Genomic DNA, 65,945 nt, shown 5'->3' with positions numbered 1-65,945 from the left:
TATTACCAACTATTTAACATTACAAAACACATAAAAAGAACAATCAAAAGGACACACACACATGAATGAGAGATTTCAGTAAAAGAGAGATATAAATTAGATATTCTTTGATTCCACAGAAGATGCTGTACTAGGTTTTGACCTCTGTTAAGAGAAAGGGCAGTGGACAGATAAACTGAGAGTAGATCTTGCACAAGGCTGCATCAGGCTAAGCTAGTAAACCCATTTCATTGGAGCATCTTTCCTTTGAAAGTGTGATATATCCCAGAAGCTTGTCCCAGTTTGAGAAATTCTTTGTCTCCCAAACACTTTTTTCTGTGCTTATCTGCACTTTGAGTGAAACCCGTCTCCATGCACTGTTGGAGCCATTTATAGTGAGATCATGCATTTCTAACAAAAGTTTACTGGCAGCCTCTCTTCTCCACCAGACATCTTAATGTGCTGCACGGCATGCTGACTAAGATATTAATCACTGTTCTAAAGACTTTAGACATTGTTGGGGATATCTTCCCCAGTTGTTAGACTTCTCCCCCCTTGTTAAAAAGGTACATTTCTTTGCAGTTAGCAACCTTTCTTCTTGTAACACAGAAGATAGCATCAGCTATAAACTAGACTTTGGACTTCATCTCAGTTTAAGAAGATCAGCACCAACAGATACAGATGCCCACCCAAAATATGTTGCATCCCTAAGGGTTTCTCTCTGTCCTATATTTGTGTGTACATGTGTGTGTATCTATTAGTGCTGTGCAAGGTGAGATATAAATTTTTTAAATAAATAATTGTTTATTGGTATGATTATATATAAAAGGGGTGGCCAAACTTGCTTAACATAAGAGCCACATACAATAGACTTCAGACATCTGAGAGCATTTAAAGGAGCATTTAAGTATGCTCCTTTAAATTTATTTAAAGTATTTAAATAAATTTAAATACAGTATTTAAGGAGCATTTAAATTCTTAAATAGATTTACTCACCTTGAACATTAAACTTACATTTTAATCCAGTGAACTCTGTCAATATACAGTTAAAAGAAAGTGTGAAAAATTCTTATTTTCCTTTTATATTAATTGAGGTACAAAAAGTTCAGCCAACATATTTCTGAGATCTGCATATTATATGCCAAAGAGCCACAAGTGGCTTTTGAGCTGAAGTTTAGCCACCCCTGATATATACGAAGTTAGTATGTACACACACACAATATTTATGGGCCCCAGGTGCCAAATGACCTGGGTACGCCACTGGATTTTACATCCAAGTCAACCTGCATAAGATTTGCCTACCTCCATTTGGTGAACACGAACAATGTGGACAGACATCAGCTCCAAAACATAACTTAAAGAAGAAGCAGGTATCTTAGCAGGTATCTGGATGGATATACAAATGTTCTAATACGACCCTTCAGGTGAACAAAAACTACTAAAATAGCCACATTTACCTCTTGCCTACACATATTTGCAGTAGAGTCAAAAGCCCAACATTTTTAACTGAGAGTGACTGTGACCTCTCCAGAAAATTGGAGATTTCACATAGACTTGTATTTGAATACGAATCAGGATCTGTATTACATGTTCCAGGGGCTCAAGTATACAGTTCTTTACATTTTTCACTATTTTGACATGATTTCATGCTGGATCCTTCAAGCCTCAGAAGTGGATTTTCAGGAAGGAGAGAGGACTAAAGAGAGAAGAGGAAGTTTAGCAAAACTCAACTGCCCCCACCCACCCAGCCACCCCCATGTGAGCAAAAGCTGTTCAATCTCCAAAACAGCTTAGGACACAACCAACCTACTGTAAATATATGAAGTGTACAAGTAATTGAACTACATTCCTCTGTTCAAGATACCATGGTGGGGGGGAGGGCAGGATTGATAGCTACTGTTCAATAATGAATATTTTCAACCATATTTCATGTCAAGTCCTGGCCTGCTCCAATAACTCTTTCCTTATAGTGGTATCTTTTCAGGAGCCACCAGGACCAAGCCATGCGCTGAATCTGACATTTAACAAGCAAACATCAGACAATACATATTTTAGCATCAGAAGTACTTGGCATTGTGTTCTCTTCCGGCTGCTAACAAGACCTGAGCATTCTAAAGACCAAGAAAAACAACAGGCTCATTAAAACAGTTATGCATTTTATTCATGAGTTATTGCAAGTTAATAAACACATCAGTGGGATTTTGCATAGCCAGCCTCTGTCTTTTGTGAGACCACAGGAAACCTCTTAGGCCTCAAAAGCAGAGGACCACAAAACACTTCACTTGGCACTGAAGATGACTTTAAACAAGAAAGAGGAGGAAGTGAAACGGCCTCAGCTATTTTCCTATTCCTGATTTGCACCTGACGGCAAGATCAAAAAAGGAGAAAAATAGGGGCCTCATAGATGTGTTTTGAACCCTTTATTCAAATGAATAACTTAAACCTATTTTTAAAAGATCAGCATTACAGGGTGAATATATTTAGCAATGAGCTGCTTTTTGATAAAGTATGTTAGCAATTTCTGTTGGTGTTTACAAGTAGCATTCCAGTTTAATCTCTAGTTTTTTTGGTTCTATTTTTTTTAAAACCTCCTTTAAATTATTACACAAGAGTGCTTTCATTGACTGTCATCAAGCAGTGAGGTGGCTATTATGCAGTCAGAGTTGTTCTGGCACTTGCATTTTTGGGTTGTGGGCCTGGATCCAAATAAAGAACTGCGGTAAAGAACTGTGGGCATGACCACAGCTTCACCTGTTGAAGGGCAGCAGATCCTTCCACCAAAGAAACGAGCCACCTTTAAAACTAAAAAAATGACTTGTCTCTACAGTGGGAACTGCAGTAAGCCCCGCCCCCAAAACAAAACCACAACCCACCAAAGTGCTCTGCTGCCAATACTTTGAATTCCAGCTGCAGAACCTTGAAAAGGTACTAATGGATGAGGATTCCGCTGCCCAGGAGAAGCAACAACATCACCACATGGGTGCCCCAACTCTGCCTGTCTCTGACCACAATGACCTAATCAGCTGCCATACACTTCTCCCCAGAGGTGACATTACAGTTTGCTTGACTTGGTGCAGGAGGCCAGCACACCACGCCTATGATGGACCTCCTCCCATGCAGGGCGACACCCCGAGCAATGGGTGTGGTGTTGTACCATCACCCTGCCCCCACTGTTTTTTTGGCTATAACTTTGGATGGAACAGAGATATTTCAAAGCTGTTTGTTTCATTGCATTCTGCATGAAATCACACACATATATATATATATATATATAACATGATGGTATTGTTCAGAAATACCAAGATTCAAAAAATTTTGGTGAGTAGTGGTGTCATCCTCGGTACACCTCGGCTGGTGCAGCCTGCACCCCCCCCAGCGATGCCACTGCTTCTCCCTCCCCCTCCCCAAACAAGCCAAATTCTGATATTTATTTTCTTTGTGTAAGCAGCAGTTAGGTAATTCAGTTTTTATGCTAAAGTAATATCATACATCTGGGATGAAGTAGCCAAAAATACTATTACTGATGAAGAGGAGAATTACTACTCAACATGTGACTCATGTTTACTTCTCAAGTACAATCTTTTAGAATATTGTTAGGCTGCCAATAAGAACATTTCCTCATTTGTCTGCCCCTTATGACCTCCAACTGGACTGCATCTTTGTTCAGTGGCCCCTTCCATTACATCATGATTATTTTCTATTTCTCTGACTTCTCTTTGCTCCAAAGGGAAAACATCCAAAATGAAGAAAGCCTTCTGGAGTACTTCTTTCACCAATCCTAGTTTCAGCCAGCAAGCTGGAACACCTACTCACAGGCAAGCATGAAAGGGACAGTGTAGGGAGTTAGGATCTTCATGCAAAATGAGCTTCCTAATATCATTAAATCTGTTAATTCTTGCTTCCCTTTTTAGACCAGGAAAAAAAAATGAAGCTTAATATCACATACTCCAGAAAGAGGAGGTAAAGGAGTGATTAAAAAAAACAGGAAGGCTTAGTACAGAGTGCTGCTATATCTTACCCTATGGAAAATATTCCTAGTTATTCATTATATGGCCATGGGAGTGCCTGTATTATGAAGGTGGATAGACAGCATTCCACCATTCTAAGCCCAAGACATTGACTTGGTCTTTAAATCTGAATTCTCTAACTCAGTGGTCTTCAACCTTTTCGTGCCACAACATCAATCAATCAACCAATCAAGGATGAGACTGAGTGCCCACCACCAATTCTACCCCCTAGAACTGCTCACCCCCTGCCTCTTGTGTCTTTACAACAGTCCTGCGAATTAGCAGCCAGAGCAGGACTAGCCTTAGGAACTGCAGGGCAAAAGAGCAAGAGGCTTTGCAGGATCATACCCAGTTTGGATAGGGCAGGACCATTACTGGATTGGATCCAAGCCCTCTCTTGCAGGGGCTTTGAAAGGTTGCTGTAACCCACCAAATGAGGCTTCGCGACCCCATCGGAGTCATGACCCACAGGTTGAAGAACACTGTTCTAACAAATCTTCCTGAAATTTGCCATGGAGTAACTAGAGTATTGTCTGCACCAGTCTAAAAGTGATACCAATCAATTGAGAAAGTGAGGTGATATAGCAGCTGAAAATTTCACCTAAGTTTTGAGGACCTTCCTGCTATTTATGATTGTACAGGAGATCCCTCTTTGGATTTGTAATCCATTCTGGAAATATCATTGCATTGTGAAAATATTGTAAAGTGAACCCAATAATGTATTGTTTGGGGGCAATTCGTTCCAGGATCATGGAAGCTGAAGTTTCTGCTACAGCAGTGTTTCTCAAACTGTGGGTTAGGACCCACTAGATGGGTCGCAAGCCAATTTCAGGTGTGCCCCCATTCATTTCAATATTTCAATATAAGCATCAATAGACCTGATGCTTCCATGGTATGTGACTGCATCCGGGGAAATGTCACAGCTCTGTATGCTTTGAACAATGACAGTAAATGGGACTTACTCCTGGGTAAGTGTGGGTAGGATTGCAGCCTAGAATTGTTGAAAATTTTCCTGCTTGATGATGTCACTTCTGGTCATGGCATCGCTTCCGGTGGGTCCTGACAGATTCTCTTTCTAAAAAAGTGGGTCCCAGTGCTAAACATCTGAGAACCACTGTGCTACAAAATTAAGCTATTTCCATCTCTAAAAGGTGATTGAAAAGGTGCCTAGTGCATTCTTTAGGGGTCATGGTTATCCGTTTGCACACAACGTTGTAATTATAAACCACAAAAAAGACTGTATCCTTCCCTCAATACACACAGCTACAAGGTTAAAAGCACTGCACTTGGCCGAGATGCCACCAAATGCTTATCGATTACCCACAAGGTCCTGTTGGCAGCAATTGTGAGTCCAGCATAAAGTGAATAATTTATCAACCTTGTTTTACTACAGAGAGTCAATTGTAAAGTGATTTGATCATAAAGTGAACCCACTGTAAACTGGGGGTTCACTGTATTTCAAGGGTAGTTTGGTTTCCTTTGGATTTATGTCTCGGAAATTGTTTTCAGAAGTTCACACTGACTGGACATATGTAACTTTGGGGACAATCCATCAAATATTGTGCATTATTAGCTTCTAAAGTCTTGTGATTTTCAAGAGTTGCTTATACTGGGATTTATAATGTAATGCATGTCCACAATGGGTGGTTGGTGATGTTTAGACCTTTCTTGCCCTCAGGAACATGGCTGGCACTTGTCAAGCCGATTGCAACCTGTTAAAACTTATGCATTAAAACGCTGCTTAGCCAACCATCTTGCAATTTGATACAATTTAACTAGGGATCACGATCCATCACATTTCCCATCTGATCCTGATCACAGTACTGTCTGTCCTGACCACAGTTGCTCACAAAAATGAACAACCTCTGGAAATTTTCTAACCTCTGGAAATTTGATTCAGGTTGTCTGCGGATTTGCCCCCCCTCCCCAAAGTTTGGGGCAAATTAACTGCAAAATGCCAAACTCGCAGCACTTTGGATACTTACCCAGCAGGAGTGGCTTCAAATGGCTTCATGGGAAATTGTACAGCTTCCAACCCCCACATTTAAGCTTGGGAAGGGGTAGGGAGAGAGACAAGGAAGAGGCCGTACACTCTTGTACATGAAGCAATCCACATGTGTTTACTCAGAAGTAAATCTGAGTTTTTAATGGAGGTTACTTTAAATAAGTGTGCATATAGGACTTCTGAGTAAACCTGCGTAAGATACAGAGAAAGGAGAGCGCTGAAGCTTTTTATAATGCAAAAGCCTGCAGAAAGTAAAAGCATGCCGTTTTTCATTTGCGTCCTCTCAAAACAAAAAGAGGGCAGGAGAATCAACTCACCCTTGAGAACTCTCTGGGGATGTGGTGATTTGTCTTCCCCATTTATTGCTATCAGGTCTTTTCTGATTTTTGTTTCCTTGTCATACATTGAACCATGATCAAAAATACAAAGGGACTCCAGTTTTTACTCAGAAGTCAGTCTGTTTTCAAAGGCACTTACTCTTAGGTAACTACCTGGGCTGCAGTACACTTAAATGGAAATGTCTTTTTTAAAATCAAAAAATGTTTTAAAAATCCAAACAAAAAAAAAACCCACCACAGAGAAGGCAAAGAAATGAAATCCCACAATTCAGAGCTTACAAAAGGATTGTCAGAGTATAGTTGGACTATTTAAAGAACAGAAGATAAAATACTCAATTCCATTTAAAAGCAAGCCTTAATTCAATACACCTCTCTGAAATTGACTGGCAGGACATGCAGCCAAAACATTTGTCAATATGTGAAATAAAAAAGGACCAAGTGTTCTGGAATTCATCTGGTTTAGCTTGACCTCTGGAGAAATGAATTTCATGGGTGAACTTTCCATAAGGGCTATACACTGGGTTTGCTTATATCAGGAATTCAAAGACAATATGGACCTCTCCTTCCAATGAAAGGCAATTTCAGGTCTAGCCACTGCCAGAAGAATTGCAATCAAATTGCTTTGTAGTGTAGAGGTATATTTGTCATCAAGCATTAACAGGAAAGCTAACAGAAAAGGATCAGTCTGTATAGCGACACCCCCAATTGCCAATACTTCTGAAAAACATCCATCCGGCAAGCTTCCATCCACACTGCAAATCCACCACAGGTAATAAGTGTCCAGAACAAGCACTCCTCCTCCAACAAAGTTATGGATGTAACTGAGATAATGAGGGCTCAGATACCATCTGTGAATAATTTTTAAGGTGTTCTCCCAAAATAGGGTTGAAAGACTCTTGAAGAACTTACTCTACCATAGGGACTTCTAAATTCAACCGTCCCAAACCATTCTTAAACCAGTGTAAGGTTCATAGAGAGCTGATAGCCAAGTGTTAAAGAGTTGAAGCTCCTCCCTTTGATCAAATGTGGACAGGATGTGGACTACTCAGAATTGAGTCGGTATTAAGCAACTCCATTGGTTAATGGTTAAACAGCCACCGGATAGATGGGACTCGTTAGCCTGGGAAGGCAGCTCATCTGAGAGAAGGAAAACTCTGATCCCAAACCTCCACTGCCTTGTGGCTACATCCAGTTATGGAAAAGGCTTCAGGAGTCAACCTCAAGGCAAAATCCGGAGCCGGAGTCCCTGAGGCAGTTCGTGGCTGTACATAGTCAAGCTCTGGCAACTCCTGCGACGCCACTGGAACCAACCGTATTGGCTTCTGCCTTTCCATTGGACCATTTCAGCGACGTGGAGAGGGGGGATTTGCTGCATGGGTAACAGTCTATCCTCCATATCTACTTTACCCAGGCTTTTCACACTGGAGAAGACACTCTGTTCCAGAACCCTGTTCAGAGCGTGATACCATAGTCTTCCAAGACTGAAGGATGCCAACAAGATTGGTTAATGAGAGGTATTAGACTTGTTCTCTGAGTATTGCCCCAAGAGGAAAAATGTAAAATTTACAGCTATTGGAACCAATTAACCATCAGCCTCTATAGCTTTGTCTTTAATTATATCTAGGTATGGGCTCTGTTTCTCAGAGGAAATACAGAGGGGAGGGGAGCACTGACCTAGAACATTGGAGTAGGAGGAGAGGCTGGCACATCATCAGGTGGGGGGGGGCAGCAATAAAATGCTGCCTCAGGCATGAAGAGGTCTTGGGCTGGCCCTAGTTGCAGCCTTTATCCCAGTCCTCCCAGGTGAGCAATGTGGATTGATGGAAAGGGTTATAAACCATGAATGGGATAGCAGGAGTACCAGGCTGAAACATCTCACTCTATCCTCATCCTCTGAATGGCAGTTTCCATAGTGAACAAATCATTAAGAGCAACATTCTGAGCTCACACCAGAAACTGTGAGAGTTGTAAAGTCACATAATACAGCCTTACATTTGGGCCTCCCACACCACTGACATTGCTTGCCTGATATACAACAGTTTGGAAAAGGCTCTTCCTGCACCCCTCCAAATAAATTGCATTAGCTGAAAATCTTCTGTGATACTACCTAGGGAACAGAAAAATGAGCTTTGGTAAAGTCATCATCTTAAAAGCCACAGTGTGACCCTGCAACGATAGTTTGCTCCACTGTCTCTCCTTTAAGTCAAGATTATTTCCAGTTGCCTTGAGAGTCTGTTAAAATCTAACACAAAGTTGCTGATCTCTTGACTTAAAATATGTAACTTGTCCCTTAAAATGGCCACAATGCCAGAGGATTGGAGGACAGCAAATGTCACATTGATCTTTAAAAAAGTAAAGAGGGGACCCTGGAAACTATAGGTCGGTCAGCCTAACGTCTGTTCCAGGTATGATGGTGGAATGCCTCATCAAAGATAGAATCTTTGCTAAGGGAGAATCAGCATGGCTTCTTTAAGGGTAAGTCTTGCCTCACAAACCCTTTAGAATTCTCTGAAAATGTCAACAGGCATGTGGATGCGGGAGAACCTGTGGATATTATATACCTGGATTTTCAGGTGTTTGATGCGGTCCCTCACCAAAGGCTGCTGAGAAAACTCTACAGCCAGGGAATTGGAGGGCAGGTCCTTGCCTGGATTAGGAATTGGTTGAGGACTAGGAAGCAGAGAGTGGGTGTCAGTGGGCAATTTTCACAATGGAGAGAGGTGAAAAGCGGAGTGTTCAAGGACCTGTCCTGGGACTAGTGCTTTTCAACCTGTTCATAAATGACATGGAGATAGGGTTGAGTAGTGAGGTGGCCAAGTTTGCAGATGGCACTAAACTTTTCCGATTGGTGAAGACCAGAAGGGATTGTAAAGAGCTCCAGAAGGATCTCTCCAAACTGGGAGAAAATGGAAGATGTGTTTCAATGTACATGTAAAGTAATACACTTTGGAACAAAAAAACTTCACACATAGGCTATTGGATTCTGAGCTATGACAGATCAGGAAAGAGATCTTGGGGTGATGCAGTTTGATGAAAGTGTTGATCCAATGTGTGATGGCGATGAAGAAGGCCAATTCTATGCTTGGGATCATTAGAAAAGGTATTGAGAAGAAAACGGCCAATATTATAATGCCATTGTACAAATTGATAAGGTCACACCTGGAATATTGCATCCAATTCTGATTACCACTTCTCAAAACGGATATAGTGAAAATGGAAAAGGTGCAGAAGAGAGCTACCAAAATGATTATGGGACTGGGGCACCTTCATTTGGAGAAAAGGCAACAGCATTTGGGGCTCTTCAGTCTAGAAAAGAGGCGACTGAGGGGGGACATGATAGAGGAATACAACATTATGCAGAAGATGGATAGAGTGGATAGAGGGATGTTCTTTTCTCTCACATAACACTAGAACCAGGGGCATCCACTAAAATTGAGTGTCAGGAGCATTAGAACAGACAAAGAAATGTTTCTTTACCCAGCATGTACGAGGGTTGCCCAGGAAGTAATGCACCACATTTTTTTTTCTCAGCCTACAGTAATGGTACGAATACGAAACTTTAGATATACATTATTTGAATTTTCAGGAGTGCGCACACAAATTTTTGGTTTCTTCAGACAGATAGCGTAGCTGCAGCAGTGTTTCGAAATGGCGTCTGTAAGTGATGTATGTTACAAGCAGCGTGTCGTCACTGAATTTCTCACTGCGGAGAAAGAAACTGTTGGGAACATTCACAAACGTTTGTGTACAGTTTATGGAGAATCTGCAGTTGACAGAAGTACGGTTAGTCGCTGGACACAGAGGGCGAGGCCATTAGAAGGCAGTTCGGCAGAGCTCAAAGATTTGCAGCATTCGGGGCGGCCATCCACGGCTGTCACACCTGACAAGACGCAGCTTGCTGATGTGCTCATTTGGGAGGACCGACGCATAACGACTAGGCAGTTGGTGCTGAAGCTGTCAATCAGCAAAGGAAGTGTGGATGCAATCATCCGTGCTCTTGATTACTCAAAAGTGTGTGCACGATGGGTTCCGCGCTGTCTTACGGTGGACTACAAATCTCTCAGAAAAAACATTTCTTCTTCTTGAAACGTTTTGAAGATGAGGGGGAAGCGTTCTTGTCCAGGATTGTGACAGGTGATGAAACCTAGGTTCACCATTTTGAGCCCGAAACAAAACAACAGTCGATGAAATGGCGTCATCATCAATCTCCACAAAAGAAAAAATTCAAAGCAACTGCTTCCGCTGGTAAGGTCATGATCACTGTGTTTTGGGACTGTGAGAGCGTCATACTCATTGATGTGATGCCAAGAGGCAGCACCATTAATTCTGAAGCTTATGTGAAGACATTAACCAAACTCAAGAAGCGCTTCCAGCGACTTCGGCGCCATAACAACCCAGGTGAATGTTTGATTCAACATGGTAACGCTCGGCCTCACACAAGTTTGAGGACTTCGGAACACATCACTAAACAGGGTTGGACTGTGTTACTCCATCCACCCTACAGCCCTCACCTAGCTCCCTCAGACTTCCACTTGTTTGGGCCATTAAAGGATGCCATTCGCGGAAGACATTTTGAGGATGACGAAGAGGTGATTCGCACAGTGCAGAAATGGCTTTGTGACCAGAACAAGGAGTGGTACCGACAGGGCATACATGCCCTTGCGTCTCGCTGGAGGAAGGCCATAGAAGTGGACGGAGATTACGTGGAAAAACAGGGAGTGTAGAAGAAACATTCTTTCTTGTGTGTAAGTTTCATTGTGTTCAATAAATAATTGTTGAAGAAAAAAAATGTGGTGCATTACTTTCTGGGCGACCCTCGTAATTAAGTCTGTGGAACTCTTTGCCACAGGATATGGTGATGGCATCTGGGCACAGATGCATTTAAAAGGGGACTGGACAGATTTCTGGAGGAAAAGTCCATCACAGGTTACAAGCCATGATGGGTATGTCCAACCTCCTGATTTTATAAGTAGGTTACCTTAAAATGCCCGGTGCGGGAGAGGATACTAGGATGTAGGTCTCTTGCCTTGTATGCTCAGCATATGGTGGGCCACTATGAGATACAGGAAGTTGGAACTAGATAGGCCTATGGCCTGATCCAGCAGGGCTCTTACATCCTAAATATATTGTGAAGAAATGGGTGCGTATATGGTTTGGCCCTCATCATCACAGTTCCAGGCTTTTCCCACCGAAGAGGGATCAGAAAGAGTTGGTGGACTGATGTAGGTCAGATCATGACCCAGGCACCCACCCCTTCCCAAACACCCTTGTCCAATCGTTGACTTTGAATAGGGTGATAAAAATGTTTGCATCAGGGTTACAGCTGCAAATGCTAGGAAAAATCTCACTTGTTCTACCCTTTAAAATTAAATTCCTTTGAAAGAGTCCCAACTGTAGAATTAAAGGTTTTCACACTTAGATTATTTGCTTTTATAGCCTGAACTGATTAGTACCTTCAACTTTAAAGCTCAATGTTTTTCATTTGAATCAAAACTTCAATATCCATATTGCAAGTAATGAAGTATATATGAGATTTTTAATTACACCTCTGTTCTCTGCCATCTGATTCTTGCACATATCAATTTAGTTTAGAATTGTGTTTTAACGTGGAAAAAAAATTTATTCCCCCAGCTCAAAGGGGTCCAGTAGGAGAGAACCCAACTTAATTTTAGAATGATGGCTAAGAACATCCACTGCTCACATATTTACATGGTGGTGGGGTGTGTGTGTGTGGGAGATCTCACAGTTTCCAGTCCTTCCCCCTCAGCACCCTGAGAGTTAAGGGACTGTGAAGTGCTAATTTTCAGGTAGTGCAGGGGACTGTAGAGGACAACGGGTGAAGGGTCAGAACTATACAGAATAAGACGTAAGTTGGGAATGGTTCAAAAGAGAGCAAAATGAATTATGACTCATAATCTGGAAGCAAAGTCCTTTGAGAAACAGTGAAAGGAGCTTTGTACATTTAGCTTGGAGAAGACTAAGAGGGGATACAATAGCCATTTTCAAGGATCTGAAGGGCTACCACATATAAGAAGGAGGTGACTCACTCTGAGGCTTTTGAGGGCAGGACTAGAATCAATGAGTTTAAGATACATGGAAGTAGATTTAGGCTAGACATAAGAATATCAGGAAGTTCCTTTGCGCAAGAAATATGACTGAGACTGCATATGCAGCAGAATGAGGTGGCAGCCACTTTGGATTGCAGATGAGAGTTGCCAATTTAGATTTGCCAGGCTACAGATGTAGAATAATTTCCTAATTGTAAGAGCTGTTGAAACACTTTGCCTCATGAACTTTCTCTAGTTGAAAGTTTTCAAGCAGATGCTGAATGGCCACTTGTCAGGGATGCTGTAGAAGTTGTCTGCATGGAATAGGAAGTTGGACTAAATGAACTCCAAAATTCCTTCCAACTGTAATATTCTATGATTCCTCAGGGCACCTCAAAAAAATGTACACACTATTTAATGAGCTCTAATTCATGCCTACTTAATTCTAGAAAACCTGCAACATTTAAACATCTAAAGGAAGCAATTGAATAGATATAAGGAACCATCTCAGCATACACATTGGCAGGTGTCTGCAGTTCCCACAGTCAATTATGTCAGTGGTATATAGATGCAAATGGGGACACTGAGCATTTGGTCCAATTCATCATTAACTGAGTCCAGCAACTGCTTCTGTGTATACCATATGCAGTATGTGTGAATTATAGCATATAATTTTACACCATAAAGCGTTTACAATTTTTTTTAGATGCCCTGTATATTTTCTAAAGTTTCATTAGTTCCATGAGAACTTAATCATAGCTAACTTAGGTACAGCCCCAATACTTTACAAAGTTGGACACACATAAAATTTTGAACACTTTTTGGACAATCACAAGATTTTTCAGTGCCACATCATTTTTAACCCCGCTAATTGATTAAATGATCAATCACCTTTAAGCCATTGTTCTCTTATATTTAGCAATGGAGAAAGCAACTGTCACTTTTAAACTAAATCACTAGTTAAATCACTGTAGACTAAAAGATGTCCAAATAATGGATGCCATTTCTAAGTTTACTCTTGGGAAGAACACCAACACAGCCTTCAAGTGTGGACATGCATTTGCTCAAGGGTGTAGCATACATAGTGAAAATGCAGAAAATACAACTCTATCAGTGTTTGCACATGGCAAGTTTATAATTCATGGAAATAATCTTCAGTAGTGAAGTTTAAGTGACTCTACCAAACTTTAAATTAGATTTTTGCCACTTCCAAGAAATTACTAGTTTTGCTGCCTTGAACAAAAAGCCTTTTATAAATCCAATTATAAAGATACACAACTAGTCAATTAAAAGTAGCCAATTTTATTCAAATAATTATGGGTGACAAGTTCACATAATTACCCATTCTTCAAAACAGTACATAATTAAAGAAAGTCTTTCAACAAATTGGAGCTGTCTTTTCCTCAAAAGTGTGTCAGTAGAATCCAGAGTCTTGCGTGGCCCAGTTTGGTGCCTTTAAAAAAACACAGACAAATGTGAAGGTCAGGATATAAAGTAGCAAGTGTTTCCAGCTAAAATTAGCAAAAAGAGTAACCTTTCCAGAACTACGATCAGCACCTCCACCTGCTAGTGCCTTCTTAAACTTAGGCTGTGCCCCTTTCCACCCACTCCACAGCAGTCAGAGAACTACCAACTATCTTGTGGAAGAGGAGAAAAGAACCTAGCAAAACATATTCTCTACCCTTTCAACTTCTTCCAACCTTTTTGCATTGTCACAATTTGATTTTTTAATTTTATATAAGCTGCACTAGGACACTTATTAACCAGAAGGTAGGGTACAAATGTGCTAAGCAAATAAGTGCCTCAAAACATTTTTGTTTACAGTGGCCAGAGCAATACACACAGCTGTGGACAAGTTTAAAAAGGGCAGCGTGGACATGAAATCTTCCAAAACGTTTTTAAGATACTTTATGGCAAAATATTTCCATCAGAATAGTCCAAGCCTGAACACCAATTGGTTTTCCACAGAAACACTTTCACTCAATAGACTCCCCAGCATGAATTCTTCACCGACTTCAGAAGTCTTCCACCTTAGAGACTTCAATTTATATCCGTATCCAAGGTCAGGGCTACTTGTGCTTACCTCAGCCCTACTGCCTTGGTTCAGTTTTTTCTCAATATTCATAGCCAACATCTGACTCCGGAAAGACAAGCTTTTGGTCTTTTCAATCACTTGCTGATAAGGTGAAACTGCATTATTCCCCATAACTACATGACCCTAGAAGAGAGAGGAAACAAATAATACCTTGACTTTCATCCACTTGATTTTCATCACTTTACTCTTTCAGCCATTTTCAATTATAAACACATTTCAAATTTCATCCAAATTCCACCCCTTCCCCAGCTTTGTGTTATCTGGAAATTTGATACGTATCCCCTCTACACATCAGGTGATTTATAGAAATGTTAGAGCTCAGTGGTATTTCACTTGATATTTCCATCCAAACTGAAGTGGAGCTATTTAATAGCACTTGTTGAGAATGGTTGTACAGTCAGCTTTGAACCCACTTAGTCCACATTTTACCCACAACAAATGTATCAGGGGAGACTCAGACAAATGCTTTTCTGAAGTCTAGATATTTTGTGTCCATGCATTCCCATGACCAAAGAGATGAGAGATCAACTTGTGCTTGATAAACTCATACTAGCTCCTGGAAATTGCCCATTCTTTTCTAAGTTTTCACTGACATTCTGCCTAAGACTCTGCTCCAGGATTTTTCCAGTCACCCACATCAAGCTGACTGGTCTGTGGTTTCCCAGATTCTCCTTTTGAAAGACACCACTTGCTCATTTCCAGTCTTCCATCACCTTATTTCCAAATTCAAGCACCATTTGGGACAAGAATTGCCAACTGAGAAGTCACTGAAAACAACACCCTAAAAACTGATAGAAATTTTACATCATTATTACTTGAATAATCTCAGGAACCTTGGGACACTGCACTTCTGTTCCTAATTAAAAAGCAACTCAGATAATCTTAGCTATAGCAATGGTGAGGGGAGGGAGAGAAAGCACATGCAGAGACCAGCAGTAAAAGCACTTTAAAGTTATTTTACAGCTGGTAATGGAGTTTTATAAGTTCCCTTTAACAAATCAAATCATTCCAAGCAAGGCAATGTGAAACTTACCAGTTTTGAGTCTATTTTGGCATCCAGCCTTGCATTTCGGATTAAATTCACAATCCAGCGTTCAGCTTCTTCAGGGGTCATATTTAGCTTATCTGCCAGCATGCTGAAGAAGAAACACAGTGCATACATGTTTTTTATAAAATTCTATGCTCTTGCCACTATCTCAGCACTACACTTTACTTGCGAATGTTTGAATAATGAGATAATATGCTAAACAAGTATAAATTTACCTGACAGTTTCAACACTATTGCCACTACTGTGAAAAAGGTATTGACCTGGGAAAACACAATTTCTTTTTTAAGCTACTTAGAAGAAGGTACCCAAGGCTTCTTCAACTCAACCAGAAGAGAAAAACACAAAGATTCCATGCACCTTCTCTTGTGCATATGCTCTCTTGTGCATATGCATGCACATGGAGGTGCAAGAAACAATATGTATACCTATTATAGGAAATACATTTAATAAATCAGTCCTTTATAAAATGTATAAAATGAGACACTCATAACAATTCTAGTTGTATCCTAATACTCCAGTGCACTTAAAGGAAATGCATTATTAACGCATGGCTATAGTGCATGGACAATTAAAATTCAATGTCAACATGTCTTAAAGACAAACTATTATCTGTAACTGTAGATTGCAAACATTTGACTAGATGTTTAAGGCTACTTAATACCTGCACTAGCTTAAATACCTACAATACCACAGAACAAATCATGGTACAAACAAACAAGAGGTATTTGTAGGAAAAACAGGATGATTTTATTGTCTGATTCATCACAGCTGTCCGACTCACTTTAACAGTCTCTAGCAGTCTGGCGCTTTATAAACCAGTATAATTCATTGTACTTTATTTTTTTTAAAAAATAAAATAAACTGTACTTTATTTATTTTATTTTTAAAGTTAAATCAGATGTTGACACTAGTTAAGATAGTTCCAGTGAATTTTCTGGTGGAAAAGGCCAGTGAAGAATAGTGAATGATACTACAACTACTATTCCAGAAACCAGAAGGAATTAAATTTGGTAACACAACTATGTAATTTCAATGCAACATGAAGACAGACAAGAACACAAAAAAGGGGACATCTCATCTACTTTCTGTTTACTGGATGTCTGTCTAGCTTTGGGGAAAGCCATCATCCCAGGGAAGGGTTTCACATTAACTCATTCAACAATAAAGCAGGAGGCAAAGGGTCCTCTGACATGCTTTGTTAGATCACTTGTTCTCAAGACCCAAGACAATTTCAACGGTCTTTTAAGAGTACCACACAGCACCCAGTCTGCAATTTCTCCTTCTCTACCTAATGAAGCAAGCGACAGGATTTACTGTTTCATCAACAGGGGCACTGCAGACAGAATTTCATGTGGCTTTCTAACAAATTTTCAACATTCCTTGGAACTTCACTCATTTGAGAATTATAAACCTTCTTTCAGGTTGCAGACTTCAGAAATGTCTTGGGGTTTCACCTGAAAACTGGCCAGCATGCAGCACTAAGTCTCCATTTAACCATTCCCCACTGCACTCTCTGCTATTCAAGCCAAACTACTCAATTTTCCAGCTGCCTATGGTGAAGTAACTTATTCTAGTGTATTAAATTCACAGACTTTATTTTGAATGTGGAATTTCAAGTAATTCAGTTCACAGTAAATTATTAACTACCACAAGTCTCACTTAATCATAATGTTCACAAGTGCATGAGCCTAACATCCATGCCCAATGCACCATCCAATCAAGCAAACCATGCAACAGTTTTCAATACTGAAACCAAAGAAAAGAAAAAGCTGTTTTCAGTGGACATGAACCAACTTCTTCGGGGGAGGAGGAGCCAAACACAGTTTAGACTACTCATTCTCATATTTTAAGAGATTTTGAAAAACCTCTACTCAGGTATTAGCATTAGTATTATTTGAGCAAAGTTAAACATTTAATTGTCTAACATTCATCTTAACATCTGCAGAGCCATATCTTAAACTTTTCGCAGATGTTCTACTAAAGGAACCATGACTGGTCAAACATAAGAAATAACTGCAAAAAAGTCATGACAATTACTATTACAATGTTATATTAGCCTAGCTTAACATAATACAAAACTGAGTGGGCCTATTCTGATTACAGATTTGAAAGAAAACCTGTTAAAATTAAAAACAGCTTGGTGAAAATCATAAAAGACTGGTGCGAAAAAATTACACAAGAAACCAGTGATAGTGGTAGAAAATGTTACATGAAGAAGCTCTGTACTGTTAAATTTTAAAATGTAATTTTAAATATGTAACCAAATATAGCAGGATTAAAAGTGACAAATTAAGACAAGGCAACAGTAATTCTGCCTATTTTGTCTTGAACACTAGAGAACATGAAAGATTTTGCAATAACTTCTAAGATAACCAATGTTGGCAGAGAGAGTGCTGAAGTGTTCCTCCCCCTGCTCTCAGGGAGGATCACAAGTATATCTAAGCAAATTTTTTTCTGATAAAACTTTTGAATGACTTATCCGTTATGGAGAACTTTCCCAATTTTCACACAAAGGTCAATATTCACATTTCAACTACAGAAACAACCTGGCTCAGTTCAGAAGTCATGAATTTAAACCATGGTTTGGAGATAGTGCTAAGTTACCCATCAGTCGCTAATTTAGTTATAACAACTAGTCACTGTAGGAGAAACTCAGGAAATGAAAACAAGAGAAGGGAAATAAAACACATGGTCTTCATCCTCCTTAAACCTTCTCACAAGGGAAAGTTGTGTCTCCCACACCCCCCTCCAAGTGATAGCACAGCCACTCAACAACTCTCTTGAGATCAACACCACACTGTGGCTCAAGCTGGAAATGAGGATCCAAATCAGAGGTCATGTCCTACTGGTTTTTACCTGCACAGAGAGAAGTGTTTCAGCACGGCAACGCTTCTGCATTACTTACCTGGCAACCTTGCTTTCCTTCATATAAGCAAATTCAGATGCTCAACATGGCATTTCGAAGATTACAAGTATGAATACTCCCTTGTCTTAGAAATCTCTCTGCTGCATGCCTAATGGTAGGGTGTCTGAAGCACCATATTCTATGCAACTCTGCATAGGCAGGCAGATTAGTATACAAGAACATACACCATGTTTGAGTGGACAGCTTAACATAATATAGTCCCAGGCACACTTTCAAAAGTACCAAGTGTTTGGATTGGGTCCAAGTACACACACAGCAGGTCCACCACTTACATAAGCTTCGACTTATGTAATTTTGGTTTTACATAAAGTTTCGGCTGTGCAAGAAAGAGCCACCTGCACTCACCGTTCAAGACTTCACAAAGCTTGCCACTCCCTTTGCTCTGTAAACTGGAAATATTTCCAGTATGCCCTTTGTTTCCTCTTCCATGTAAAGAGCCACATGGAAGAGGGGTTGAGATCAGTGCATCCCAATCCTCAGAGCACAGCAATTTGGCCTCTTGCCTTTTCAGTGGAAGAGAGAGCAAGGCAAGAAGGCCAAAGGCCAGATAGCTGTGCTCTAGAATGTAGTGATCTTGCCTCTTCTTCCACATGGGCTCCATAAAACAAAAGGGGAAATGTGGGGAACACTGGGGATGATCCCAGATTTGTTTAGAGTGGCAGGTTTGGTTGGCTCCTCAGTCCCAGTTATTGAGGCCTCAGACACTGAATACACATCGACACCAACAACTACTGCAACACTGAACTTGGGCTTTGGCAAGTACCTCTGGTTGGAGTGAGACCCTGCATCTGCTCACCATGGAGGCAGGAAAAAGACTGGCTCCAAAGAAGAAGTAGGATGGGTCTCCTAGCCCACCATTTGGCTGAGTCTTTCTTCAAAGAAGATGACTTCTAGTGGATGGATTGGTTAGTAACCCAGACAACTGGAAGGCAACAGGAAGGGAACCAATGTGCTTCTACCAGAATTCCGCCCCACTTTAAAGAATATCAGGTATTAATTTTTAACAAGCTTATAAACATAGTACAATATAGCTTTAACACACACTTCACTTGGGAGTCATTTCCATTTCAGTATGTTTAACTTTTTTGCCTGTAATTCAGTTATTACTAAATGACACTGAGCGAATGATTTGTAAGAAAAAGAGCTTATTAATAAGGTTGCTAGTTTTATTAGCAACCTTTTATTAGCACCGCCTTGGGTGCCCTTCAGGGAGAAATGAAATCAATAAATAAAATTACTTGATACTGATGCACTGATGGATGCGGCAGAAGGTCTCAAATATAAAGAGCCGAGCGTTCTCAATAAAGTCTTCAAGACATGCCACCAGGAAGAAGTCATTCACAAGAACCTGCAGGATGACATGCATGGTTAGGTAGAGGGAAAAATGATACAGTTTTCCAGTAAGTGAAGCTTGCATTCTGTCACCATAGATCCACATTCCCTGCTACCACCGGAAGTGCATCTTCCCCCCAAAACAACTCTGATTTAAACATGCAAATAGGAAAGAACTCTGAAGACCCAAGATTCCATTAAAAAATGGGACTGATTAGCTGGCCTTCCATTATGATGCTAGCTTTATTCTCCAAGTTTTTACTGAGAGGTACAAGTGTCACGTTTTTAGACTTTTCTAACAATCAACTTTGTCGATACAATACAAATTTCAGCTATATGAACAATTTGGAAGCATTTTTAACTGTTTTGGGGCATTCCCACATTTCTAAGAAGAACCCTCAAAATATTTTCTCTACCTAAAGATTTTGGTAATCGGTTTGTATGTATATGTTCCAAATTAGAATAAAATTTCAACTTGTATGGCACCCTTCAGTTAAAAAAAAATATACCAGGGCAGTAGCTTATGCTACTATGTTTTAATCAAACTACAGAAGCATTTAAAATAATAAAAATGGAAAAATGGAAGAGCCAATAAATTTAAGCAGTTAAAACCTGCTGAAAAGCAGGGACAAATTAAGCATCTTTGCCTTGTACTTGAAATACATCACATTTGTTAGCAGGTGAGCCTCCTAGGAAGGCATTCAATAGATGGAAAACCACTATTAATTTTGCCCAATTCACAGGTGTATACATTTGATTCCTGTTGCATATAAGCAATGTCGGGCAGAAACAGCTTAAGAAAATCTAGCTCTAAGCCTCAGGAATCCATGCTATAGGACAAACATGACGAGCACCATATACTGCTGAAGTTCAGTCTTAGGAGAGCAGGATACTATGGATTAGCCCTGGAACTCAGTCTCATGCTATTGTGGTACAGTGGAGAGAGAATGTTCAAATTGTTTGATCCACCCCAGTGATTCTCTAAGGCAGCCATTTTCAGCCACTGGTCTGCAGGTGTGCCGTGAGGATTTGGGGGAGGGACATTTGTTAGTATGGCCACTGGGGGATGTGAGCCCCTGCTGTCAATGGGTGTGCCTTGTCAATTGTCAAAAAACTAATGGTGGGCCTTGACAATTTTAGTACCTTGTCAGTGTGCCATGAGATGAAAAAGGTTGAAAAACGCTGCTCTAAGGCACCCAACCTGTTCAAACACTGGCACACTAGGTAAATGATCTTAAATTCATGTCTCAGTTTATAGAAATGGTGTAACTCATCATGACAGACTTTTGTAGTTTAAGAGTACACTTGCTAAAAATTCTTACCGATTCACATTCTCTCAGTTTTTTCTGAGCCCCATCAAAGTCAAAGTTCACATACAAACATTCTACAAACTCTGTTATTGGGTCCTTGTATGTATACGATTCCTGCACATAAAGAGCAGTTAATTATACAGTTCAGTAATACCTGTTATTAACAGTGTAAACAACAAAACACTTTTAAACAGCTTGAATGATGCAATAAACATGAAAGGCAAAGTGCACACAAGTTACTAGTCCTGCAAAAGTCTATATGAAAACTGGTCTATGCCATCACTTTTGCCAGTTATTCAGTACTACAGAATGTTAGTGTGCTTTAGAAATCACAGAGAACAGAGGCATCTAGCTTGTTCTTATTGCTTTGAGTAATCATAATTTATAGTCTAATGAAGTTTTAATCCCTTTATTTTAAAACAAACATACAACCTAATATTAGCTTCTGGTCAATTACTGTCACACATTTATATTATCCCAAGCAGTGTTTCAATAAGTAGGAGCAGGATAAGTAGATCTGAGAAAAATTGTTAATTGCATAATGGTCTCTGCAGTCTGCAGTGCATTTTTTAAGATTTAGTATTTTATTTTAGATTCAAGCAAGCAGGCAGATATTTTTCCAGCATATATTTAATAAACAAAACATACCATCACTTATGGCTAATATTATGCCTGTCATACAACAGAAGATATGAGCAAAAGAGGAAGTTCTGTTATGACTTTTGCATAACAGTGGTATTATGAGTAAGCTCATAGCTAGAACAGGGGATGTCCACTGCTTCTATCACCACGCCCCCCTCCCCCCAGACAGTTCCATCACAGCCACTTAAAGGCTGAAGTAAGAGGGAATCCCTTTCCACAATCCTCTGTCACTAACAATATGAGCAATGGGCAAGCCCAGGTCCACTAAATCCTACTAATCTTCATAGCAGAAGTGACTCTTTTGAGTTGTTTGAGAGTGCTATAGCCTGCTGGCCAAAACATTCCCACATGAAGGCAGGCCCAATGCTGCAGCTTTGTGCTGGAGGTCCAATCAGATGACAACAGATGCGACGAACAGCCCACCCCCCAATTTCAGCTCTCACAACCCCACCCGAGGTCACAGCAAATACAGTATATGCTGCCAGAGCTAATCATGGAACCTTTGGTGCAACGAAGAGGGTGAAGTAGTGCATTGCCTTTTGTATACATAAATATTGGCAAAATTCTGGTGAAACATATTGCTGATTTTTCTGACAGCACACTCAAATATACAGAAATATATCATAGTATAAAAGATTTTGCAACTTCATATATAAACCAAGTTATTCCTTACCTGCTGAATAACCTTGACTAAGTCTTTCAACACTTGCCTACGCTTTCGAACATCTTTATTTGTTATCACTGCTGTAGTCAGATACCGAAGAATGTGTGGGCACATTGTCTGAATTGCATTAAGATACCTGGAAAAATGAAATGTTGGAAACAGAAGCATGAATTTTGAAGAAACTGAGTACAACATTTCTCAAACCCTCTTCCCTGGCAGAAGACAGGAGCTAGAGGATAAGAGCCTTGTAGCACCATCTTATACATGTTTTCTCAAGAGCAAGTTCCACTATGTTTAAGGGGGCTTACTCCCAGGAAAGTGCACACAGGACTGCAGCCCTAGCCTACATTCGGCGGCAGCTTTGGGGTTTACCCAACCCCCCAAAATACAGGAAAAGAAACAAAATGAAGTTTCTACCTGAAGCCATAAAGTTCATTGGTGGACTAGTGCAAGCCCCCTCCCTCATTGAAACCACCTCACAGGACCATACTGATAAAAATTAAAAAAGAAATGTTGTTTATACCTCCTGAGAGGAGTAATATATAAATGTGAAACAAACTGTTAATCATTTTGGTAACAACCAAATACCAGTATGTTTCTATTTTTGATCCACTCCCTGTATCAACATAACAGTACAAATTCGAACCTCCATAAACCAATTGTGAAATGGAAAGCTTGGCTGCGCTCTGTCTCTACCTGTTATGTTCTCATCACCTCCCTTTACAGATAATGCTACTGAGAGGTCAAGGGGAGAGAAAAGATAACATTTCCACAAACACTTGAAGCACGGGTAGGATTCCTTATTACCTACTGAATTAAAACTGACCCTTTTAAAAAACTCTGATTGTCTAGCCTGTAAATTACTGGCTAACTTGATATAACTTGACTTAACATGCAATTGAATATTTCTCTACTTTCCCACAGAGAAAACCAAGCTGTGGCTGGCACCATTTTTTCCCCTCTTGCATCCCCAAGTATGATTAAGTCCCATCAAGACAAAATAAACTGATTTCTCATTTGCAGGTGCAAGTTTTAAATGTTTCAACTCTTTTTTCATACTATGGGGGAGAAGAAAGGAAAGAAGAAAAGACACTTTCAGTTTGTTTTGGACTTAAATAAGAAACTACTCTTTCTCAAGGGAACACTTAGTAAGTATGGTGTTTGTTCCTTTGTGGAAAAATACTGCTTCAGTTCCAATATATGGACTGCAACTGCTGGATAGGAAAGAAAGACATTTCTGCAGCCCTGCAACAGTCTTTTCTTAAAGCGGTGCAAAATAAACCCAACCCCCATCTCTCCCCCAACCAAATCACAAGGGGTTACACACACCACATTAGGCACATACATTATACAGGAGAGCCCATACAAATCTGTATACATTCTTGCAAGGGTTATTCATCTTTACTATAAATTCAGTGTCATTAAGTCAAAAGGACATTTCAGTAAAAATCAGGGATACATAAGAGAGAAACAATGAGTACACAGAAATGCACAGTGCTTGCTATCACAGTAAAAAATTCAATGTTAACTACTTGGAAGAGTGGGGATTGTTCACACTGTCTAGAGATGTACTCACATGCAGTGTTTGCCTATATGTAATTGCTACAACTGATGAATCATGTCCCTGAATCACACAGAACATTACCTCATGCAACACTGACATCACCACTCAATTTCAGTGAAACAGATAGCCCATACCCTGAAGATCTTTAGTAACTTTAAATGTAATCGAATACCAGTGACAGCATACATTAAGTTATCGAAGAAATACTGCGTCTCCAAATTGACAATAGCTGCTACTAAAAGCACTGCACCTGTAACAGTCTACACCTCTAGCATTTGCTGCATTGTGGTACTGCAGAGAGCTCCAAACTTAGGACCAAATATCAAACTGCTTATTGCATAACTTGCTTTTTCAGATACTCGTGCATAAAATGCTTTGCATTAGCAGCTTCAATCTGGTTAACAGCACATGTGCTGCTTGTCTATATGTAACTGCACCAACTGATGGATCATGTCCTTGAATCACAATAGAAGATGGCAATGAATCAGTGCATTACCCAATGCACTAAACACTAGCTACAGCTAACACTAGCAATGGCTAAGGCTGGTAGGGCACTGGGTCCCAAACCTTTTAGCACTGGGACTCACTTTTAAAAATGACATTCTGTTGGGACTTTATCAGTAGTTTAAGCCTTTATCCTTTCTAATATGGTGTGGGGGGGAGAACCACCTTATTGAGCTCCACATTCACTGGACTGGAATAGACATTCATTCTGATAGCCTTGCATTCTCCTTAGCCTAGCCTTCAGTAAGAGCTGAGGCTCAATACATCGTCCATGTCAGCTTGTTAGTTTCGCAACCAACCAAAAATCGGATCCTCACCCATAGTACGAAAAAGACAGAAAAAGGAAACATGTCAGTCTGCAGCATCTTCTTATTCATGGTAAGGGAACAGGGCATTGGTTTCCAAATTTACTGAGTCAAGGCACTCCCGCAGCCTTCCTGGCTCAGCTGGCCACTGCCACCTTGGATATCGCACAACAAAACGTGGTGACACACAGTTTGGGAACCCTGGGATAGGGACTATATTTTCACCAGAACTGAGAATTGCCCCTAAAGGCTTTTTGAGGGCTGCAGCTGGTACAGAATGGGTCATTTCAGCACAAGGGATCACCAGACACCAATCACAACAGAAACATTATTGGCTTCTGCACACTTCTCAAAGTACAAAACCTATTTCAAATTCAACAGGTTAATGAAATTACTTAAGTGTACCTATCTCATTGAGTAACCTTAAAAGGTGCAGTTAACCATTCAAAATCCAAGAAAATGCATTATGCAAAACAAGTTCAATAAGATACAATATCTTATAATAAAGACATATCTTATTTTCTTATAAGATATTATAAGAAAATAAGATATCGCTCAAGATATGCTGCTCAACATTGCTTCCACTTGCATTCCAAAGACTGCTTCATATTAAGCTCTGCCAGAATGTAGACAAGCAGCAGTGACTTTCTGATTAAACCTTTACCATTTTCAGCACAGAAGACTGGACTTATGCTGTATTCTTATACATCCCCTTTGTTCTTATAGATACAGAAAAACAAACTTACTGGGGCTGATAGAGAAAAAGATCAATGATGTTATCTCTGCCTTTAGGGTGGTTGAAGAAAACAAAGAGAGACCAGTGAATGAGCCATGTTCGCTGTTGAAGAGACTGGAGTGGAGAACTGACAGACTAAAAAACAAAAAAGTGTTGTGCTAAACTCTGTGATAAAAGTGAACTGTATTTTAAGACATTTTAAGTTTATTTCTTCTATCTTTAAAAAAAGACAAAGATTCAATTTATTGACCAAACATCTCAGATTCAACCTTAAAAGAGTACAGTAGTCCAGCCAGGCCATTGTCACTCATCCAAGGTGAATAGCAGCCCTTGGAAAGCAACTAAGTGGCAAGCTCCCTATGTCAAACTCCCACTGCCATTATTGCTGCATGAGATTCCCTGGTTGGGCAAACAAAGAAACCTAATTGTGTCAGTCTTCTGGACCGGAAGTTTTAAAAGCCTGGGACAGACAGACCCCTAAGCATAGCAGCTACAGACAATGCTTCTTGTGACCACATACTAAACAGGCCAAGCCAAACTGCTCACCTCAGGGCCAGTCAGTACCACCCGCTGGTTGCACTAGTGCTGTTGCCTCTGTTGCAAACAATACCAAGGTTTTTCAGAACAGCAGAACATGGGGGTGGTATCACTGATGTGTGGTGCTGAATGGATGCTAATGATCTGGCTGTGCCTGAGGCACCTAAGTGGCTAGGACTGGGAAAAGTAGTAAGGACTTAGGGAAGCAGAGCTAGACACTACACCCTGGCCTAGTCTCCAGACGAAGATCTGCAATGTTTGCTTTCGAAATGAGGAAGGAGAATCCAGGCGTTACCAACTGCCCCCCCCAAAACCAACCTTGTTTGCAGATCTGAAATGAACACGAGGACATCTCAGAACTCATATCAACAGCATTGTACAACTATATATCTTATCAGTGACTGCTAAGAAGATCTCAATATTCTTACAAGAACACGAGAACAGAAACTTGCCCTAGCACTATACCAAAATCATAGAACTCTTTATGGCATATAGCCATTTGTTTCTTCATTTCTAAGAGACAGATTCCAATATTCACCCATTAAAAAAGACTCATGTGATGACTGAGCTCTTACTTTTCCAACCCGTTAAAATGTATAAAAGTCGCCTGAAAAGAAAAACTTTTGAACACTGTTAGCCATAAATATTTGTGAAAAACCTAAGTGCACTCAATATTTGACAAACTACAACAGCTCTTCTTATTCCCAGCTTAGATATATGCTAATGTAACCAAAATAAAACACTCACATTATTATCAATTGTCTCTTTCAATCTTGTCAGGTCCTCCATGGCAGCATCCCAGTTCTGCATCAGAATTTCAGATGCCAGCTTTCCCCACAGTGAGCTCAAAGCATTTCTATCTGTTGATGGAACCTGTTTCAAATAAGTGAATCCAATTACAATAACCACAATAATTTAATATTTCACTAGGTCAAACATTTTGATTAGAGACAGGCTGGCACCAGTTGAGAGAGAATGTGCCACTGACATGCTTGCTCCACAATTTTGGGAAAATGAGCTGCGTTTCATTTAGAAAATCAGTTTTGATTTTCTAGGAAACAATCAGCAGCAAACGGTATTTCCAAGGAGATTCAGCTGGAGATTAAAAGCCCAAGAAAGCCTAGAGAATTGGCAGCTGCAGCTTCTGCACAGAACTTTCAATAGGAGCAATAAGGATTCCTTCATCAACAATACTGCAGTGTAGTCTGAAGCCCTCTGGGGTTTCACGCACTAATTTAAAAAGGTTTAAAGCTTAACTAGTAAAACCACAAAATCTACTGAAAACTTCTGCTAATCAGAATGAGGAAATCTAGACAAAAAATAGCAGCCAATAAGGTCTAGAATGATGGTTTGCAGGCCGTTAACAGAGATGGCTGTGGACATCATGAAATTAGCATAAAATCAAATCAAATCATCTTATTAAATTTAAAAAAGCCTGTACAGTTCCAATAAGTAACAGTTGAAATAGCCTTTGCAGTAACAGCTCATTCAACAAAGAGAGCAGGAGAAACCCATTACTACTAAAATAGGGAAGACAATGCTGAACACAATCTCTTATGTTTGTCCCCTCCCCTGAAGCAGTTAATCAAGTTCATTCAGAGTAAGGGTAGTTCTGGGGTCAGTCAGTTTTAGTTTAAACAGGCCTGAACTACACTAGGTCATTCAGAGCGTAAAATCCTAATCTCAGATTCATTACAATGCTTCTTGCGTAGCTTGTGTTTCCCAAACAACCCCTTTAAAACAAGTTCTTGCTCAAGAAAGAGCAACCAAGATTCATATTATTAAACCATTAGCAGCAACATATTTATTATCTAAGAGCACTGAAGAGAACATATTTAAGAACTAGTTTTTAAAAAATCAAAGATCAATACACTGGGCTCTGCAGAAGCTGCTAAAAAAATTCTGTAAGCAATGGCCTCTTATTTTTCCCCCCATAATCTTTTGAAATTTGAACAGATTATTACAAATCACAGTAGGAGTGCTACATCACTCTCAGTAGAAAACAAGTAGGGCTGCAGGACAGAAATCAGGGATTAGGGGTATGACATATCAAATAATAATTATCTAATGACTATTTCATAAGCAACATATATGTATTTTAAATGCCCACAGGAGGAAAATATCACTTTGCTCAATTTTAGTGCACAACCATCCCAATGGCAAATGCACATTTGCAGCTCATACAACTTCAGTTGTGTCTCTCACACAACTTCAGTTGGCACAACATGGTAAAGTGCTTCTAGAAACGTGAATACTGAAATACATTTTTATAAGGACAGACTCTCCCTACATAAATCTGACAATACCTATGGTCACCTGACACTCTTCCACCACTGGAGGAGGTCCAATTGCTGATAATGCACAGCAGTCTTTCCCAACAAGGCATCCAGTTTGTTGAACTTTACCACACAGGGGAATAAAAGTGCTCCCTCTGCAAATGATCCAGCAGCAGCTAAAAATGTTCCTGTTTGAACAAGTGTTTCAATTTTACTGTTCTGCTTTTTCTTTCTTTTGGTTTGATCAGGTGACTTCTGCTACCATACAGCACTATTAGTATTACTGACATTTGTTTCATTTCATTTGTATTCTGAATGTAAAACTGGATTGTAAGGTGTCTTGAATGTTCTGTTTAAAAGAGGGGAAAGGCAGGCAGGAGATATTTGAAAAAATTAAGAATACATGCATTTTCCCAACCACATATTTGCATTTCTTAACCTTTACCTTTTTCAGGGTAATTTCCTAATCCAGGAGCACCTGGGGGGGGGGGAGGGGCACAAAATCTCAAAAATTACTGGTTCTGGAATTTTATTCTTTTAGGACACTGTCATTGGATGCCCAATGCATATTTTCTTTAGGTGATATCATACTAACCAGTTCCTTCTTATTAGTAACAAAGGTACATTACCCCCAAAACAAATGGGATTTCACAACAGAGTAACTTCTACTCTGGCTAAATTTCGTTAGGGATACCATATCATCTGCAAATGCTCTTTCATTTCTCTATTCCACCCAAACAATTTTTTTACGTTATATTCAAAAGGATTTCTGATCACCCTCCTTTCAAACACAAACAATGTAAATGACTGGCAGCTCTGAATTTTGGACCTTAGTGAATACATATTTACTAGGGAATAAATTCACTGAAATCAATAGGACTTGGTTCTGAACAGACATACATTGCACTGTCCTACAAGTGTTCATATGCCATAAGACACAATCACAAACTTCTATGTGTGCTACTGTTTAAGACACATGATGGTGTACATGACACATACTGCCAAATATAATTAAATTTCCCTGGGGCTCATTTGTACACCCTACAAAATCTGGAGTAACCAGTGATCCAAAAAACCAGTAACCAAAAAAGTTGTGTTTTTCTCCTGCTTCCAAGTGATGTAGTGCAATGTTTCCCAATGTTTGTCCCCTACCGTACCACTACACATGGTTCACCTATTCAAAGTACCACTGGAAGTGATGAAATAACTGCCAGTTACTTCAAGGTTGAGAGGTCAGATACAATGCGACAAACACCAGAATGAAGCTCAGCGTGGTCGGGAGGGCTTTACTAAGTGCAGAAAGGTATGCTTTGGAGCTTCCTTCTAGTTTGTTGTAGCGTGTTCCGGTCTCAATGCTGGGTAGTAGGTGTCCAGGGGTCCCATGAGTACCACCAGATACCACCAAGTACCACTGGTGGTAACCAAACCACTGGTTGAGAAACACTGATGTAGTGTAAGATAAACTCTACTCAACTACAATACGTTTACTCTGCTAGAACTGCAATAGAATACTGGGATGTCTCTCTCAAAAGTCATACTCCCCTCTCTTACTTGTCTCTCAACACTAACAGGTAACATGAATAATCAATTGTTCCAAGTTCCTGTTACTTAATCATGTTTTTTAAACAGCCTAACCATGGTTTTAGTAAGACAGCATAGCCGTTTTCTTATTTTACAACTTTCAAAGGAAATCCTGGATATAACTTACATAAGCAGCTGCTAAATTCAGCATTACAACCAATTAACCTCATTTTCCTTATAAGCTTCTCAGCACAAGGTGGTATCCAGACTAACCCTCCTGCTCATGGAAGCAGTATGCTGGATGCCACCCAAGGTTTTTCCCCAAAAAGTAACACACAAGCCTATGTTCTCCAAGTGATAAGTTTTCTTCATTCCATAATTAGTCCAAATTCACACAACCTGTTGCCAGCCTAAATGCAACATATGCTATAAATACAGCAAAAAGACCATTATTTAACAAAAATAAATTGGTAAATAACCAATATCCATCACACATTAAGCCATCTTCAACAATCCAAAAACCTTTCTACAAAAAGTAGGAATTTCTTACCTGAGAATTCCAGTTCTGGGAAAGGAAGGATGGCATTTCTACTGCTGGGATGCCCCTCCTCCTGGAAGGTAGGATCGGAACCTCAATGAACAGATACTCCTCCCACGTTGGGGGCGTCCTATGCTGCTCCCCAGTCCGGACGCGACAAGCAGGAAAAGACCTGATGCCCCCCCCGCTCCTCAGCAGTGGCCTGGCCCTTGATTTGTGGCATGTCCACCGCGAGGGTTGACTATGGCGATACCTAGCCAACTGTAGGAGTAACTACAAACAACAACCAACAACCCCAACAACTGCGCAAAAAGATCCCACTAGGGTTCTCTGCCCCCCGTGGGGAGGCCTGAGGTAGCAGTGCACCCCCCGAGCCGGAGAAGCGGCGGGCGGAATGCCATCCTTCCTTTCCCAGAACTGGAATTCTCAGGTAAGAAATTCCTACTTTCTCTGGGAAGGAAGAGCTGGCATTCCTACTGCTGGGATATACCAGAGCCAACCAGAAGGGTGGGCCAGTGAGGGGTCACTCACAGCCTTACCACCTGTTGAAACACCTTACGCCCCATAGCGGCTGTGGTTATCCGGTAGTGCTTGGCGAAGGTGTGGACCAAAGACCACGTCGCCGCCCTACGGATTTCAATGAGGGATGCGTACCCGTCGAACACCGCCGAAGTGGCAGCGCTCCTGAGGGAGTGAGCCGTGATCCCTTCTGGGGGAACTTCTCTGGCCTGGTAGGCCAGCCGTACGCACGCTTTTAACCAGCACGCTAGTGAGCTGGCTGAGGCCTTGTGGCCTTGGTTGGAGCCCTTGTAAGTTACAAACAGGGACTCCAACTTCCTAAAGTCTCTAGTGCGCCTGGTGTAATAACGTAAGGCCCTACGCACGTCCAGAGTGTGCCATGCCTTCTCCCTGGGGTGCACCGGCTTGGGTCAGAAGGATGGGAGAATCAGTTCCTGAGCCCTGTGAAATAGGGAGTTGACCTTTGGGACAAAGGTCGGATCCAGGCGGAGTACCACCTGGTCCTTATGGAAAATGCACAGCTTAGGGTTGATCGACAAGGCCCCAAGCTCAGAAATCCTCCTGGCTGAGGTAATCGCCACTAGGAAGAGAACCTTGAACGTGAGTTCCCTAACGGTAACTGAGACCAGAGGCTCGAAGGGTGCCTGAGTGAGGGCCTCCAGAACCTTGTTCAGGTCCGAGCTAGGGAACCTGTTGACCACTGGGGGGTTCAGCAGTGCCAACCCCCTCAGGAACCTGCAGACGTGAGGATGGGATGACAGGGGTTCCCCTGAGCCCGCTCCCAGGATGCTGCCGAGGGCCGCCACCAGTCTCTTGAGTGTTTTGGTGGACAGACCCTTGTCCAGGCCTTCTTGCAGGAAGGCCAAGATGTGCTTTACACCAGCCATAACCACCCTGACCCCCCTAGCCTCCGCCCACCTAATAAAGGTGCGCCAGGTGGACTGGTACACCTTCCTAGTGGAGGACTTTCGTGAGGCCAGCAAGGTGGCCGTGACCCTGTCAGAATACCCTAGCCTGACTAGCATGCTCCGCTCAACCTCCATGATGTAAGATTGAAAAGATGTGGTTGAGGGTGTGCCATTGGGCCCTGGAGCAGGAGGTTCTGCTGTAGCGGGAACGTCCAATGGTTCTGTGTTGACAGGCGTAGGAGCTCTGGGAACCACAGACGTCTGGGCCACTTGGCAGCGATCAGAATGACTTTGGCCTGGAGCTGCTTGATTATGTTGAGGAGACACTGGAGTAGCGGAACTGGTGGAAAGGCATACAGAAGACCCTGAGGCCAGGGGCTGCTTAGAGCATCTATGGCCTCCGTCCCCTCTTGTGGGACCCTTGCAAAGAATCTTTGGATTTGAGCGTTCTCTCTCGTGGCAAAGAGGTCCACAAGTGGGGTCCCAAGTCACCAGGCTGAAGACCTGTGGGTTTAGCTGCCACTCTGTCTCCAAGATCCGCTGCCTGCTTAGCCAATCCACTGCAGCAATGTCCACGTGCTCCACCCATATGGCTATGAGATGGGCTTCGGCCCAAGTGATGATGGCTGTCGCCTCTTTGTGGAGGGCTGTGGATTGTAGGCCTCCTTGTTTTCTCACGTAAGCATTGGCGGTTACGTTGTCCATCCTCACTAGAACTTGCTGGCCTTGGATCAGGTGGGTGACTTTGCCCAGAGCCAGACAGATGTTTCTGAGTTCCAGCAGGTTGATGTGCATACAGGACTCCTCCCTGGACCAGGCTGGGCGACTGCCCCACTTGTGTGGGCTCCCCACCCCAGAAGGCTGGCGTCTGTGGTGATCACTGTCCACTCCAGGTTGCAGAGTGGGGAACCCTCTGCCAGTTTGTAGTGGCTCCTCCACCACACCAGCTCCTTCCTGACCTTGGGAGGGCTGGAGGTCTTGTAGTGGATGTTGTTCTCTATCTCTTGTTGAAAGCGCAGGAGGAATCTCTGGAGCGCCCTGGCATGGAAGCATGCCCGTGGTATAACGTCCTGGCAAGACAGCATCATGCCCAACGGCCTGGCTAGCATCAACACATCCTGCTGCTCTGTCGCGAGCAGCGTTTCCAGAAGTTGCCACATCTTCTCGTGCCTCTCCGAGGACAGAGAGACCCTGTACTCGGTAGTGTCCAGTAGCAGGCCCAGGTGCACCAACTGGTGGCTCTTCTGCAGGCAGCTCTCTGCAGGCAGCTCTTCTCCCTGTTGATCATGAACCCCGCTTTTTCAAGGGTGTCTACCGTGATCGGGATGTCCCTTAGGGCACGAGCCTTGGAGGGGGCTCGGATCAGGATGTCATCCAGGAAGGGGTACAGGAAAATCCCCTGGAGGCATAAGTGAGCCACGACGACTTTCGTGAACACACGTGGCGTTGAGGTCAGGCCGAAAGCAACAACACGGAACTGTAGATGGCATGATCCATAGCAGAAGCGCAGGAAGCGGCGATGGCCCGGGCGTATCGGAATATGCATATAAGCATCGGAGAGGTCCACAGAGCCCAGCATGTTCCCCTTCTCCAGCGCAGCCACAATGGACCTCCACGTCTCCATCTTGAAATGGCACTTCCAGAGGAACTGGTTCAGCCACTTGAGGTCGAAGATTGATCTCATGCTGCCGTTCTTCTTTGGGATCATGAAGAAGGTGGAGTAGACTCCCTTGCCCCTCTGTGCAGGCGGGACTGGGTCGACTGCTCCGATGTCCAGCAGGTGGCGAATCGGCGCTCGCATGCGCTGGTGCTTCTCCTATACCTTGTACCGCTGCACCCTCCAGAAGCGGTTCCTAGGCTTGGTCTTGAACTTCAAAGAGTAGCCTCTGGTCACTATCTCCAGAACCCAGGTGTCTGTGGTGATCTTGCTCCAATACGCCGCAAAGTGCTGGACATCTGGGGGCCCCCCCGCCGGTGGTCCGGCATCATGCGGAGTGGGTGGGCTTGGCAGCCCTGTGGGAACAGGAAGAAGAATCTCCTCCCACACCGGGGTGTGACTTAGGGAAGAATTTCGACTTGGTCCATCGAGGCTTGCAGGAGGCGGAGTCCCTGAAGAAGCCTCTAGGTCTGAATGCAGGGTGTTGTGAGTGAAAGGGACGGCCCGGCCTTGTTGACTTGCTTGCCTCCTTGTGTGCCGAAGGCAGCACCTTATGCTTGTCCCTGCTTTCTACCAGCAAGGGGTCAAGGGCCTGACCAAATGGTTTGGACCCCATGAAGGGGAAAGCTACCAGACGTGCCTGGGAGCCCTGATCTACGTCCCAGTGCCAGAGCCAGATGTTCCTCCTAGCCAATACATTTGCGGCCACCGCTCTAGCGCTGAACTGCATGGCCGCCAGGGACGCGTCTGCTGACAAGGCTGCTGCTAGCGACAACTTCTTGAGGGTGTTACGTGTGGGCCTAGACAGGGACTTGTCTGAGGTCATCAGGTCCTCCACCCAGGCCACAAGAGCTCTTGTCATAATGGAGGTGGCGGCTAATGCCCTAATGGCTAGGACGGAGGCCTCAAAATCCCTCTTGAGGGCGCTCTCCACCCATCGGTTGCAAGGGTCCCTGTGGTCCCCTCCCCCTCCGAGGGCAGCACGGCTGAGGAAGATAGTGCTGCCACCAGGGAGTCCACGCCCGGGACCTTCAGCTGCTCCATAACATCAGCTGGCAGACAATAGAGTTTGTCCACAGAGCGTGGGGTACGCCTGAACCTGGTGGGTGCCCCCCATTCAGCCTCTAGGGCCTGCCTGAAGGGGTCTGAGAAGGGAACCACAGCCTTGGTGGTGGCCTTCTGGGGACAGAGGAACTTGGAGCTGGGCCTGTGAGGCTCTGAAGCCTCACTCGCCTCGGTTTCCCCTTCATTACCTAAGTCGAAGATGCCTGCTGCCTTGGCTAGTAGGCCTGGGTACAGGTCCAAAGGGAAAGGCTTGCCCCCACTTTCCTCTGGGGCCCCTTCATCCTCACCGGTGAGTTCCCCCTCCTCCCTGGAGTCCTCAGACAGGTCGGGGGTGACTGGCTCCCAGGGGTCTGAGGAGGCTGCCCTGCTGGATTCCTTGGTATGCTTGTGGCGGTTGGGTTTGTCTGACACGCCCTTTCCACCCTTGGCCTTATGCCGCTTGCGTGGGGGGGCTCCCTCTCAGGGCTGGTGGAATCGGAGCTGGATGAGGATGGGGTGAGGCCATTTATGCTTCCTCTTGCCCCCCGTGGGTGAGGGGCTGCTGGCTTCCCCCAGGATACGTTGCACCATGTCCTCAATTTGGGCCTGGGACAGCGCAAACATCCCCCCCCCGGACTGGCCCATACTGGCTTATGATAGGGCCGTGTCCCCCTGGGGTAACTATGGTACCAGGTGGGTCCTGGTACTCCTCCCATCCTCCTTGGGGCTGTGGTCCCAGGCGCTGCAGGTTCCCGTCCTCCATGGGAGGGGGGCCTCGCAAAGCTTTAACACTGGAAAAGGTAGGGGGGTCAGCTCAGACTGCCTGGGTGCTCACCCTTCCCCCCCGCAGTGCTTCCCCCCGCCTAGCGGGCCTGTCCCGCAGGGTAGGGTAGGTAGCCCTTGAGGAAGGCAATGCCCATAGGGGGGCCTTCGCCGCGACCCCCTGGGGGAGTGCCTGCCCCGCAGTGATCCCGCTGTGAGGGGTGCAGTAGTGCCGCCCGCTGGGCGCGCTGCATGTTGGCTTTCCTGCTCCCCCCTGCACTTGCCCACCACTGCCAAGATGGGTGGCTGCGCTGTCTGGGGGCTTACCGGGTCTGCTACTGCCGCTACTGGAGGTCTGCGGGGGACTGTGCCGGATGGGGGGGACCCCGCCGCCTGCCGCCTCCTCTCTGCTGCTGCTTGGGGGAGAGCAGCGACCGACGGGTGCTTTGCTGCCCCGGTGAGCCTCCTGCAGGGCGTAGTGTCGTTGGGGTCTGTGGAGCGCACCGCCTCTGGGCTGCCCGGGCCTGAGTCCCTCCCACGGGGAAGGGGGAGGGCCCAAGATGGTGCCCGCCACGTGGCTCTGGTGCTCCTGCTAGCTGCCCTGCCAGGAAGGTGCTGCTGCTGCTGCCAGCCTGGGTCCGCCGCCGGCTCTGCGCAGGGGAGGGGGTCGGAAGCCTCCCATGCTGCCTCAACCCGCCGTTCCTGCCCACTTGCAGTGAGGGGGGAGGCAGCGCTGAGTCCCACCAGTAGGCAGGCTCTAGGTTGTTCAGAGCCTGGGAGGCAGGGTGGGGAGTTCAATCCCCCTGCTCCAGGAAAGAAGGCCAAAGGAAAAATAAAAAAAAAGAAAAATACTCGTTCTCGTCCTCATTCCTAGAAGGTAGGACCAGAACTGGGAAGCAGCATGCGACGCCCCAAATGTGGGAGAAGTATTCATTCATTGAGGTTCCGATCCTACCTTCTAGGAGGAGGAGCATCCCAGCAGTAGGAATGCCAGCCCTTCCTTCCCAGAGAAACATATTTGCTGAAAAAAGATACTGAAAAAAGATACTACCAAACATTTTGAGGGAATAAGAACAGTGTTCTGCAATCTGTGGGTCACAGCTCCAATGGGGTCACGAAGCCTCAATTTGGGGAGTTGTGGTAACCTTTCAAAGCCCATACAAGAGAGAGCTTGGATTTAATCCAATAATGGCCCTGCCTTATCAAAATTTAGTTCCTGATATGATTCTGCACATCCTCTTCTCACTGTCTTGGTCTGCAGTTCCTAAGGCTGGCCCTGCTCAGGTTGCTACCACAACAGGGTTGTTGTGAAGACACAAGAGGTAGGGGGAATGAAGTGGACAGAGATGGGCAGATCAGGTCACGGGAGGGGGAGCCGGATCACTGGTGGATTCCCATTCTAACTATTTATTGGAGCTGTGGCATGAAAAAGGTTGAAGAACTCTGAGCTAGAAGAAAATCTTGTCTAGGAAATATATTCCAAAATGAATTTATATTTCATTAAGTGTTTATAAAAAGGCTTCAAATCAGCTTATAAACACTTTGCTGCATACTACTAGGAGTCCCTGAAGGGGATGGTTGTATCTGCATTTCATCAGATAAGTTCATCAAGCACCTGTATTGAATATAGGTTTTGTCTTATGTGCTCTTGGATTTGGACATCAATGCAGTATCTGGAAGCTTTAAAATGGCAACACGAAATTTTTAAGACAGTAAACAAAGTTCAAACAAATAACTTTGGAAGCACCATCCTACACAACCAGTCTGCTTCTCTTCAAGCAATGTACATTATTCTAGCACTGTTGAATTAGTACCAAATTTCAAACTCGTAATATCTGCAGGAATGACAGTGATAGGTGCAGACAATGTCAGAGGTTGTTAGTTCATGTTCAATAATAATCACATATTTCTTAAGTTCTAGAAGAACCAGGAAACCTTTAAGGCTCTACAAACATTTCAAGAGTACAGAAGTCACAAACACACTTACCAACACTCTGAAGAAGTACAGGTATTCTGCTGCTCCTGAATAGTTGCCACACTCATACTGGAATTTTGCATACCTATACAGCGTATCTAGATACTCCTGCCTAAACTGAAAAATAAATCAGAGTAAGAAACATCTTCTTCATGTTGCAAGCACATGCTAAAAAGTAAGGCCTGATCTACACATTCACCAGAAGCAGATGATAGAATAGGCTTTAGTTAGTACATTAAACTGCAGGTAGGGGCTCTAATTTTTCTGTGTTTGAGAACAGCCCACCCACAAGGCCCAGTGAAGCAGTAACTGTTAGACAGGGTGAGGTGACAAACTGGTGCCCTGTAACAGCTGCCTATCCAGTCACAGCACCATTCTCTTCCACGAATAAGAGAGACAGATAAAAGCAAAGTGGGCAGCTTACATTCCCTCTGGGGGAAAAAAAAATCACAGCAGCAACAGCACTAGACAATAAAGCCAGGGATACTCATCAACTGCTCATCATTATATTTCTCTTCTTAAAACAATCAACATGCTACATTTAAAACAAGGCAAAACAGAGTTTTACTTAATTCTATGACAGATACATACACCATGCTTGTCCGCTAAGTAGTCAAAAAGCATCCGACCATCCCTAAAACAAAAAGAAATTATAACTGTAATGCTATTAAGTCATAAAAATATTCAGAAAGACTTCTGCGCAACACAGCCAATGTTCAGTGATTCCTTTTGTGCCCAAGAAAGCCTCTAATTTGAAAATAAATTTCAGGGCTGCTTTCATTATGTGATTTGCAGGATATTATTTATGAACCAGATCTGCATCTACACTACGTCATTTCACACATGACTCTGAAATGTATGGTTTGCGTGCAGCATACTGCCCAAAAAGGGAGACTGAATGGTTAAACCTACTATCATGCTATTGTATACATTCAAGCCTCAGTTCATAATACGGCAGCACCACAAGTGGTGGTGGGTAATCTCATGGCTTGTTCATTCCTCCCTCTGCATGAATAGTTTGTGGGCCAGTGGCTGTGTAAACTGACTTCCAAGTGATCAGAGATTTGCAGCTAGATCATCAGAATGTAGCTACTTTGCTAAGCAACAGTTGTCAAGATAAGCAATGATCAGCTCAATAGTGGTTGAAAGATGTCTAGCTCAGAGTTCATATACATTCAATTAACACGTATAAAAGTATTTATGAACTCACCAATGATATGAAAAGCTTGACTATCAGGCTATACTTGCAGCTGTCATGTGACCAACATAAATATACAAAAATGTTATGGCTATTGATCTCATATGAGCAGACTCACCAGCATCTTTTGCGACAAATAGATTAAATTTAATATGAAAGAATTACATTATGTAAAATTTAGGGTGCAATCCTAACCAATTTTCCAGCACTGTCCTAGCAGTAAAGCAGCCCCAAGGTAAAGTGACAAACATGCCCCCTTGACTACCTCCCCACTGCAGGATGCAGTGCACACTATATTGACACAGCTATGTTAGGGCTGGAAAGTTGGTTACAATTGCGCCATTAGGCTGTACCCACAGAAGATAAAGCAGACTTCAATTAATGGCAAACTCTTAAGTAAATGGTAAGTACACAAGTGATACCAACACATGCAAGAAGCATATCAATCATCATTGCTGTCTTTGGAAAACACTGTGCTTGCCATAACAAAACTTCAGCATAGGCTAGGCTGGGGTGTAACACACAGCAGGCCGAATAGCATTCATGATGCCTACTGAGGCCAGAAGTGATGTCATTAAACAGGTCATAACAAAAAATAAGCACTTTTTGTCACTTAGGTACTCGTTAGCTGTAAATAACATTCTACCTCGTCATTGTTAATTCTTGTTTGTTTACACTAGGGATCAGCAACTGGCACTTTCAAGCACATAAGAACATAAGAACAGCCCCACTGGATCAGGCCATAGGCCCATCTAGTCCAGCTTCCTGTATCTCACAGCGGTCCACCAAATGCCCCAGGGAGCACACCAGATAACAAGAGACCTCATCCTGGTGCGCTCCCTTGCATCTGGCATTCTGACTTAACCCATTCCTAAAATCAGGAGGTTGCGCATACACAACATGGCTTGTACCCCATAATGGATTTTTCCTCCAGAAACTTGTCCAATCCCCTTTTAAAGGCGTCTAGGCTAGACGCCAGCACCACATCCTGTGGCAAGGAGTTCCACAGACCGAACACACGCTGAGTAAAGAAATATTTTCTTTTGTCTGTCCTAACCCGCCCAACACTCAATTTTAGTGGATGTCCCCTGGTTCTGGTGTTATGTGAGAGTGTAAAGAGCATCTCCCTATCCACTCTGTCCATTCCCTGCATAATTTTGTATGTCTCAATCATGTCCCCCTCAAGCGTCTCTTTTCTAGGCTGAAGAGGCCCAAACGCCGTAGCCTTTCCTCATAAGGAAGGTGCCCCAGCCCCATAATCATCTTAGTCGCTCTCTTTTGCACCTTTTCCATTTCCACTATGTCTTTTTTGAGATGCGGCGACCAGAACTGGACACAATACTCCAGGTGTGGCCTTACCATAGATTTGCACAACGGCATTATAATACTAGCCGTTTTGTTCTCAATACCCTTCCTAATGATCCCAAGCATAGAATTGGCCTTCTTCACTGCCGCCACACATTGGGTCGACACTTTCATCGACCTGTCCACCACCACCCCAAGATCTCTCTCCTGATCTGTCACAGACAGCTCAGAACCCATCAGCCTATATCTAAAGTTTTGATTTTTTGCCCTAATGTGCACGACTTTACACTTACTGACATTGAAGCGCATCTGCCATTTTGCTGCCCATTCTGCCAGTCTGGAGAGATCCTTCTGGAGCTCCTCACAATCACTTCTGGTCTTTACCACTCGGAAAAGTTTGGTGTCGTCTGCAAACTTAGCCACTTCGATGCTCAACCCTGTGTCCAGGTCATTTATGAAGAGGTTGAAAAGCACCGGTCCCAGGACAGATCCTTGGGGCACACCGCTTTTCCATTGTGAAAATTGCCCATTGACACCCACTCTCTGCTTCCTGGCCTCCAACCAGCTCTCAATCCACGAGAGGACCTGTCCCCTAATTCCCTGATTGTGGAGTTTTTTCAGTAGCCTTTGGTGAGGGACTGTGTCAAACGCCTTCTGAAAGTCCAGATATATAATGTCCACGGGTTCTCCCACATCCACATGCCTGTTGACCTTTTCAAAAAATTCTATAAGGTTCGTGAGGCAAGACTTACCCTTACAGAAGCCATGCTGACTCTCCCTCAGCAAGGCCTGTTCGTCTATGTGTTTTGAGATCCTATCTTTGATGAGGCATTCCACCATCTTACCCGGTATGGATGTTAGGCTGACCGGCCTATAGTTTCCCGGGTCCCCCCTCTTTCCCTTTTTAAAAATAAGCGTGACATTTGCTATCCTCCAATCTTCTGGCACCGTGGCCGTTTTGAGGGACAAGTTGCATAACTTAGTCAAGAGATCTGCAACTTCATTCTTCAATTCCTTAATAACCCTTGGGTGGATGCCATCAGGGCCCGGTGACTTATTGATCTTTAATCACATATGATTCCTGGTATCTACTTAGCTTCAGAAGAGTGAGAAGTTCAGAATATCAGCTTTAGGTGGTGTCAAGACTCTTCAGACTAGGCTTCCCCAAATATATTTATCCTGCCTTTTTTTGTAGTTGTACAAAATCTGAACACACTAGTGGCATAAGAGATAACTTTGCTATTTCTGTGCTAAAGTCTCCTAAAAAGAAAAACTTGCTTATCACCAACTAACTTAACCAGAAAATCCAACTCAGAAAAGTATTTACTTGCGATTAAGTCTAAGATCTAGATCAGGGGTGCCCAAACCCCGGCCCTGGGGCCACTTGTGGCCCTCAAGGCCTCTCAATGCGGCCCTCAGGGAGCCCCCAGTCTTCAATGAGCCTCTGGCCCTCTGGAGATTTGTTGGAGCCCACACTTGCCCAACGCAACTGCTCTCAGCATGAGGGCGACTGTTTGACCTCTCGCGTGAGCTGTGAGATGAGGGCTCCCTCCACTGCTTGTTGTTTCACGTCTGTGATGCAGTAGCGGCAGCAAAGGAAAGGCCAGCCTTGCTTTGTGCAAGGCCTTTTATAGGCCTTGAGCTATTACAAAACCTTCATTCATTTATATGTGTTCATCTTTAATATATTCATTTATGTAAACTTATGTAAATTTATTCAAATTTTAAATGTAAATTAATTCTTTTTTTCCCCCGGCCCCCGACATAGTGTCAGATAGACAATGTGGCTCTCCTGCCAAAAACTTTGGACACCCCTGATCTAGATTAAGATCTAGAATGCATCATTCAAAAGCATTACCTAGTAGACTGCATTTGCCGTGTAGTTTCTGGGTCTTCAAACATCTTGACTATTGGTTCAGTTTCTGCCTGAAGCTGTTTCAGTTGTGCAACAACGGTGGTTCTCTTTTCACGCAAAGCTAGGCAAAAAGAAAAAAGATAAGTTCTCTCTCCATAAAGGCAAAAGCCAGTAATATTTGACAGAGCAGACAGACAATACTGTGTATTCTGAGCACTTTCAATTTAATTCATTTACTTCAATCACATATCCAAGATTATTGGTTTAACAAATTTGGGTTATCTATTCCCTATTTAATAGCTTTGGGTTATCTATTCCCAGTAAGACCCTCAGTAGTGCAATACAAAGATATCCAAAAATTATCAAAAACCTACCCTGCAATAAAGTTTTTGACAAAGACACCTTGAAAATGGCCAGTAAACTGAATTAGTAGAACAGGCAGCCACATGAACAAATTCGAAGCACACCTTGGTTAACAAACTTTTAAAATCTTATCTTAAAAGATTTTTAAAATCTGACAAATCTGTTTAATCCAGGGGTGTCAAACATAAGGCCTGTGGGCTTGATGTGGCCTGCGGACACTTTTTATCAGGCCCTCAGGCTCTCAGCTGCTGAGCAGTACCGAGGTGTTACTGCTGAAAGAGTAGCCCACATGAAAATTAGGCTCTCCCATATCTTGAAATATGATCAAGATTTGCATATTTTCTCTTCTGTCATTTACAGCTAATGAGTTCCTAAGTGAGAAAAAGTGTTTATTTTTTGTTATGACCTGTTTAATGACATTACTTCTGCCCCGGCAGGCACCATGAATGCTATTCGACCTGCCGTATGAAACAAGTTTGACACCCCTGGTTTAATCGTTTGAATAGTTGATATCCACACAAGGCAAATGAAAGCAATCCTTTCAGTTGTCCTCTAACTTCAAATTCTAAATCAGAAATGCAAAAGCTAAAACTTCTTACAAATTAATCCTAGGTACAACTAAAAAATACATGAATAAATAGTAGAACACTTTTAGATCAGAAAAGGTGAGTTCAGATTCACCAGTGATAGATTCAAGTTTAAAGAAGAGAAGCAATTTTCTAGGAAGCCCCAGTACCACTCAATGTTTCACCAAAACAAAAACATGTGTGAAGTCCTGCCACCTAATCCACTGTGTCTGTATTTAAGAAGCATGACTTGCCTGATAAGAAGGACTCCAATATGGATGAACTATCCCCTGAAACAGGGGGACCTTGTCATTAAAAGAAACATGGCAGGAGAAAACCACCATTTTAATTAGCTTACCAATTTTAAGCAAAACTTATGCAATACTAGCTTAAAACACACCAAACGTAATGTGCGAAGGAAGGGAAAGGTGAGACAGAGAATGCCCTATTCCAACTCCACCTCCTTACTTCCTCTGCCACCTTCCAATTCACTGCTTCTAACACAACAAAGGACAAGACCAACATAATTTTTCTAAATCTGCCCCTATTCTATGCTCCCTTAAAGATTCAGGCCCTGAGAGGAAAAAAAACCACAGTTCAGGACCTACATGAAGTGGAGAAGAAATGTTTTGCAAACACTTCACTGGCAGGCCAAGTGACACCTGCCTCCTTGTCCCACTCTATCCAAACTGAAAACCAGATTCCCGCTTCACACCCCACTCCAGATCACTAGTACTTAATGAGAGCTTGAGTGGAATGGAATATTGAGAACAATCTTACCGAGATGGATATAATTAAGCATACATTCAACACTACAGGTGTTAAATCCCTTTGATTATGTTAAAATTTCTGAATCCACAACAGACCATGGAAAAGTAAGCAAATGTATGGATTGAACAGAAATAAGAGAGGCTGGGCCAAATGAAGAACACACTCATTTTGAAACACAGGCTTTCACTGAAAAGTAATTTGGGGGAAGACTGACATTCAATCTTTTTTTAACTTTGAGAGCACAGACTCTCAATGGATCATGCTGCAGTTCTATTTATACCCAAATGGCTTACCATGAGGAATGTCATCAGAATAAAGGTTTTTATAGACATCCATAGCGAAATCCACCATATTGGTGTCACTAAGGAGATCCAGCTTTCCTTGAAGGAGTTCTTTTTCATTGTATATCTGAAGAACAAAAATAAGTGTTTGATTACTTTCCTTTTAGTTTCAAGTTTAACACTAGATCCTGCCAATAAAAATCTTTAATAAGAAACCCTCATAAGAAAGCCTACAGTCTTTCAAGTTAAGGGAAAGCAATTTTAGTTTAAAAATCGTATCCTTGGCAGTCTAAAAAACATAGAGAGCTGAGAAGTCACATGTCACTGAGTTTAAATCAGCCATAACATCCAAAACTCAATACAGTTTTCTTTTCAAATGTGATTTATTGTACTACTTTCCTACTTAAAACACATTCATAAATTGCTTACTGAACATTTTTAATGGATATTAACACCTATATATCCACATATACTGGATATACACTTTCAACAGACAGTTTCAACAAACACATGATAAGAGCTGCTAATACACATAAGCTTTTTAAATTACAATAAAAGCTTTGCTAACTGGCACCCATGGGGCACGCAGGTCAATGGTTAACCAAGCATGCCAGTTAATGAAACTTTTACAAGCTGATTTTCTTCCCACCACCAGGTTCCTTCTATGATACTGCTTAGCCCTCTTTCCTTCCAAATCAAGGCCCTCAGGGAATGGAGGCTTTATTTTCTAAGCAGGGACCTTGTGAAGAAGGAAGGGAGGAGCAGCAATGCAGAGGGAGCCTTATCTGGTAAGTGAGGAAAGGGGCCTAGAGGTTTATCAGGCAGCTTGTTAGACACATTTCATAAAGCATGAACTCAGAACTGGCATCTGTGCCTGTCATCCCAGGCAGACAGAGATGATGGTTAACAAGGCGTGCCAGTTAAGGAAGATTTTATTGTATTCTGCATCCGCTTTCATTAACAGAAACCAAACAAACAAAGAATACAGAGCAAATTCTGCTCTTAAATATATCTCCCCTACACATCTACATTGGCACATAATCCAAACAGAAGTGTAATTGTATTTTTTTAAAAAAAGAAAGGTGTCACCATTCTCTGTTCACAATTGGTGAGAAAATGACCACTATCAGTTCAGAAGATTGCTTACCTACCAATGTTGTTGAAGATTAAGAGTGAGATTTCTTGTATTTTGTATTTATAATTGCACGGAACTATAGGAAGCTTCTTTCATTTAATCTGGTTACAGCTTTTTTAGGAATAACATTTAGCACTCCAAAGTACTGGATAGAAACCCTCACAAATATGAACTTCTTGCAATCTTTACAAAAAATCAAGCTATGTCAGTACATTGTAGGTGGGGGGACAGAGACCTAAATATAGGCCCACCAAATGCAGATTTGGGAGTTGTTGGCTGGGATGACAAAGCTGTGCACTTCATTAATTCTGTAAACACTTCTAATTAATTTTGTCATGACCTACATTTTTCTTGGATGTCCTACATTTTGGGGTGCCTTACCCTCTTTTGTGGTTATGACATTTGGGGTGCAATCCTAACCCCGTATGTCAGTGCTTTCCAGCACTGACATAAGGGCAATGCAGCTCTGAGGTAAGGGAACAAACATTCCCTTACTTGAGGAGGCCTCTGTGAGTGACCCCCAACTGCAGGATGCAACACATGTCCCATTGGCACCGCTATGCCACTGCCGGAAAGTTCATCACTGGTTACAAGCCATGATGGGTGTGTGCAGCCTCCTGAGTTTAGATACAGGCTACCTCAGAATGCTAGATGCAAGGGAGGGCACCAGGATGCAGGTCTCTGGTGTGCTCCTGACGCAACTGGTTCATATGAGAGTAGATGTTCTTTAACGTAAGTGTCTCATGCTGTTTAGGGTTCTGATGGTCAAAACCAGCACTTGGAATTGGGTGTAGAAGCACCTCCTAGTGGGTGTGCCACTGCCACTTCAACCTCCTCCATTATGGGCTTTGCAACTATTATGAGCTTTTTCCCTTTACCCAGTGTGTCATTAGTCGGTGGAACTCCTTGCCACGGGATGTGGTGACAGTATCTAGCCTGGATGCCTCTAAAAGGGAATTGGAAAGATTTTTGGAGGAAACGTCCGTCGCAGGTTACAAGCTGTGATGGGTATAATCTTCTGATTTTGGAAGTAGGTTACCTCAGAGTGCCAAGTGCAAGGGAGGGCACCAGGATGCAGGCATCTTGTTGCCCTGTGTGCTCCCTGGTGGGCCACTGTGGGATATAGGAAGCTGGCCTGGCTGGGCCCCTTTGGCCTGATCCAGCTCTCGAGGCTCTTCCTATGGCCTTTCATTAAGCCAGCCTGGCCACCCCTGGCATGTACAGAGTCCCTCACACTGAAGACAGAACTACTCCTAATGTGCACGAGGCAGAGATTCAGACACAGGAGTACTGCACTCTGTATGTGGGCAGAGGCACTGCTCATTGAGGGTACTGAGCCAGGGGCACAGTCCTAGGCGTGTCTACTCAGAAGTAAGCCCCGCTGTGCTCCACGGGGCTTACACCCAGAGAAGCGTGGAGAAGACGGCAGAGGCCCCGCACTCTGCACGTGCCTAGAGGTTCGGCGCTCTGCACGCGTGCAGAGGCACCCTTGCCCTTCCAGCCGCTTCCACAGCCGCGCGAAGGGAGCCCGGAGACCAGTCCCGGTGAGGCCGCCAGGCGGGCGAGGGACCAGAGGGAGGCCGAGTGCGGACGGGTGAGGAGGCCGCCCAGGCCTGGCCTGGCAGCTTCTCCCCCCACCGCGCCCGCGGCCGGTCCACCCCAGGCCAGGCCCCCCGCTGCCCCCGCACCCACCTCCTTGACGGAGAGGAACTCGAGGAGCGGGAAGACCAGGTGACGGTCCAAGAAGTGCGCGATGCGGGTGGTCAGGTCGTACTCCGCCATCTTGGGCGCCGGGCCGGGAGGAGCAAGGAGGAGAACGCGTCACGCGGGACCCTCTACGCATGCGCCAGCGGCAGCACGCTTCCTCCCCCGGAGGCGCGGGGCGAACAGCACAGAGCGGTGAAGTGGGCGTGGTTTAATTAGAGACGTCACGGGAGGGGGCGTGGCCACAGCAAGGGGTTCGGAAAGCGGTCTGCCCATGCGCGGGATGGTTTTATTGGCACAGTTCTGCTGCTCCTGCCTGCACTCTTCCTTCTTTGGGGCTCAGAGGACAGGGCTGTGTGTGGCTGCTCAGTAGTTCCACTGTGTTCAATGGGCTTACTCCCAGGAAAGTGTCAATAGGGTGCAGCCTTGATTCCCCCACTGCGGATGGTGGGTGTTGAACTAGGGGCACAACCCTTGCCATGTCTGCTCAGAAGTAGACCCATTGTGTTCAGTGGGCTTACTCCCAGGAAAGTGTGGATGGAGTTGCAGCCTCGGTCAGCCTGGCTTTCATCCCTGACCTGAGCAGTCGTTCCCAAACTTTTTAGCTCCAGGACCCACTTTGTGAAATGACACTGTTACTGGAACCCACCTGGGTTTACCAGGCTTGTTTAAAAGAAAGAGCTCTAGAGAGAAATAATATTTTATTTATTCATAATAACCTGGAAAAGACCCTTAAAGGTATATCTCTCTGTACTTGCACATCCTTGCAAACTGCAGGGGCTGAGAATATATTTAAGAATTCAAATGCTTCTTAAACATGGTGGCTGCCAATCAGCTCTTTTGCGGCTCTCAAACATCTGACATTTATCATATGTGGCTCTTATGTTGAAACCCCTTGACCTGCAGGTGTACACATTTGGTCTCTGCTGCGTATATGCAATGTCAGGCTGAAATGGCTTAAGCAAGTTTGGCCACCCCTGTAATATACAGCACTTAATTTCTAGATGCTGGGAGGAACAAGCACCAGCACAAGTTCAGTGTCTTCCTTTGGGTGGTGGGCTGCCCTCCCCCTGGAAACACAGTACTGGGGTCACTGATTCCTCTGGTTCTGCACTTTGAGATAGAAACCTTTGAATCCGGCTGTACTTTCATCCTCAGCACTCTAGTCCACTGGTTCCCAAATTGTGGGTCAGGACTCACTGGTGAGTCGCAACCTGATTTTTGGTGGATCTTCAAAGGGTGATGGATCAGGTAACTAAGTGCCTCAATGCCTGAGGAAGTCTGGTCTAGAGGGTAGAGCTTCTGTTAGCCTGAAGATAACATCTGAAGGTCACCAGTTCGAGGCCACGAATGGCGAGACCTTGAAGCAGCTCACAAGCTGAGCTGAGTTATTCCACCTGCTCTTTGGTGTGAGCGAAGAAGCATCTTGGCTGCCCTTCAAGTGACAGATGAAGGAGCTGCTTGTCAGCCAGCGTGGGAGGCAACTGGGGGCCAGAAGTGATACCAGACCATCCATCTGATAAAGATCCATCTGAAATGTGGTGCAGTTCTTGAAAGACAGAACCTTCCTGTGATTGTAAAAATTCCCTTGTGAACTGCCTTGAATAAAGTCAGAGGAATAATCCGATTACCAGAAAGTCAGTATATAAATACCAGAATAATAATTAAATTTATTTAATAATTATATAATTATTATATAATTATTATATATTGTTGTTGATGATGATGATGAAAAACCTACCAGTAAATAATTATAAAACTTGGAAATTTCTCATACCTTTTATATTAATATAAATATTGTATAGTAACTGTGATGCAAAAAGAAGCTCAGCCAAGGTATTTCAAAGAGCCACACATTTATATGCCAAAAAGCCTCATTAGGCTCCCCAGCTATGGTTTGGCCACCGCTGTTATATTGTCTCTGAACATGGATTACATCTAATGATTATACAGGCTGACCAAAAACAAAATCAAACTTTTTTTTTAACTTACCAAGAATGTTTGAACAAATTTAGGATACTGTTGCAGTGCTGGATCCAAAAATGGCATGGGTTTTGCCCAATTGGCTCTAGCTAGGGTTTGGCCATACCTTATATGCTGATTTAAGCAGCTTCTTCATGAGAGGGTGACCAGATGTCATAACTGCAAAAGAGGACCAGGCACCCCAAAATGTAGGGCATACAAGAAAAATGTAGATCGTGACAAAATAAAAGCTAAAAACACCTGTACATTGATTTCATATGGTTAATTTAAACACTGTATTACTTATTATTAAATTTAAAACTATATTGCATATAATTTATTAATTCCAAAAGGCTATGCGCTGCCTGCAGGGGCCCACTCACAGGAAAATGGAGGACATTTAAGTTCTTTGCCAGGACACATTCTAAAAAAAAGGACATGTCCTGGAAAAAGAGGACACCTGGTCACCCTACCTCATGAGGAAGCCAATGCCATAGCTTCCTCATGAGACGAAACTGCTTGAATCAGCCTATAAGGTGGGTCTGCTGTACCCCCCCCCCCCAAAAAAAAAAACACAACTAGAGCCAACTGGGCAAAATCAATGCCATTTTTGGATTCAGCACCTCAAATATACCCAAGAATAGGTCTAATAAAAATTAGATAGCAAAAAGTGTGTAGGCCTGTGTTATGCTTGATTATATGAAGCTGCCTTCTACTGTCTATCTAGCTCTGCTTTTCCTGCCCTGACTGGCAGCAGAATCCCTAAAGAGATCTCTCCCCTGTTGGCAGGGGTCTTTCTCCAACTAAAGATGCAGGGCTTGAAGCTGAGACCTTCTGCATTCTACGAGTGGGCTATGACCCCATCTCAGAATCCCCAGCCATTCCTAGACGTGTCCTTTGCCGATGTTTTTATTTCTTTTCTCTTTTTTAATGCATTAAGTGATAGAAATTGACATGGACTTGAATGAAAGAAGCGATCACGGCCATAACAATGACAATGTGTGTGAGAAAAAATACATGTGTGAAATGCACGCGGGAGGTGGGAAATTCAAATATTATTCACGATGTGTTGGAGGAATAGCTATTCACCTTAGTTTGCTCACTGCGATAAATTACTTCAACATCAACTTTGTAGGCAGGAACTCAGGAACTAGGTTATTGCCTTGTAAAATGAGCAGCCTTTCCGTTACCTCTGATTAAATTCTGCAGCTGCCTGGAATCCTGAGTCAACACAAGAGATAAAAGCGTATAAATGGTTGCAAATGTCACCTTTTCTTCCCTGATGTACATACAAAGGAGTAGATTTCCTCTGTGTGGTTCAATATCATATTTTAAAATAGAATTTTATGATTCACAAGTCCAAATTTCCTGCACCCCCTGATGTTATGAATATTTGTGCCATCAGAAGAAAGGACAGAAGGCTGGAACAATGAGCATTTCATTTTGTGGAATTTTATTTTATTTAACAATATTTAGATTTGTTTATGGAGTCTATGTTTATGAAGGACAAAGTTCCAAACAACACAGTCCTGGAACGAGCTGGAATCCCTAGCATGTATGCACTGCTGAAACAGAGACGCCTGTGTTGGCTTGGTCATGTTGTGAGAATGGATGATGGCTGGATCCCAAAGGATCTCCTCTATGGAGAACTCATGCAAGGAAAGCACCCTACAGGTAGACCACAGCTGCAATACAAGGACATCTGCAAGAGGGATCTGAAGGCCTTAGGAGTGTACCTCAACAGGTGGGAAACCTTGGCCTCTGAGCAGCCTGCTTGGAGGCAGGCTGTGCAGCATGGCCTTTCCCAGTTTGAAGAGACACTTGGCCAACGGACTGAGGCAAAGAGGCAAAGAAGGAAGGCCCATAGCCAGGGAGACAGACCAGGGACAGACTGCATTTGCTCCCAGCGTGGAAGGGATTGTCACTCCCGAATTGGCCTTTTCAGCCACACTAGACGCTGTTCCAGAACCACCATTCAGAGCGCGATACCATAGTCTTTCGAGACTGAAGGTTGCCTACTACTACTATGAAGTCTATGTATAAAGAATTAAAGTGGTTTACTTAATTAAAATCCTCCAAGGAACAAAAAGCAGAAAACCTGAGTCAAATCAAAACAATAAAACAATAATAGTACAAAGTGTTGGCAACAGGAATTAGCAACAGGAACCAATACAGGAACTAGGAACAGGAACCAATAATAGTATGAAGAGCATAAATAGGGGATTAGTGTATCAATTAAACCAGTGGTTCTCACACATTTAGCACCGGGACCCACTTTTTAGAATGAGAATCTGTTAAGACCCACCAGAAGTGATGTCATGACTGGAAGTGACGTCATCAAGCAGGAAAATTTTTAACAATCCTAGGCTGCAATCCTACTCACACTTATCCAGGAATAAATCCCATTGACTTTCATTGTTAAAAGCGTATACACAGTAGCCTGTTTAAAGTAAAGATCTGTATCCTTTCCCCAAATGCAGTCACATACCATGGTAGCATCAAGTCTAACATATTAAAAATAAAATATTGAAATGAATAGGGAACCACCTGAAATTGACTTGTGACCCACCTAGTAGGTCCCAACCCACAAACACTGAATTAAGCTGTTAACGGCCCAACCCTAACCACCTAACTAAGGTTGCAATCCTAACCACACTTTCCTGAGAGTAAGCCCTATTGAACAAAATAGGACTTACTTCTGAGCAGACCTGGTTAGGATTGTGCCCTAACTTGTGTTCTGTCATTGTCAATGGCATGGCACCGCCATAATGGCTTGTTACTGCTCAGAGCGAAGGAGCTGCCAGCAGAAATAGCCAGGAACACCCTGGCTATTTCTGCTGGCAGCACACTTGTGTGTGTTGTGCACACTTGGATTCTATCCCCCTTTCCCAGCCCAGACCTGCCTTCTGCCTCTTCTCAGATGCCAGCAAAATACCTGGTATGGGACCAAGGTGACTCACAGACAATGAGAAGGTCTACCAAGAGGTAAGTAAAAAAAAATTTTACTTACTCCTCCTGGGCCTACTGATCACCTCCCCATAGCGTGCAGCATGTGCTGCATTGAATGTGATGGAGCTTACTTCTGAGTAGACACATAGCAGTGTGTTCTAAAAGTCTTCCCAAAGAGCTGTGGAATTGACGTTGGGACAAAGTGTTCATTAAAGTATGTTTCACTGATTAATTTTTCTGGCAAGTCTATGGGTATAAAAAATATTTTTTTTAGTCTCTAGGTTAAAGATTAAATAAATCCAATGTATGCCACACAAACAGCTAGATTCATAATAGATAACATCTCAACAGGGAGGACATTCTACAGCAGCAGTGCCATCACTGAGAAGGTATTGAGTCTTGCGGTCACAACCTGAGATGGAGGCACAGCTTGCAGAAACAAATCTCTGAAAACAGATGACAAAATCCAGGCAGTGTTTGTGGCACAGTCCCATAACAGGATCAGCTTGTTGTGTAGCAAAGTACACTTGCAATCACTAAAATACTATCTGGCTAGCCTAAAGGGAATTTCACAACCAGACATACTAAAAACACCAATATCTATTATTATTATTATTATTATTATTATTATTAATTACTGTTTCGTGCATATCACAGCTGCTGATTCTTTAGCTGGACTTGGAGTTAATTACTAGTCGGGCCCCACCCAGGGGCCTAGGACTTTGTATTGTATTTATGTATAATGTGTGCTCTGATAATTATAATAATGTGGGCTAATAATTATATAATTAATAATTAATTAATAATCAATGATAATTAAATACTTATTGTTAATAATTAAATCTTGTTAATAAATAAAATAATAATAAACAACGAATAGCTCCCTGTTCCAAAACGGCTCACAATCTAAAATGGGTCTCCAAACCCCGGCGCGGGGGCCAGATGTGGCCTGCGGAAAGCCTTTATCCGGCCGGCAACCAGCCTTTGATCCCCTGAGAGCCTCTGACCCAATTGACCAACACAACCAGAGTTGTGCTTGTGGGATGGGAGAATGGCGGTCCATTTAAGTGTATGCTTTATTTCTTGGGCTGTGTTGGTGCTTGGAGGAATCCTGGACATTTGAGCCCATTCATTCATTCATTCATTCATTCATTCAAGTTCCATCTCTAATGTATTTCTTTAAATTTTATATTTAATTTTTTTTCCGGCCCTCGACACTGTGCCAAATATTTGATTTGGCCGAAAAGTTTAGAGAAGAGCTAAAAAGATGCAGAAGAACACCAGCAGATAGCCACTAGAAAAGACCCTGCTTGGGTGAGGAGGGCCAGTTACTCTCCCCCTGCAAACAAAAAAGGAGCACCCACTTTAAAAAAAGTGCCTCTTAGTTAGCAAGGGTTAATTATGTAGCTTTGCTGTAGTTGTTTTCGGTTTTTGCAAGCCTTTATGTGGTCACAACACTTGCTGTTTTAAGTGTTAAGCATTTCCTGTCTCTTCCAAGCCATCAAGAGCACATAATTTGAAATACCTTCTTCCTATTACAGGGCCTCTGATTGATCTCATTTGTTTTCTGTGTTTCATGTTTGCTTCCGTGGCTGCTAAGAGTTTTTGGCAGCTACTATTCTTTGCATGGGACAACCACACACCTTTTCTTGACGCAGCACAGTAGTGTTTTGCTTGGGCATCTGAGTCATTCCTGACAGGAGAGGAAATAATGAATAACGTGGCCAGAGCTGTTCGAAGGATCCACTCAGAATTTTTCCCTGGATCAGCAGTTTTCTTTTTGGATGGGCTTGAATGCATATAAAAGCTTAAACCCATAGCCACTTTTGGCTTCTACAGTTCAGAAGGCTGCATATCAAAACTGTATAGGTCCCTGTGTGTGTATTATTACAGAATGTTTTCATTATGTAGAGTACCACTAAAGTTGTCTTAATTTATGTGAGACAAAGATCCCTGTGTCTCTCTTTAGGGGGATATAAAAGTGCCTTGAAAGGAAGGTAATTAACTAAGCCACTCCGTGTGCAAAGCTTTGGAGTTTTATATGTACTTTGCAAAAGGGAAGGAAGAATTTATGGGTGGGTGATCAGATTTTTGTACTTTGCCAAACGTTTGTGTTTTATGTCAGCAGCAAATATTAACCTTTATTTCCGAGACGGGGGAGGGGGAGGAGCTTCTCCACACTGAAATAGTACCTCCAAGGATAGTGATGATGAGCTATTCAGCATGGTGCTCCTTAAAGGTGAACTAACCTAAAAAGTTACTTTGAGAACAGTGCAGCTTTTCGGCAAGTAACACAGAATGGTGGTATAGTCAGGGGTCAATCCTATGTGGAATTTCACTCCATGGAGGAGCTTTTGGAACAATTCCTATGGGGGAGGGATAAGCATGGAAAATATTACATTGGGTATTTGTGTTCCCTATAAATTTTCAATGCAGATTTGATGGGCAGGGTCTATCTGCACATTTTATGCTTCATACACATCTCTTATTGCACACCAAACACCTGTCATCTGGGACATATATGTGTGAACACTCTCATCTATTTTTGTCCTACCCACATGTTCCATCCACCCCCTTTTTGTGGCAATTACACATGCATATGAATGTTCTCACATAAACCTGGGGTCACGGATGATGTTTGGCATGAAGAAGGATATACTAGGAGCAGCCCAAGGCTCACTCTGGTTCTGCACACTGCTCTATGAAGAGTTTATATGGTGGATAAAGTGTGACCAGCCATCTCTGGTTGGAGGTCACTTGGTTGCATGGGGGAAACCAGGAACTGATCAACTGTAACAGATCCACTGTCGTTGTCTTGTACAATATGGCCCTGTAATCACATTGCATGGAGTAGTAGGGTATAGCATCACAACTACACAAGCTTGTGGGATTGCTTTGCCTATCATAAGAATAAAATACAACTCCAATGATTCTGTTTAAATCCCATAAATACTAGTTGGGGCACATCACTTTGTCTACCTTTGGGAATGATCTCTGCAAACCAGAATAACTTTTATGATTTTTCCCTTAGGGAACAATTCAATATTATCAGAATACAAAGCCTGAGGCTGACAGCATTGAGTTTGACATATTAAGCCTCCATTGAAAGTCTACATGCTGGAAAGTCAATGTAAAATCTCTTGTTAGTTTGGATCACAGCCAGATACTTGAGTCAGAGTAGTTCCCAATAGACAGAGCAATGGTCTTTGATATCTTTGAAATTGCTGTGCCTCAGCGCCCAGCCATCATGTTTATGCAGCTTGAACATTATATCTTAATCCAGAAGTACCACCAAATGCAACTGGGACATATTCCTAGGTAAGTGTGTTTGGATTGCAACTTTAAAGTTTCCTTGATGAAAAATCGGCTAGTTTCGCCTTGCGCTCTCCAATATACTTGCATTAAAAACAACAAGAAGGTGTGAAGCCAGTCATTCATGAAATAAAAGCTGCGTTTGAGGTTACAAATGGGCACAAAAGCAAAGTCAACGAGCAAGTTTCTATTGAACAAAAGCGGCTGAAGTCATCTTTGGTCTGAGATGCTATGTGTCAGGTTGCTGCTGCCCAAGTGCCTTTTTTTGTTTTGTTTTCAGCAGCCGAGTTCTAAACCCCTCCAAAAAATAGAAGTGCCGACACAGCCTGAATTACAGTTTCCTGAAGGGTGATGCTACAATAATATTCTGGGAGTTCTAAAAAGTCCCATTGTGAGAGTAATTTGTCATTCTAACCTTATTGGCAAATTTGTAAAGGTTAGCCTAGAGTATTTGTCAGAGTGAAATACATCAGCTGTTTCATGTTTCATTTCCAAGATACGAGTCGTTAAACCATATTAGGAATTCTTTTTTGCATTTTTTTTAAGGCAAACTGGCTTTTTCATGGAACAGATGGAGGAAAAGGGCCTAATCTCTTTGAAATTGTTTCTATATTCTCATTCTGCTGGACTGACTTTTGGGAAAGAAATTTGCTCTCTGATTGAGAGCTCTTTGCAAAACTTCAGTCCAGAGAGAATGTGTGCTCCCTGTTTCTGCAAACATGCAGCAATGCCCTGAGTTGTTGCCAGAACCTTGATGATGCTGGTGTTGTTATTTAGCACATTTGTGTCACACCCTTTCTCCGGGGACCTAAGGGACAATGTCCATAAGAACATAAGAACCGCCCCACTGGATCAGGCCATAGGCCCAGCTTCCTGTATCTCACAGCAGCCCACTAAATGCCCCAGGGAGCACACCAGATAACAAGAGACCTCATCCTGGCACCCTCCCTTGCATCTGGCATTCTGACATCACCCACCTCCAAAATCAGGAGGTTGCGCACACACATCATGGCTTGTAACCCATAATGGATTTTTCCTCCAGAAACTTGTCCAATCCCCTTTTAAAGGCATCCAGGCCAGTCGCCATCACCACATCCTGTGGCAAGGAATTCCACAGACCAACCACACGCTGAGTAAAGAAATATTTTCTTTTGTCTGTTCTAACTCTCCCAACACTCAATTTTAGTGGATGTCCCCTGGTTCTGATGTTATGTGAGAGTGTAAAGAGCATCTCCCTATCCACTCTGTCCATCCCCTGCATAATTTTGTATGACTCAGTCATGTCCCCCCTCAGGCGTCTCTCTTCTAGGCTGAAGAGGCCCAAACGCCGCAACCTTTCCTCATAAGGAAGGTGCCCCAGCCCCGCAATCATCTTAGTCGCTCTCTTTTGCACCTTTTCCATTTCCATGGAGTTTATTCTATATTATCTTTACACACACACTTTCAGGGCACAACCCTCACTCACTTTCCAGCATCGGCATAAGGGCAATGCAGCTCCTAGATAAGGAAACAAACGTTCCCTTACTTTGAGGAGGCCTCCATGAGTGCCCCCCCCAACTGCAGGATCAAGCACACGTCCCATTGGCATAGCTATTTCAGTGCTGGGAAGTGGGTTAGGATTTGGGCCTCAGATTGAGAGCAGTTGGCCCATTAGATCCAATTCTCTATCATGTGTCAAGTATGACACTGCCCTGTATTCAAAGAATATTCTCCATGTTTATTCCACATGGCCAGGGAGACCACACCTATTCGCCAATCCCTAAGGGTGACATAACCATTGGCCAATTGCATCTGGGAGACCCTCTGAGGTGCGGGGAGGCTGCACGCAGCCTCCTCACAGATCAACTCTTGAGGACGACCAGAAGACACTTCCAGTCACATCCGGGAGGTCCTCTGAGGCCCTCCAGCTGTGGGCTCAGCTTCTGCAGAAATTCATTTTTGTGGATGCTGAGCCCACAGATAAGGAGGGGCCACAGATAAGGGGTGCCACTATACTCTTGTTGCTGAATTAAAACTGCAGGTGCAATTCTTCTCAAACCTTGAAAGGTTTACTTTTGGGTTGGTCATCTGCCAAGATTCCATTAAATCATTAATCAATCAGTGTAGAACAGAGGTTCCCAAACTCCTGCAAGGGACTTGGGAACCTCATAAGTAGTAGCAGGGGTGGGGTGAGAGCATGGGGGGTGGCCCCAATAGCAATGCAGCAATCACGGCACCATGGGGATCCACGGATGTTCTACCATACCTGGGGGGGGGTGGCTCCTGAAGCTTCTAGAAGGGTCCTAGAGGCTCACAGCCCTGAGCTCTGAATTCTGATTGGCAATCAGAGCACAGACCTTGGATAGGCAATCACAGCACAGGGCAGTCGTGCAGAGGTTCGTAGAAGGGGCTCCTGGAGGGCTCCTGAAGCTTCTATAAGTGTCCTAGAGGCTCACAGTTCTGAGCTCTGAATTCTGATTGGCAATCAGTGAACAGACCTCGGAAAGGCAATCACAGTACAGGGCAGCTGTCCCAAGGCTCGCAGAAGGAACTCCAGGATCTCCAGGACCCTTGGGGAGGTTTCAGAAACCCCCGCCCAGGTATGTTAGAATGTCCCTGGGTCCCAGCGATGTCGCAATCACTGTGGTGCTGTCATTCCCTTTAAGGGGAAACGGTCCACTTCATGTTCCCCTGGTGGGTCGTGATCCACCAGTTTGGGAACTGCTAGTGTAGACAACATGGAGCTACGTGGACCAATAGTCTGATTTGTTATAAGAAATATATACCCTTTGTTCTGGGAGCTGACAGAGGAAGAAAATAGAGTATGTGTTTCTTTTTGGAGTGAAGTGTGGGTTTTTAATTCAGAGGGGAAAACAAGTCCTTTGCCCAGATATGAAAATTCAGAAGGGAAGAGGGAAAACTGTGCTTAGGTTATCAAAAGTCTGTGGAACACTCCCATATATATTTCACCTGCGATTGATGGGCAGTTACTGCAAGCATGAAGCCATGCTGCTGTTTTAACAAGACATAACAGGAATAAGCACTGCTTTGGGGCATTAAATGGAACATTGTATAGGAATTTGAAATGGTGATTTAAAATGTGTCTGTGCCAGCAACGACACTTCGGCACCCCCTTTGTTTATTTGTCAAATCCCATTCAGTATATTGTCTCTGTAATTCTGTAATTCTTTGTAAGTCTGTAATTCTTTGCAGACAACATTACTCTAGGCTTTTGCCAGTTTTATCGCCATCCACATAGACACTTTTGGCCGCTAATTCATGTAAATTCAGAAGTTTTTTCCATTAACTGCCATGTATAATTGTAATCTAGGTGGGACCATATAATCATGTTATTAGGCGAAAGGTTTGGCATGGCCAAGCAATTTCCTGGAATCTGGGGCCAAAAGGACCATTAACCTTTTGCCAAAGAACTGTGCCTCTGTGTAGTAATCCTGAAAATTGAAGCAAAATTTCACAAGCTCCTCCAAAGAGTCCTAAGGCTGATTTTAATAGGGTTAATGGCACAATGGAATGGGGAACATTATACTAGTATTCTGAAATTCAAATTATGTATGGTTTGTCAATTTTTTTATTTTTTTTTTTGGCTTCTTGAAATCAGTATTTGCTGTGCCTAGAGACTTGGCTGGGTCATTAATAAGCATTTTTTAAGAGTTTCACAAACAAATACATACAGAGATGTGCTTGTTAACACCCCAATTTTCATTTAAAGGATTATTGCCTCGGCCGAACCTCCACACTATCAAACATTGCTGAAGGATCTATGTATTTATTGTAAATAAATTATCATAAGTAAATGGGTTATAAAGTTTTCAAAATGCAGTTTACATGGCAAATAAAAACACAGTCAGATCGGCAATAAAATCACAACAAGACTAAAAAAAAAAATGGAGTACACAGCCCAATATTGTCATTCTTAACTAAGGGTGCCCAAACCCCATGCCTGGGGCCACTTGCGGCCCTTGAAGCCTCTCAATGCGGCCCTCAGAGAGCCCCCAGTCTCCAATGAGCCTCTGGCCCTCCAGAGATTTGTTGAAGCCCGCACTGGCCCGACGTAACTGCTCTCAGCGTGAGGGCAACTGTTTGACCTCTTGCGTGAGCTGTGGAATGAGGGCTCCCTCCACTGCTTGCTGTTTCATGTCTGTAATGCAGTAGCGGCAGCAAAGGAAAGGCCAGCCTTGCTTTGTGCAAGGCCTTTTATAGACCTTGAGATATTGCAAGACCTTCATTCATTCATAGAAGTTCATCTTTAATATATTCATTTATGTAAACTTATGTAAACTTATTCAAATTTTAAATGTAAATTAATTTTTTTTCCCTGGCCCCTGACACTGTGTCAGAGAGATGATGTGGCCCTCCTGCCAAAAACTTTGGACACCCCTGTTCTTAACCAATGATGTGCCTGCTTCTCACTCTCCAATGCTCTAGCTCAGGGTTTCCCAAAGTGTGGGTCATGAGTTGGGCCCTCCTGTCCCCTTGCTTTTGGTCAGCTCCAAATCAGAGCATTGTAAGGGCCTAGAGACCTCTCCCAGGTTGCATTGGGCTGTTGACCCACTCTGTTGTCCTCTGCAGGCCTCCAAATGCTCCTTTTTCTCTGTCCTCCCTTCTTTTTACAATCCAGGGAGTGGAAGGAGAAGGAGAAGCAGTGGAAGCAAGTAGTTGAACAGAGATGGGTGCCAACCACCAAACTGCTATGTGAATTGACTGCTTCAGTTGGCTTTGTGGATGGGCTGGCCCTGGGTGTTCCTTCAACTAGAGATATAGCAGAAAAACAGAATTTTCTAGAATTGTCCATTAATAGTTCAAAATATACCTCTGCAGCTGCAGGGTGTGAAACAGCAGGCTGTGCACTGTCTAATGCCTCAGTTTTTATGGGCATGCACTAACACAAGAGACAATGCAGCTGTTCCCTACTTGGAAATTTGACTATTAGAGAGAATGGGAGAGAAGCAAAACTCTGAAGGATGACCAATCAGAGCCCAATTCTATGCACGGAAGTAAGTTCCATTATAGTCAGTAGGGCTTACTCCCAGGTAAATGTGGATAGGATTGCAGCCTCACCCTAGAATTGTTAACACAGTACATCTGAAAAGCAAAACATATGGAAAAATTAGGGCTTACCAGGGATGGTTAACAGAAAGTTCCTCCAGACAAAAAGGAAGAGTTTGAGTGTACAAAGATACCCCTCACTTAAAAACCAGGAGTAAGTGCTTGCCATCTACTCCAGAGGAAGGACAAATTTACTTTCTCATTTGTGCAAGTTTGCAACAACCTAATCAAATGAGCCCACAAGCAGCTCTCGTACTATTGCCCTGCAGCATTTTTTTTCTACTGGACAAAGGGCCTCTTGCCCCCTTGCCCACAATCAGTGTCAGGGAGCCCCTCTCCTCCTCTCTCTCCAGGAGGTAGGCCACTACTGCACATGTGCCCCTCCCTCGAGTCCTCAGCCTTTGAGGCTCTCTTTCAAAGGAAGCCACCTTGAATGTATTTGCCGCCCAGGCACACAATGAATGGCTTCTTTGCAAAGATCGTCACAGGTGCTGAAGATTGGAAGAAAGGGAAGCAACAATGGTGGCTTGCCTTTCTTTTTTCAATCCAGAGCAAGTCAGAAGAAGGGGGCATGATTCTATGCATAATTATCTGGGTGTGAGCCCTTTTGAATGTGATGGGATGAGTAGTCATATGTACAGCAGGGGAGGATCCAGTGTTTGTGTTTGGGGCCATGAACACTACCAACTCCAGAGCCCAGGTCAACCAAGTGGGTAGACCTGGGCTCCAGGTTGAATTTCATGTCCTCCATGGCTGAGGTTCCCTGGGCGGGTAGACATGGGCTCTTTCCTGAACTTGGAGCCCAGATCTACTGGCTGGGCAGACCTGGGCTCGCCTGGCCTATGTGGCAAAGATTCACTGGGCAGGTATATCTGGGCTTCTACCTGGGTAGACCTGGGCTCCTGAGCATGCTTGGGCTGTTTCCTGTCTTGGAAAGCGCCCTTCTCCTCTGGCATCATTTTCGGGGGAGGTCACGCACCCATGGACCCCCTTGGATCCACCCCAATGTGCGGTAGGTTTGGCTTGTAACCAGGACCAAACTAGACAAGTTGAAAAGAGGACAGGAAATCTATAATTAGGGGTCCCCTAGTTCGTTCGTTCGTTCGTTCGTTCGTTCGTTCGTTCGTTCGTTCTTTCTTTCTTTCTTTCTTTCTTTCAAAACATACTGATACCTATATGATACACTTGTATTTTGATACAAGTGGCCCTACACCACTTTGTACATATAAAGTACATACATCATGTATGTACACTTTGTACATACAAAGTATGTATGTACCCCTGTGCGGTCACTTGCAGCCCAGTCCTATACGGGATTGGGCGAGCACACACATAATGATGGAACTAGAAAGGTAAAGGGGGGAGCGAATGAGGGAAGGCTATCCTTGTTAAACTTTCACTGTAGGTGTTCTGGCAACAAACAGGAATCCTCCCAGTAATAATAGTGTTCTTAATGGAATCGCAGACTGGCACATCCTCTCCAGCCAGGCTATGCAATGAGCTCAGCAAACATAGGAAGCAAAGATTGTTTTTCCACAGAATTATTAATAACAAAGTCTTCATAAAACTCAAATTGAATGCATTTTAGGAAGACTCATTTTAAACATCAATGGAAGTGATAATCAACAGCAGCTGTTTTAATTTTGTATCTTAAAACACTTTAGTTTCATGTGTGTTCCTAGTGTGGTAGGGTCTGGAAAGCCTTAAGCATCAAACCTCTGTTACATTATTTTCAATGTCCGATTTATGTGTAATAGATTCTGAACTCGAGACCCTAAGGCTGTAATCCTATCCGCACTTACCTAGGAGTAAGCCCCATTGACTATAGTGGGACTTACTTCTGAGTAAACATGCATAGGATTGGGCCCCAATAGCAATTCCAGCTCACTAGATTGCTTGGAGCCTACCGTCTTTAGGGCTGGGTTGTCAGTGGGGATCTGATCCCACCCACTGTTGTTGAAGAAGGATATTGAACATATATTGTCATATGAAGCTTCTTCTGCTAAGACAGACCCAGTCTGTCAGAATGATAATAGTTTTAAAACAGCCTCTAGATGCAGGAAGAGAGGAAGCATGTCAAGTCTCCCCAAGGAGAGGACTCCCTAACCACCCTGAAGTCTCCGTCCCTGGGACCTGCTTGGGTTTGGGTTGGGTTGCATGAAGGGTTGGCTGAACCATCTGCCTCTGCTGAAACCCAGCATGCCACTTGCACCACACAGTCAGGAGAAGCAGATCAATCTGTGACTGAAGAATCCTTGCAATAAATAAGAGTTGCATAGCAGCAGCGCTGGGTGAATAATTGCATCCTGGATCTGAAATGAAAAGAGAATGCCTTTTATATTCAAGGCACTAAAATACACATTTGCATTAGTCTTTCTTCATTATCTGTGCTGCTCCTTGGGAGAGTAGCTATTCTCAAGTTCTGGGATTTAAAAAACAAAGCAGGAACCTCTTGAGCAGGGGTGCCCAAAGTTTTTGGCAGGAGGGCCACATCATCTCTCTGACACTGTGTTGGGGACCAGGGAAAAAAAGGATTAATTTACATTTAAAATATGAATAAATTTACATACGTTTACATAAATGTATATATTAAAGATGAACTTATATGAATGAATGAAGGTCTTGCAATAGCTCAAGGCCTATAAAAGGCCTTGCACAAAGTAAAGCTGGCCTTTCCTTTGCTGCTGTTACTGCATCACAGATGTGAAACAGCAAGCAGTGGAGGAAGCGCTCATCCCACAGCTCATGCAAGAGGTCAAACAGTCACCCTCACACTGAGTGTAGTTGCGTTGGGCCAGAGTGGGCTCCAGCAAATCTCTGGAGGGCCAGAGGCTCATTGGAGAGTAGGGGCTCCCTGAGGGCCGCATTGGGAGTCCTTGAGGGCTGCAAGTGGCCCCAGGGCTGGGGTTTGGGCACCCCTGCTCTTGAGCAATGTGTTATATTGAGTCAGGGGGTGGTCTATTCTGGCAGCATTGCTCCAAGATCTCAGTGAGTCTTTCCCAGCCTGGGATCCTTTGATTAGAAGTACATTACATTGGCATCCTTCAGTCTTGGAAGACTATGGTATCGTGCTCTGAAAAGTGGTTCTGGAACAGAGTGTCCTCTCCAGTGCGTGAAGCCTGGGTAAAGTAGGTATGGAGGATAGGCTGTTACCCATGCAGCAAATCCCCCCTCTCCATGTCGCTGAAATGGTCCAATGGAAAGGCAGAGGCCAATACGGTTGGTTCCAGCGGCGTCGCAGGAGTTGCCAGAGCGTGACTGAGTTCAGCCATGAACTGCCTCAGGGACTCCGGCTCCTGATTTTGCCTCGAGGTTGACTCCTGAAGCCTTTTCCATAACTGGATGTAGCCACAAGGCAGTGGAGTTTTGGGATCAGAGTTTTCCTTCTCTCAGATGAGCTGCCTCCCCAGGCTACATGGGAAGATAGAGTCCCATCTACATGGTGGCTGTTTAGTCGCCTCTTACGACATGTACAGCTAAACTGAGAGCCTATTCTTATCCCCAGCCCCCAGGGGAAGTACATAAGAAGTACTTAGAAGTACATAAGAACAGTCCTGCTGGATAAGGCCATAGGCTCATCTAGTCCAGCTTCCTGTATCTCACAGTGGTCCACCAAATGCCCCAGGGAGCACACAAGACAACAAGAGACCTGCATCCTGGTGCCCTCCCCTGCATCTGGCAGGGATGAACCTATGACTTTCGGCATACAAAGGATATCCTTTACCAAAGCTCAGTAGATTTGGGCTCTACCTTACAACAATATTCACCGAACAGCTGGTAGTTCAAAGCAGAGATGGTTGTATTTTCGGTAACAATAATTAGATGCAACTTGTTCAGTGTTTCTAAGAATTGCAGAGGAACAACTACGCTCCAGGTCATTTCTATCTTAATTGCTTATTATAATATTGTTTTATTGGGTGAGTGAAAAGTCTTGCTCTTGACAAAGCTAACCAAAGCCCTCTTGGTAGAATGAAACAACAATTAACTTTTGCTACAATTATTCCTGCTCGCTTGAAATGTTTTCAGCATAGTTTAATCTTACTTCCAGCCAAAGAATACATTTCTTTTTCACAAGGGCAGCCAACGTGCAAAGGAGCTGTGGGATCCAGATCATAAACCAGCATGCTCACCCCGACATCTGCCTGCAGTCTGCAGTGGTGAACGGTGTGTGGTCCTGCTCCCCACTCTTCTTGTCTTGGAAATGACAAAGTGACTTGCACCAAAGTTCGTCCAGGGCTGCCTGGAGCCAAATATGGAGGTACCCTCATAGCCACTGCAGGCAGTCTTAGGAGCAAAGGTTTTATCTTTCAGGCCAGAAGACAGTCCAGAATCTGGGAAGAATGTGCAGAGTAGCAAGGGCAAAAGAAGGAGACAATCGAGACAGAGATGCGGCATCTGAATAAGGAGACAGTACATAGTGATTACGGACTACATTTTTATCCCTTCCTTTCTCCAAGGACCTCAGTCTACATGGTTCTTCCACATTTTAACTTCACAACCACACAGTAAAGTATCATCATCATCATCAACATCAACAGTCCCTAAAGGGCTCCCAATCTAAAAAGATGCAGAGGAATACCAATCAACAACCACTATAAAAGACACTGGGCTGGGGTGAAAATGGACAGCTACTCTTTCCCTGCTAAACATAAGAGCAACACCACTTTAAAAGTGCCTCTTGCCCAGTTAGCAGGGGGTAAGTAAATTACAGCGCAATCCTACCTTGCACTGGAACAGGCAGGCCAGGAGGCCTGTGCTTTATCCAGCACAAGATTGGGGCCAGAAGTGGCTCAGTCGGAGGCAAGGAGAAACTCTTTCCCTTACCTCCGGGTAAGCCACCATTGCCCCAATGGGTCTCCTCGGACTTGCGCCACCTCAGGAGGTGGAATAAGTCTGAGAAAAACAGAGCAGCTTCAAACCGTTCCATGCTGCTCGGGGAACAAGGTTGGGATCCAGCATAACAGCCGGATCACAGCCCCACCTCCCGCTTCCCTGTCACCCACCCAACCCCAGGGCTGCCCTCCAACCACCCTCCTCCTGCCCCAGAATGCCTCCCTCCTGCCTCCTCCCCATCCCCCCAATCCTTGCTTTGGCTGAGCTCGGCCAACGCAACTCTCCCACCCCAAGTCAGCAGCCTCCATGGACCAATGCACATCCCTGTGCAGGCCCAGTCAACTCCTGAGGAGGCGCAAATGTGCTTTATGGCACGTTTGTGACCCTCCTGGGCTGGTGCAAGGGACTTGCACAGGCCTAACCCTTTGTTAGGATTGTACCCTTAATCTGTCAACTACTGGCCAAAAGAAATCCACTGAACTTTTTGGCTAAGTGGGGATTTGAACTTGAGTCTTCCAGATCTTTCTACTACACCACAGTATTGCAAAAGTACATCTTTGTTGACCTGCCAAGCACAATAGCTACTCTCCTGAGTATTTACACCTTGAATAGCCAGTCCAGAGACCTCTTACTGCTCCCCAAAGGAATTAATATGAGGAGTCCTGAGCACAGTCCTGAGTTCTGAGCTCACTAGGCTAGATAGAAGGTTCCTCTCTTGCAGACCCTACTCCTGGTTCTTTGCAGTCTTTTGTTCTACTTCCTGCATCAGTAACAACAGGAAGTGCATTCTGGGCTGAATCATCCATGAGACTGACTGAAATGGTAGCCTCAGGCATTAGAGTGGAAGAAGATGCAGTGGAAGAGTGGAAGGGAGGAGAGTTGTAAACTAGAAAGTCTCCAGGCAGAGGGATATGCAGAGCCTGGAGGTGCACTGAGCAATGAGCAATGAACCATACATGAGCAGTGTATGTTATTGCACAGAAAGCCGGTCAAGTGTCTGACACCAAGATATATAAAATGTCTAATTAAGAGTTGGGTTATTGTTGGCCAGTCTGAAATGATTAAGTGTAAACAGGTCAGTCCTGCCAACTTTCCAACTGATTTGCTTGCCACCCAGTTTGAAATCTGGTATCCAGACTTCATTCAGGTTCCTTTTACTGTCATTGCATTTTCCTAAACATAGCTACTGATAAATAAGTGAGCTGTTCAAGAATGAGCCTTGCTGGATCCCAGCAGTTTTGGGAGAGGAGAAAACAAGGAGCCCTGTGAGCTTATGTGAATTGACCATTGAGGGTCAAGAGGAGAGTGAGGCAGGTAAGCCTGGTTCAGAAGCTAATAATAATAAAAATAACAAAAACTAGGTATTTATATACTGCCTTTCTGGTCATCGGATGACTCCTCTGACTTTATTCAAGGCAGTTTACA

The 65,945-nt window shown here is 43.4% G+C and overlaps 1 protein-coding gene across 1 annotated transcript; it reads right to left on the bottom strand.

The window, feature by feature from the left end:
* Nucleotides 1-13,658: 13,658 nt before the first annotated feature.
* Nucleotides 13,659-46,526, bottom strand: EIF3E (eukaryotic translation initiation factor 3 subunit E). The gene is made up of 13 exons (XM_066623556.1): nucleotides 46,407-46,526; nucleotides 43,592-43,706; nucleotides 41,602-41,719; nucleotides 37,832-37,874; nucleotides 37,253-37,357; nucleotides 26,788-26,913; nucleotides 25,514-25,638; nucleotides 22,404-22,530; nucleotides 21,101-21,202; nucleotides 19,685-19,794; nucleotides 15,505-15,607; nucleotides 14,460-14,594; nucleotides 13,659-13,829 (listed from the first exon to the last, which is right to left on the bottom strand). The coding sequence occupies exons 1-13, from the start codon at nucleotides 46,494-46,496 to the stop codon at nucleotides 13,791-13,793; spliced, it is 1,338 nt and encodes a 445-aa protein (XP_066479653.1). The 5' UTR covers nucleotides 46,497-46,526; the 3' UTR covers nucleotides 13,659-13,790.
* Nucleotides 46,527-65,945: the final 19,419 nt, after the last annotated feature.

This window comes from Tiliqua scincoides, chromosome 4, assembly GCF_035046505.1.
Source record: "Tiliqua scincoides isolate rTilSci1 chromosome 4, rTilSci1.hap2, whole genome shotgun sequence".
In the NCBI taxonomy this organism is placed as follows: Eukaryota; Metazoa; Chordata; class Lepidosauria; order Squamata; family Scincidae; genus Tiliqua; species Tiliqua scincoides.
This window is presented reverse-complemented; position numbering and strand designations above follow the sequence as displayed.

Bases quoted from the DNA above. Each gene is read 5' to 3' on its own strand.
- EIF3E (XM_066623556.1), bottom strand. From the start codon at position 46,496: ATGGCGGAGTACGACCTGACCACCCGCATCGCGCACTTCTTGGACCGT. The intron at 26,914-37,252 runs GTAAGTGTGTTT...TATTTGAAACAG, and splicing joins TGTACTTCTTCAGAGTGTTG to GTTCCATCAACAGATAGAAA. The intron at 25,639-26,787 runs GTGAGTGTTTTA...TTTGTTTTTTAG, and splicing joins AAGAGACAATTGATAATAAT to TCTGTCAGTTCTCCACTCCA.